The 71856-nt window shown below is 42.9% G+C and overlaps 4 protein-coding genes and 2 long non-coding RNA genes across 6 annotated transcripts; all 6 read right to left on the reverse strand.

Moving 5' to 3' along the window:
* Positions 1 to 28414: 28414 nt before the first annotated feature.
* On the reverse strand, positions 28415 to 31262 carry LOC127294888 (CBL-interacting protein kinase 10). The gene is made up of 2 exons (XM_051324794.2): positions 31104 to 31262; positions 28415 to 30234 (listed from the first exon to the last, which is right to left on the reverse strand). The coding sequence occupies exon 2, from the start codon at positions 29933 to 29935 to the stop codon at positions 28601 to 28603; it is 1335 nt and encodes a 444-aa protein (XP_051180754.1). The 5' UTR covers positions 29936 to 30234; positions 31104 to 31262; the 3' UTR covers positions 28415 to 28600.
* Positions 31263 to 37916: 6654 nt separating this feature from the next.
* Positions 37917 to 39424, reverse strand: LOC127348819 (uncharacterized). The gene is made up of 4 exons (XR_007879962.1): positions 38938 to 39424; positions 38569 to 38698; positions 38288 to 38366; positions 37917 to 38210 (listed from the first exon to the last, which is right to left on the reverse strand). It is a non-coding gene; the product is annotated as an uncharacterized lncRNA (long non-coding RNA).
* Positions 39425 to 43045: 3621 nt separating this feature from the next.
* LOC139839060 (uncharacterized) lies at positions 43046 to 44085 on the reverse strand. The gene is made up of 3 exons (XM_071829106.1): positions 43789 to 44085; positions 43499 to 43693; positions 43046 to 43418 (listed from the first exon to the last, which is right to left on the reverse strand). The coding sequence occupies exons 1-3, from the start codon at positions 44080 to 44082 to the stop codon at positions 43242 to 43244; spliced, it is 666 nt and encodes a 221-aa protein (XP_071685207.1). The 5' UTR covers positions 44083 to 44085; the 3' UTR covers positions 43046 to 43241.
* A 2191-nt stretch (positions 44086 to 46276) lies between these two features.
* Positions 46277 to 47623, reverse strand: LOC127294890 (uncharacterized). The gene is made up of 2 exons (XR_007847196.1): positions 47192 to 47623; positions 46277 to 46626 (listed from the first exon to the last, which is right to left on the reverse strand). It is a non-coding gene; the product is annotated as an uncharacterized lncRNA (long non-coding RNA).
* Positions 47624 to 47892: 269 nt separating this feature from the next.
* Positions 47893 to 49267, reverse strand: LOC139839355 (uncharacterized). Its single transcript, XM_071829409.1, has 3 exons — positions 49118 to 49267; positions 48833 to 49052; positions 47893 to 47909 (listed from the first exon to the last, which is right to left on the reverse strand). The coding sequence occupies exons 1-3, from the start codon at positions 49265 to 49267 to the stop codon at positions 47893 to 47895; spliced, it is 387 nt and encodes a 128-aa protein (XP_071685510.1).
* A 1482-nt stretch (positions 49268 to 50749) lies between these two features.
* On the reverse strand, positions 50750 to 54373 carry LOC127294891 (uroporphyrinogen decarboxylase). Its single transcript, XM_051324795.1, has 6 exons — positions 54178 to 54373; positions 53945 to 54069; positions 53315 to 53425; positions 52972 to 53160; positions 51927 to 52052; positions 50750 to 51506 (listed from the first exon to the last, which is right to left on the reverse strand). Exons 1-6 carry the CDS (start codon positions 54284 to 54286, stop codon positions 50991 to 50993), a joined length of 1176 nt encoding a protein of 391 aa, XP_051180755.1. The 5' UTR covers positions 54287 to 54373; the 3' UTR covers positions 50750 to 50990.
* Between the last annotated feature and the right edge of the window lie 17483 nt (positions 54374 to 71856).

The raw sequence follows: 71856 nt of genomic DNA on the forward strand, positions 1-71856 counted from the left end.
CTCCACCGCCGAAGCCGAATATGTTGCCGCCGCAAGTGGATGCACTCAATTGTTATGGATGAGGCAAACTTTAAAAGAATATGGTGTCATTTGTGACAAAGTGCCTCTATTATGTGACAATGAGAGTGCCATCAAGATTGCCTATAATCCGGTGCAACATTCAAGAACGAAGCATATTGAGATCCGGAATCATTTCATTAGGGATCATGTTGCCCGTGGTGATATTGAGCTTATCTATGTTCCTACCAAAGATCAACTTGCCGATATATTCACGAAGCCTCTTGATGAAGCAAGGTTTTCCTATTTGAGGAATGAGCTAAATATCATTGATTCAAGGAGTATAGCTTGACCTTCTTGCAAACACACCTCCATCTCAAAACTTTATTTGGTTTATATGTGGGCATGGAGATAGGGGAGTGCGGTTTAAATTATTGAGCTATCCCTCCCCCCATAATGCCAACAATAAGAAATCATTCTCTTTATATCATATGTTGATATGTGAGCTTCAATGATGAGTAGTGGTTTGGGCCCAAGATATATCTTCGCGGTGCCATGCCATAACACTCATATATGGTGGCCTAGGCCACCACACTCTTCTTTGTGAAATGTTGGAGTTATTTGGATCTTCATGTTTTTATTTGACAACTCCTTGTTCGTATGGGAAATCACTCTAGTTTGGCCTTATTCGCTCGTATCTTGCAAACTTGAGTGATCATGTACCATTAACAGTTTGAGCTTTCTAAACCCAAGCGTACACTCATCTATAAGCCATTTCCATCTTGCTCATATGTCATGTTTTGGTAAAAACTTGGAGTTTGAGGAATTTCGGTCGGATGATCTAGGTTGCCCCATCTTATTGGTCAATATGCATCTTATATGTGTTGTGATACTTCATTGCACCACATATGGGCTTATGCAAATAACCAACAAAAGATAGGCAGGATTTCCGGTGTTCTGGAATTTTCCAGAAAACCGGATAATCCGGCCCTTGGGCAACCCGGAAAATCCGGCCCGGCCGGATTATCCGCCCTAACTTAGGGCCGGATTATCCGGCCTGGGCAGGTTTCGATGGGTTATGAGGGGAGGTCGCGGGGTGAACGGTTCCAGAACCTATTCCCCCACGCGCCTCCCTCTCTCTCTGCCCTCAACTCGCCGGAGCTCCTCCTCCTCGCCGGAGCCGCCCCATCCGCTCCCTTCCGGAGTTTTTGAGTGGATCGGGTGCTCCTCCTCCCTAGCTCTCATCTCCTCCAAGCGGCTCCTCCAATGGATGGGGTATGGCTCACAATCCCTAACCCTAGGTGTTGTGTTTTATATGTGCTATTTTCTTGGTGGAGATGTTGCCTAGTTGTTCCAAATCATGTGTAGTATACTCCTCTTGCATGCCTTAAGGCCGATCTGGTCGTAGACAAGTTTTTGATTGCGATTTCTGCAGATCCGCAGGGCCGGATTATCCGGCCCCCGCGCTAGCCGGATTATCCGGTAAGGCCGGATTATCCGCCCCTCGGGGACACCGGATTATCCGGCCTGGAGCTTCATCGCTGCTGCAGTGTTGATTCAATCTATCATATCTAGACTTCTACCGACTTATAGTATGTTTCTAGAGTACATTATTGTATCATACATAACTTATGAGCATTATCTTCTCTTTGCTATCCGTCTTTGCTTCTCACGGGTAGTGGTTCTCGAGGTACTCGGAGACGCCCAAGGCAGAACCGGTCAAGTGATGAATTTGCTCTGAATGCTCCTCGCAAGTCCACCACTATGAGGAGGAAGAACAAGGCACCTAGGGAGAACTACAAGTCAATGGACATTGTCTCTTATGCAGCAATCCGTATGAAGAACTGGTATGAAGACCTTGCGAGGGATGATGAGATAGAGGACAAGCGCTTCTGGCGCTTGGAGCAGGAGTTCATCTACAAGGATATATATGAGCCCATGAAGAAAGTGCTACCCATGCAAGCAATCAATGTGGATGATCTGGCTGTCAATGATCTTTTTGAGGATGCCATCTGGGTGACTGGTAGGATGGGTTTGCAGGATCTGATGAAGATTCAGTGTGACTACAGTCCAGAGTTGATTAAGCAATTCTTTGCTACACTGGCCTTCAAGAAAGATGATGAGCGCATGATACGTCCATTTTGCATCACTATTTTATAACATAATTTACTGTTATTCATTGATATATTTCAAATTTGGAGATGATACTTATGTTATTTCATCTATTTTGCATGTTTCATGATTATTGGAGGATCGCGCACCGGAGTCAGGATTCTGCTGGAAAAAGCACCGTCAGAATGCAGTATTTCGGAAGATCAACAATTGACGGAAATTATACGAAAAATCCTATTTTTCCAGAAGACGAAGGGAGCCAGAAAGGGGAGCCGAGGAGGGCCGCCATGGGCCCACCTCATAGGCCGGCGCGGGCCCTGCCCTGGCCGCGCCGCCTTGTGAGGAGGGGGCTCACGACCCCCTCTGGCCTCCTCTCCTTCGCGTACTTCTTCGCCCCGAAAACCTAAGCTCCGGGGGATAGTCGCGAATAGTCACAGCCGCCTCTGCGGGGCGGAAAACACCAGAGAGAAAAGAGCTCTCCGGCGGGCAGGAATCTGCCGGGGAAATTCCCTCCCGGAGGGGGAAATCGACGCCATCGTCACCGTCATCGAGCTGGACATCATCTCCATCACCATCGTCATCATCTCCATCATCATCACCGCCATCTCCACCGCTGCACCTCGTCACCGCTGTAACGATTTGGGTTGGATCTTGATTGTTTAATAGGGGAAACTCTCCCGGTGTTGATTTCTACTTGTTATTGATGCTATTGAGTGAAACCATTGAACCAAGGTTTATGTTCAGATTGTTATTCATCATCATATCACCTCTGATCATGTTCCATATGATTTCTCGTGAGTAGTTCGTTTAGTTCTTGAGGACATGGGTGAAGTCTAAATGTTAGTAGTGAATTATGGTTGAGTAATATTCAATGTTATGATATTTAAGTTGTGGTGTTATTCTTCTAGTGGTGTCATGTGAACGTCGACTACATGATACTTCACCTTTATGGGCGTAGGGGAATACATCTCGTACTCGTTTGCCAATTGCGGGGTTGCCGGAGTGACAGAAACCTAAACCCCCGTTGGTATATCGATGCAGGAGGGATAGCAGGATCTCAGAGTTTAAGGTTGTAGTTAGATTTATCTTAATTACTTTCTTGTATTTGCGGATGCTTGCAAGGGGTATAATCACAAGTATGTATTAGTCCTAGGAAGGGCGGTGCATTAGCATAGGTTCACCCACACAACACTTATCAAAACAATGAATATTAATTAGATGTATGAAGCGAAAGCACTAGACTAAATTCCCGTGTGTCCTCAAGAACGTTTGGTCATTATAAGTAAACAAACCGGCTTGTCCTTTGTGCTAAAAAGGATTGGGCCACTCGCTGCAATTATTTCTCTCGCATTTTACTTACTCGTACTTTATTCATCTGCTATATCAAAATCCCCTGAATACTTGTCTGTGAGCATTTACAGTGAATCCTTCATCGAAACTGCTTGTCAACACCTTCTGCTCCTCGTTGGGTTCGACACTCTTATTTATCGAAAGTACTACGATACACCCCCTATACTTGTGGGTCATCAAGACTATTTTCTGGCGCCGTTGCCGGGGAGTGAAGCGCTATTGGTAAGTGGAATTGGTAAGAAAACCTTTACTATTTGTGCTGATTTTAATTCTGCCTGCTGCTATAATTCATTATGGAGAGATCTTCTCTTGAATTCCTGTTTGGAAAATCTACTACTACTGCAAAGGTAGTGGATGAGGCGCCAGGTGAGAAAGAAGTCCCATACAAAATACCTATGAAAATTATTGAACGTGTTATGGATAACCGCTATGAAGGGGATGGAACTGTCCATCCTGGTGATCATTTACTGTTTTTACATGAATTATGCGGGTTATTCAAATGTGCAGGTATTGCTATGGATGAAGTTAGAAAGAAACTATTCTCTATATCGCTGTCTGGTAAATCGGCGCATTGGTATAAATTGCTGAAGAATGGTGATTCTCTTGATTGGGAGGACATTGTGCCCTTATTTTATTCTAAATTCTATCCTCCAAGTGAAATTCACAGAGATCGGAACCGCATATATAATTTCTGGCCTCATGATGGAGAGAGTATTGCCCAAGCATGGGGGAGATTGAAGTCTTTAATGCTCAAATGCCCCATTCATGAGCTTCCTGGTAATGTTATTATTGATAATTTCTATGCAAGACTATATTTTCAAGACAAGACCTTGCTGGATACTTCTTGTTCTGGATCATTTACACGCAACAAAGAAGAGTTTAAAAGGGACCTTCTTAATCGGATTCAGGAGAATACTGAAGGATGGGAGAATGACAAAGATAGAGAGTCAGGTATAAATTATGATTATAAATGCATTGAAGCTTTTATGGATACTGATAAATTTCGTAATATGAGTGCTACTTATGGTCTTGATTCTCAAGTTGTTGCAAATCTTTATAGAGCTTTTGCCTCTCATTATGAATTGCCTAAGAACAATTTTGATAAGTATCATGAACCGTATAAAGATAAAATTGATTCATCTATAAACAAATGTGTTGTAATTGAAACTGTTGAGCATGTTATTCCTGAAGCTTATATTGAAAAAACTCCTTTCCCTGCTAAAATGAAGGAGTACTCTGTTATAAATAGTGCGGTTAATAAAAGTGAAAAGAAACCTATAGAACCTGAAGAGCAAATAAAAGTTGAACCTGCTATTGCAATAGTTAAAGATCTTGTGACTAAAAATGTGGAAGATGGTCATATTATTTTCTGTGAAGATGCTTCTAATATTGTTTCGCATCCTAATAAGTCTAGAAAAACTAGTGTTCCTATGCTATCTGTTAGAATTGGTGATCATTGTTATTATGGTTTATGTGATATTGGTGCAAGTATTAGTGCTATTCCTTATGAGATTTACAAGGAGATTATGCACGAAATTGGTTCTTGTGAACTTGAAGATATTGATGTGGTTATTCGGCTAGCTAATAGAGAAACTATCTCTCCAATTGGTATTGTTCGAGATGTGGAAGTTCTATGTGGTAAGATTAAATATCCTGCTGACTTTTTGATTCTTGGTTCTGCTGCTAGTAAGTATTGTCCTATCATTTTTGGTAGACCTTTTCTAAATACTTGTGGAGCTGTTATAGATTGCAAGAAGGAGAAAATTTTGACTAAATTTGCTGGTGAATCTTATGAGTTTAATTTCTCTAAATTTGCCAAAACCCCTTATAAAGCTGATTCGCCTAATAATGATTTTAGAGTTGTACAGTGTGCGTCTATTGCTCTTGCTCCTAATAATCCTTTGCAGCAACATTTGGAGGATAGTGAGAGTGAAGTCTTTAGGGAAGAAAGAAATGAGCTTGATGAAATTTTCCTTCGTCAACCTATTCTTAAGCATGATTTACCGGTAAAAGATTTAGGTACAACACCACCACCAAAGGAAGATCCTGTTTTTGATTTAAAACCATTGCCTGATAATCTTAAATATGCTCATATTGATGATAAGAAAATATATCTTGTTATTATTAGTTCCATGCTTTCAGAATTTGAGGAAGAAAGGTTATTGGAAATATTGAAGAAACACCGAGGAGCTATTGGCTACACTCTTGATGATGTGAAGGGGATTTCTCCCTCTATTTGCCAACATGCTATCAATATGGAAGATGATGCAAAGCCTGTTGTTGAACATCAACGTCGTCTAATTCCTAAGATGAAGGATGTGGTAAGGAATGAGGTATTAAAACTTCTTGAAGCAGGTATTATATATCCTATTGCTGATAGTAGATGGGTTAGTCCTGTGCATTGCGTTCCTAAGAAAGGAGGAATGACTGTTGTGCCTAATGATAATGATGAGCTCATCCCTCAAAGAGTAGTTGTAGGGTATAGAATGTGCATTGATTATCGAAAAGTTAATAAAGTTACTAAGAAAGATCATTACCCTTTACCCTTTATTGATCAAATGTTAGAGAGGTTGTCTAAGAATACTCATTTTTGCTTTCTTGATGGTTATTCTGGGTTTTCACAAATTGCTGTTAAAACTAAAGATCAAGAGAAAACCACTTTCACTTGTCCCTATGGAACTTATGCTTATAGACGTATGCCTTTTGGTTTATGTAATGCTCCTGCTACTTTTCAAAGATGCATGTCTGCTATTTTTCATGGCTTTTGCGAGAGTATTGTAGAGGTATTCATGGATGATTTTTCTGTCTATGGGAATTCTTTTGATAATTGCTTGCGAAACCTCGATAAAGTTTTGCAGAGATGTGAAGAAACTAACCTTGTTCTTAATTGGGAGAAATGCCACTTTATGGTTAATGAAGGAATTGTATTGGGACATAAAATTTCTGAGAGAGGTATTGAAGTTGATAGAGCTAAAGTTGAAGCAATTGAGAAGATGCCCTATCCGAGGGATGTTAAAGGTATTCGTAGTGTTCTTGGTCATGCTGGGTTTTATAGGAGATTTATTAAAGATTTCTCCAAGATTTCAAAGCCTCTTACTAATCTTCTTCAAAAAGATGTACCTTTTGTTTTTGATGATGATTGTAAGGAAGCTTTTGAAACTCTAAAGAAAGCCTTAACAACTGCTCCTATAGTTGAACCTCCTGATTGGAATTTACCTTTTGAAATTATGTGTGATGCTAGTGATTTTGCTGTAGGCGCTGTTCTTGGACAGCGGGTAGATAAAAAATTAAATGTTATTCATTATGCTAGCAAAACTCTTGATGCTGCTCAAAGAAATTATGCTACAACTGAAAAAGAATTGTTAGCTGTAGTCTTTGCTTGTGACAAGTTTAGATCCTATATTGTTGATTCAAAAGTTACGATTCATACTGATCATGCTGCAATTAGATACCTTATGACAAAGAAAGATGCTAAGCCAAGGCTTATTAGATGGGTACTTCTTTTGCAAGAATTTGATTTACATATTATAGATAGGAAAGGTGCTGATAATCCTATTGCTGATAATTTATCTAGATTTGAAAATATTACTTATGATCCTGTTCCTGTTAATGATAGTTTTCCAAATGAACAATTGGCTGTAATAAAGGTGAGCTCGCGAGATAGCCCTTGGTATGCTGATTATGCTAACTTTATTGTTTCCAAGTACTTGCCTCCAACCTTTTCAGCTCAACAAAGGAGGAAATTCTTTTATGACTTGAGGCATTATTTTTGGGATGACCCACACTTATATAAAGAAGGAGTGGATGGTATTATGCGAAGATGTGTTCCCGAATATGAACAAAAAGAGATATTGAGTAAGTGTCATGGTAGTACTTATGGAGGACATCACGCCGGAGATAGAACTGCACAGAAGGTTCTACAATCAGGTTTTTATTGGCCAACTCTCTTCAAAGATGCAAGGAAGTTTATTTTATCTCGTGATGAATGTCAAAGGGTTGGTAATATCTCCAGACGCAATGAAATGCCTATGAATTATACTCTTGTTATTGAACCATTCGATTGTTGGGGATTTGACTTCATGGGTCCTTTCCCTTCTTCAGAAGGTAACACTCATATACTCGTCGCTGTTGATTATGTTACTAAATGGGTAGAAGCTATACCCACAAAAAGTGCTGATGATGAGACTTCTTTAAAAATGCTTTTGTATTATTTTTCCTAGATTTGGAGTACCTAGATATATTATCTCATTTTATTCATGGAGGTTTTAGAAAAACTCTTGCTAAGTATGGTATTAATCATAGAATTGCTTCCGCTTATCATCCTCAAACTAGCGGGCAAGTAGAATTATCAAATAGAGAGATTAAATCTATTTTGGGAAAGACTGTTAATAAATCTAGAAAGAACTGGGCTATTAAATTGAAGGACGCACTATGGGCTTATAGAACTGCTTATAAAAATCCCATGGGTATGTCGCCTTATAAAATGGTTTATGGGAAAGCTTGTCATTTACCTTTAGAACTAGAGCACAAAGCTTATTGGGCTGTAAGGGAACTTAATAAAGATTTCAAACTTGCCGGTAAGAAGAGATTGCTACAATTGAGTTCTCTAGATGAATGGAGAAGTGAAGCTTATGAAAATGCTAAACTCTTTAAAGAGAAAGTTAAGAAATGGCATGATAGAAGAATTATCAAAAGAGAATTTAATGTTGGAGATAAAGTCCTATTGTATCGGTCTCGTCTCAGATTCTTTGCAGGGAAATTGCTCTCAATATGGGAAGGACCATATGTCATTGTGGAGGTGTATCGTTCAGGGGCAATTAAAATTAGCTCTCTGCAAGGTGATGCCACACAAGTAGTGAATGGACAAAGACTCAAGCACTATATTTCTGGAGATTCTTATAATGAAGATGTTGATGTTATTCAAGTGGTAACTCCGGAAGCTTTCATCAAAGGTCAAACTGACAGTTCTGCAAAGTTCGACTTTGAATAGGTAACAGTTCTGGTAAGAAAAAGTCCGCGTTTAACTTTCCGAACAATGTTTTTGCAACTTTTGGAAAATATGAAAAATTACGAGATCGAAATGGAGTGGAGGAGACGCACGAGGGCGTGCCCCCACAGGCCGGCGCGGGCCCCAGCCTGGCCGCGCCGCCCTATGAGGGGATCCCCTCATTGTCCCTCTCCGACTCTTGTTCGACCTGGTACTTTCCTTGTGTCGTGAAAATTTCTGCTATATAATCCCCCGGACCCCTGGAGGTCCGTATATCGTTTTCTCGTCGTGTTTTGTTTCGAGCTGTTTTCTGCTAGGATTTGTTTTTGATCTAGAAGCATCATGGTCTCCAACAACAAAGACAAGGAGCCTATGGAGGAAGATATTCAAGATTTCAAGCTGAAAGAAGAATTCAAGGAGGAAGTGAAGGAGACGTCATCAATGAAAAGGAAGCGGCAAACTGTGGGGAGTAAGCCAATATTGGTGGGATCGGTTAACACTGGACGTTCTTTTTCTCATAACTTGCAGGGACCTCTACCGCCTGCTCTTGGCCTCGACTCTTTCCCTTGTGTGGAAGAAGCACTACGGGTTACCGATAAGTTTTGTGATCAATACCGTGCGCTGAGAAGGGAAGTGGAGATACTTCTTGAGGAGAACAACCGACTTCGCAGAATGCTGGAGTATTACTCGATTCCTATCACAAGGCCGTCACCGCCACTTTCAGATAACAATGAATCTCTTCGAGTCTTAGTGCAGAATTGCCAAACTGAAAAGCTGAAGCTGAAGGAGATCCTTAAGGATCGCAGGAACGGACCATCACCATCATCACCGAAGGAGTAATCCATCATCGGTATTGGCATCCCCTTGGTTTGTTCCAAGCTTGGGGGAGTGCCGCGGTATCACATCATCACTATCTTTTACCTTTTTATTATCAAGTAGTGTCATATCATGAGTAGGGAAGTTATCATATAAGATGTGTTGCGGTATGGAAGTATCTCTCTTTAGTTGGTTATCTATGTATCCCTTGGTGTGAGTTATCGTTATGGAATATTAATGGGAAGTTTTATCATTTACATATTGCACATCTTATTTTAGTTTGCAATCTCTATTATGTGATTGATCTTGTTGTTAGTATTGGTATCACTTTGGGAGCATTGAGTAAATCTATTTGGTTTTGGCAAACTTAGCATTGGTCAATAGCAACAACACTTTGAGTTTAAGTAGAGAACAAATACATGTAGATATGTTGTTTCATTATCTTTCTTTCTTGTTATCTATGAGCTTAGTATTCTGAAGTTAAAATTGTGTGTGCTTACAAGGAAGATGCATGATTGTTTCTATCACATGTATATTTGTTTGCTTCCCTCAACTCTCATGCTTGCTAATAAACCTTGCTAGCCAAAGACCTGTACTGAGAGGGAATGCTTCTCGTGCATCCAAACCATTAACCCAAAACCAATGCCATGTGTGTCCACCATAACTACCTACTATGTGGTATTTTGCGCCACTCCAAGTAAATACTTCATGTGCTACCTTTAATCAATTCAAAATTTATCGTCCCTTATTTGTGTCAATGTTTTATAGCTCATGAGGAAGTATGTGGTGTTTTATCTTTCAATCTTGTTGGGCAACTTTCACCAATGGACTAGTGGCTTCATCCACTTATCCAATAACTTTGCAAAAAGAGCTGGCAATGGGGTTCCCAGTCCCAAATTAATTAACTTTCGTAATTTTACAAATAGACACTCCTCCATGGTATGTGAATGCTGGCAGGCACCCGAGGATTCGGTTAGCCATGGCTTGAGAAAGCAAAGGTGGGGAGGAGTGTCATCAAAATAAAACTAAAATAAAAAGACACTCCTTCATGGTATGAGATTGCTGGCAGGCACCCGAGGATTCGGTTAGCCATGGTTTGTGAAAGCAGAGGTTGGAAGGAGTGTCAACCAAAAATAAAACTTTATGGGAGCCGCTCTTTGAGAGTTTGTCTGGCAAGGGGGTTAGAGTACCCGCTACCAGTCGTTGACAACAACAAACACCTCTCAAAACTTTACTTTTATGCTCTCTATATGATTTTAAAACTTGAAAAGCTCTAGCACATGATTTAATCCCTGCTTCCCTCTGCGAAGGGCCTATCTTTTACTTTATGTTGAGTCAGTAAACCTATTTCCCTCCATCTTAAGCAAGCATTTGAGTTGTTGTGATCCGACTATCTATATTGTGATTTATTTAGTCATGCCTTTTATTCTTCCTTGTTTAGTACAAGTTTTATCTGATGAATATAGCTTTGAAGATTATTAATGATTATGAGGAGATTATTATGATTGAGTATGCAAGTTGTGCTATATAAGGTTTAATATAAGAGCTCCGCTCGATAGATAAGTATAATCTGTTAACTGTTCTTTGACCAAGAACGAAGTTTGCCATCACCAATTATGATTTCCTATGCACCTTTACTTGTGATTTCCTTTTACTTGTTTCAAGTTGAATTATATGAGGAAGTTGTTCACTAGAATGTCTTGTGTGAATTAATATGATGCTTCTTGTCCGTATTTTATTTATCGACTCTTCACTCCATAAACATGTGGTCTTGTTTACTGAGTTCAGTTTCGCTTGGGGACAAGCGAAGTCTAAGCTTGGGGGGAGTTGATACGTCCATTTTGCATCACTACTTTATATCATAATTTACTGTTATTCATTGATATATTTCATATTTGGAGATGATACTTATGTTATTTCATCTATTTTGCATGTTTCATGATTATTGGAGGATCGCGCACCGGAGTCAGGATTCTGCTGGAAAAAGCGCCGTCAGAATGCAGTATTTCGGAAGATCAACAATTGATGGAAATTATACAAAAAATCCTATTTTTCCAGAAGACGAAGGGAGCCAGAAAGGGGAGCCGAGGAGGGCCGCCATGGGCCCACCTCATAGGCCGGCGCGGGCCCTGCCCTGGCCACGCCGCCTTGTGAGGAGGGGGCCCACGACCCCCTCTGGCCTCCTCTCCTTCGCGTACTTCTTCGCCCCGAAAACCTAAGCTCCGGGGGATAGTCGCGAATAGTCACAGCCGCCTCTGCGGGGCGGAAAACACCAGAGAGAAAAGAGCTCTCCGGCGGGCAGGAATCCGCCGGGGAAATTCCCTCCCGGAGTGGGAAATCGATGCCATCGTCACCGTCATCGAGCTGGACATCATCTCCATCACCATCGTCATCATCTCCATCATCATCACCGCCATCTCCACCGCTACACCTCGTCACCGCTGTAACGATTTGGGTTGGATCTTGATTGTTTAATAGGGGAAACTCTCCCGGTGTTGATTTCTACTTGTTATTGATGCTATTGAGTGAAACCATTGAACCAAGGTTTATGTTCAGATTGTTATTCATCATCATATCACCTCTGATCATGTTCCATATGATGTCTCGTGAGTAGTTCGTTTAGTTCTTGAGGACATGGGTGAAGTCTAAATGTTAGTAGTGAATTATGGTTGAGTAATATTCAATGTTATGATATTTAAGTTGTGGTATTATTCTTCTAGTGGTGTCATGTGAACGTCGACTACATGATACTTCACCTTTATGGGCCTAGGGGAATACATCTCGTACTCGTTTGCCAATTGCGGGGTTGCCGGAGTGACAGAAACCTAAACCCCCGTTGGTATATCGATGCAGGAGGGATAGCAGGATCTCAGAGTTTAAGGCTGTGGTTAGATTTATCTTAATTACTTTCTTGTATTTGCGGATGCTTGCAAGGGGTATAATCACAAGTATGTATTAGTCCTAGGAAGGGCGGTGCATTAGCATAGGTTCACCCACACAACACTTATCAAAACAATGAAGATTAATTAGCTGTATGAAGCGAAAGCACTAGACTAAATTCCCGTGTGTCCTCAAGAACGTTTGGTCATTATAAGTAAACAAACCGGCTTGTCCTTTGTGCTAAAAAGGATTGGGCCACTCGCTGCAATTATTTCTCTCGCATTTTACTTACTCGTACTTTATTCATCTGCTATATCAAAATCCCCTGAATACTTGTCTGTGAGCATTTACAGTGAATCCTTCATCGAAACTGCTTGTCAACACCTTCTGCTCCTCGTTGGGTTCGACACTCTTATTTATCGAAAGTACTACGATACACCCCCTATACTTGTGGGTCATCAAGACTATTTTCTGGCGCCGTTGCCGGGGAGTGAAGCGCTATTGGTAAGTGGAATTGGTAAGAAAACCTTTACTGTTTGTGCTGATTTTAATTCTGCCTGCTGCTATAATTCATTATGGAGAGATCTTCTCTTGAATTCCTGTTTGGAAAATCTACTACTACTGCAAAGGTAGTGGATGAGGCGCCAGGTGAGAAAGAAGTCCCATACAAAATACCTATGAAAATTATTGAACGTGTTATGGATAACCGCTATGAAGGGGATGGAACTGTCCATCCTGGTGATCATTCTTGTTTTTACATGAATTATGCGGGTTATTCAAATGTGCAGGTATTGCTATGGATGAAGTTAGAAAGAAACTATTCTCTATATCGCTGTATGCGGTAAAGCGGCGCATTGGTATAAATTGCTGAAGAATGGTGATTCTCTTGATTGGGAGGACATTGTGCCCTTATTTTATTCTAAATTCTATCCTCCAAGTGAAATTCACAGAGATCGGAACCGCATATATAATTTCTGGCCTCATGATGGAGAGAGTATTGCCCAAGCATGGGGGAGATTGAAGTCTTTAATGCTCAAATGCCCCATTCATGAGCTTCCTGGTAATGTTATTATTGATAATTTCTATGCAAGACTATATTTTCAAGACAAGACCTTGCTGGATACTTCTTGTTCTGGATCATTTACATGCAACAAAGAAGAGTTTAAAAGGGACCTTCTTAATCGGATTCAGGAGAATACTGAAGGATGGGAGAATGACAAAGATAGAGAGTCAGGTATAAATTATGATTATAAATGCATTGAAGCTTTTATGGATACTGATAAATTTCGTAATATGAGTGCTACTTATGGTCTTGATTCTCAAGTTGTTGCAAATCTTTATAGAGCTTTTGCCTCTCATTATGAATTGCCTAAGAACAATTTTGATAAGTATCATGAACCGTATAAAGATAAAATTGATTCATCTATAAACAAATGTGTTGTAATTGAAACTGTTGAGCATGTTATTCCTGAAGCTTATATTGAAAAAACTCCTTTCCCTGCTAAAATAAAGGAGTACTCTGTTATAAATAGTGCGGTTAATAAAAGTGAAAAGAAACCTATAGAACCTGAAGAGCAAATAAAAGTTGAACCTGCTATTGCAATAGTTAAAGATCTTGTGACTGAAAATGTGGAAGATGGTCATATTATTTTCTGTGAAGATGCTTCTAATATTGTTTCGCATCCTAATAAGTCTAGAAAAACTAGTGTTCCTATGCTATCTGTTAGAATTGGTGATCATTGTTATTATGGTTTATGTGATATTGGTGCAAGTATTAGTGCTATTCCTTATGAGATTTACAAGGAGATTATGCACGAAATTGGTTCTTGTGAACTTGAAGATATTGATGTGGTTATTCGGCTAGCTAATAGAGAAACTATCTCTCCAATTGGTATTGTTCGAGATGTGGAAGTTCTATGTGGTAAGATTAAATATCCTGCTGACTTTTTGATTCTTGGTTCTGCTGCTAGTAAGTATTGTCCTATCATTTTTGGTAGATCTTTTCTAAATACTTGTGGAGCTGTTATAGATTGCAAGAAGGAGAAAATTTTGACTAAATTTGCTGGTGAATCTTATGAGTTTAATTTCTCTAAATTTGCCAAAACCCCTTATAAAGCTGATTCGCCTAATAATGATTTTAGAGTTGTACAGTGTGCGTCTATTGCTCTTGCTCCTAATAATCCTTTGCAGCAACATTTGGAGGATAGTGAGAGTGAAGTCTTTAGGGAAGAAAGAAATGAGCTTGATGAAATTTTCCTTCATCAACCTATTCTTAAGCATGATTTACCGGTAAAAGATTTAGGTACAACACCACCACCAAAGGAAGATCCTGTTTTTGATTTAAAACCATTGCCTGATAATCTTAAATATGCTCATATTGATGATAAGAAAATATATCTTGTTATTATTAGTTCTAAGCTTTCAGAATTTGAGGAAGAAAGGTTATTGGAAATATTGAAGAAACACCGAGGAGCTATTGGCTACACTCTTGATGATGTGAAGGGGATTTCTCCCTCTATTTGCCAACATGCTATCAATATGGAAGATGATGCAAAGCCTGTTGTTGAACATCAACGTCGTCTAATTCCTAAGATGAAGGATGTGGTAAGGAATGAGGTATTAAAACTTCTTGAAGCAGGTATTATATATCCTATTGCTGATAGTAGATGGGTTAGTCCTGTGCATTGCGTTCCTAAGAAAGGAGGAATGACTGTTGTGCCTAATGATAATGATGAGCTCATCCCTCAAAGAGTAGTTGTAGGGTATAGAATGTGCATTGATTATCGAAAAGTTAATAAAGTTACTAAGAAAGATCATTACCCTTTACCCTTTATTGATCAAATGTTAGAGAGGTTGTCTAAGAATACTCATTTTTGCTTTCTTGATGGTTATTCTGGGTTTTCACAAATTGCTGTTAAAACTAAAGATCAAGAGAAAACCACTTTCACTTGTCCCTATGGAACTTATGCTTATAGACGTATGCCTTTTGGTTTATGTAATGCTCCTGCTACTTTTCAAAGATGCATGTCTGCTATTGAAATAGTTTAAGTCAAAGTACATAGAATAGATATTGAAATAGTTCAATATAGAAATATTAAAAAAATATTCTTGTCATGTTAAAGTTTTAACAAGACTTGAGTGTATCTGACACTCAATGAGTAAAAACACATGAGTGATTATAGATCACGAATAATATGTACACAATCAGATATCATGTGCTATAAAGTGTTATGAGCATTTACCAGAATGATTCATATGATGATCATTGGACAACAGTAAGAATATCCTTGAGTACTTTAGAAGAACTAAGGATATATTTTTTTTTGTATGAAGAAATGACAAACAAATCGCTGTAAGGTGTTACACCAATATTGTTTTTGTCACATATAAAATATAATTTCAATCTCAAATTAGACTAAGTGTTGTTTAAAAGGTAGCACAATGAGCTAGAAGTTGTCTATGCTAGATTTAGAAGAGTTCTAAATATTGTGACGGATTCTACAAAAGAAGGCAGAATATGTCATTGCTTTGACAATGACAAAGGATGTTAAAGTCAAGAGGTTCTTTGAGAACTTGGTGTAGTTCCGACAGAGTCAGAATTTTGAAGCTATATTGTATGTGACAATATTAGTGACATATTTCAGACCGCGGAATTAAGGTTCCACCAGAAGACCAAACATATTTAATGCCGACTCATTTGGAAATGAGTGATGCGTTGAAACGCAAATGAATTACAAAATACATACGTTTCTGAGCATGTCAGATCCGTTGACTAAAACCTCTCCCGTGAGCAAAACATGATAAAGCACCGGAAGGTCAAGGTGTTATATCTTTGCAGATGTAAACTAGATTATTGACTCTAGTGCAAGTGGGAGACTGTTGGAGATATGCCCAAGAGGCAATAATAAAGTGGTTATTATTTATATCTTTATGTTTATAATAAATGTTTATATATCATGCTATAATTGTATTAACCGAAACATTAGTACATGTGTGATATGTAGACAAACAAAGAGTCCCTAGTATGCCTCTTAAACTAGCTTGTTGATTAATGGATGATTAGTTTCATAATCATGAACATTGGATGTTATTAATAACAAGGTTATATCATTGTATGAATGATGTAATGGACACACCCAATTAAGCGTAGCATAAGATCTCGTCATTAAGTTATTTGCTATAAGCTTTCGATACATAGTTACCTAGTCCTTATGACCATGAGATCATGTAAATCACTTATACCGGAAAGGTAGTTTGATTACACCAAACGCCACTGCGTAAATGGGTGGTTATAAAGGTGGGATTAAGTATCCGGAAAGTATGAGTTGAGGCATATGGATCAACAGTGGGATTTATCCATCCCGATGACGGATAGATATACTCTGGGCCCTCTCGGTGGAATGTCGTCTAATGTCTTGCAAGCATATGAATAAGTTCATAAGAGACCACATACCACAAGATGCGAGTAAAGAGTACTTGTCAGGAGACGAGGTTGAACAAGGTATAGAGTGATACCGAAGATCAAACCTCGGACAAGTAAAATATCGCGTGACAAAGGGAATTGGTATCGTATGTGAATGGTTCATTCGATCACTAAAGTCATCGTTGAATATGTGGGAGCCATTATGGATCTCCAGATCCCGCTATTGGTTATTGGTCGGAGTGAGTACTCAACCATGTCCACATAGTTCACGAACCGTAGGGTGACACACTTAAAGTTGGATGTTGAAATGGTAGTACTTGAATATGGAATGGAGTTCGAATATTTGTTCGGAGTCCCGGATGAGATCCCGGACATCACGAGGAGTTAGGAATGGTCCGGGAATAAGATTCATATATAGGATGTCATTTTATGTGAATTAAAATGTCGCGGAAGGTTCTATGGAAGGTTCTAGAAGGTTCTAGAAAAGTCCGGAAGAAACCACCAAGGAAGGTGGAGTCCACATGGGACTCCACCTCCATGGCCGGCCAACCCTAAGTGGGGAGGAGTCCCAAGTGGACTCCCCCTTAGGGGGCCGGCCACCCCCCCATATGGGAGGTGGAACTCCCACCTCTAGTGGGAGTCCTAGCTTGGCTAGGTTTCCCCTCCATATGGAAGGTTTTTGGTTCGGGTCTTATTCGAAGACTTGGAGACTAACTCTTGGGGTTCCACCTATATAATGAGGGGCATAGGGGAGGGGGCCGGCCAACACAAAGCCACAAGTTGGCCGCACCCCCTTGAGGCCGGCCACCCCCTCCCAAACCCTAGCCGCCCCCCTCTCCTCCATATCTCCCGCGTAGCTTTAGCGAAGTTCCGCCGGAGTTCTCCACCGCCACCGACACCACGCCGTCGTGCTGTCGGATTCAAGAGGAGCTACTACTTCCGCTGCCCGCTGGAACGGGAGGTGGACGTCGTCTTCATCAACAACCGAACGTGTGACCGAGTACGGAGGTGCTGCCCGTTCGTGGCGCCGGAGCCGATCGTGATCAAGATCTTCTACGCGCTTTTGCAAGCGGCAAGTGAACGTCTACCGCAGCAACAAGAGCCTCATCTTGTAGGCTTTGGAATATCTTCAAGGGTGAGACTCGATACCCCCTCGTTGCTACCGTCTTCTAGATTGCATCTTGGCTTGGATTGCGTGTTCGCGGTAGGAAAATTTTTGTTTTCTATGCAACGTCATCCTACAGTGGTATCAGAGCCGTGTCTATGCATAGATGGTTGCACGAGTAGAACACAATGGTTTTGTGGGCGTTGATGCTCTTGTTATCTTTAGTTTGAGTACTTTGCATCTTTGTGGCATAGTGGGATGAAGCGGCCCAGACTGACTTTACATGACCGCGTTCATGAGACTTGTTCCTCGTTCGACATGCAACTTGTATTGCATAAGAGGCTTTGCGGGTGTCTGTCTCTCCTACTATAGTGAAGATTCAACTTACTCTTCTATTGACAACACTAGTATCACCGTTGTGGTTCATGTTCGTAGGTAGATTAGATCTTACTCGAAAACCCTAAACCACGTAAAATATGCAAACCAAATTAGAGACGTCTAACTTGTTTTTGCAGGGTTTGGTGATGTGATATGGCCATGATATGATGATGAATATGTATGAGATGATCATTATTGTATTGTGGCAACCGGCAGGAGCCTTATGGTTGTCTTTAATTTTCATGTTGAGTAGTATTTCAAAGTAGTTGTAATAGTTGCTACATGAGGTGAACAACCATGAAGACGGCGCCATGAATCTTGACGCTACGCCGACGATGATGGAGATCATGCCCGTTGATGATGGAGATCATGTCCGTGCTTTGGAGATGAAGATCGAAAGCGCAAAGACAAAAGGGCCATATCATATCACATATGAACTGCATGTGATGTTAATCCTTTATGCATCTTATTTTGCTTAGATCGCGACGGTAGCATTATAAGATGATCCCTCACATTAATATCAAGATAATAAAGTGTTCTCCCCTTGTATGCACCGTTGTACAGTTCGTCGTTTCGAAGCATCTCGTGATGATCGGATGTGATAGATTCAACGTTCACATACAACGGGTGTAAGCCATGTTGCACACGCGGAATACTTGGGTTTGCTTGACGAGCCTAGCATGTACAGACATGGCCTCGGGACAACGGAAACCGAAAGGTTGAACACGAGTCATATGGATGATATGATCAACATGTTGATGTTCACCATTGAAGCTACATCATCTCACGTGATGATCGGTTTTGATGTAATGGATTTGGATCGTGTACCACTTAACAACTATGAGGGATGTTGTATTAAGTGGGAGTTCATTAGTAATTAGATTAAAACATGAACTAATTATCATAAACATAGTCTAAGTAGTATTTTGAATTAATTTTGTAGTATTGGCATCCGTTTTCTACTATGCGCTAGTCTTGTTATTGAGATAGAAATACTGTTAAAAACTGACAAGAAACTTTACGGATTGGTACCGTATTGTTAAAGAATCAAGAATTGATTAAGTCCTATTGTAAACTTTTAGTAAACCTCACATTGTTGATTCAATGAGCTATGGTTTCAATTAGTACCTAAAGTTATCTTGTCTCCATGGAACTTGAAATTCAAATCTGTTTGAAAAATAAGGAGCTGAAAAATTTAGTTTTCAGAAATAATCAAGGTATGAGATATATGTGATATCTAAGACCTTATTGCAAGATGACAGAATATAATTTGGTGAGACTACATAAACTCATAAGCTTTATGGGAATGTACGAAGGTTGAAGACGCAAGGCGTTCCAATCCTCCAGCTATTGGGGCACTAACAATATTCGCATATCCATGAAGTTATCATCCTTAGTATGCACCGTTGCTAAGACTCGTCGTATCGAAGCATCACATGATGATCGGGTGTTATAGATTCTACGTGTGCATACAATGGGTGCAAGCCAGATTTGTACATGCGAATACCAAGGTTAAAACTTTATGAGCCTAGCATGTACAGACATGTTCTCAAAAAGTCATCATGATACAATGGATAAAATTATGAGTGAAATTGTTCATCATATTACAAGATTACTAATAGTGAAATCCGGAATACTTGTTATATGATGATCAACTTCAAAGTAAGAACCTCAAAGGTTATTGGTATTTGACCAACAAACCTAGAAGTTATTGATGTTGAAGTGTTTTTCTGAATAATGAGGAAAGATAAAAGAGAAACTGCAAAAGATATTTTGGCAAAAAGAAAAGAAAAGACTAGAAAGTCTAGCTCAGGTGTATATAAATGATATACATGTTATGGTTGTATTCCTAGTTAAGTCACACAATGAAATTCTTGGGTATTAGTACCATATTGGTTGGTATGAAGTGTCATACATAACAACGCAATACAAGAATACAATGGCCTAAGTGACTAACAAGGAATATGATAAGAATGCACGTCTGGAACAAAATAAAGTGTTATTGTGTTCGTCGTTGGCATTCTATCTAGCCCTTAGAATTTATAATAAAGAACTTAATAATTGTTATTTTGCTCTGGTCAAATGAAAACAATGAGTTGTTCAAATTATGACATTACTCCATGTACGATGGATAAGTTATTATAAATCTTAATGGTGAAACACACATACATAAAACTGACGCTAAAATGCCATAAGGCAAATGATTTGAATTCCACTTATTTATGGAACCGCCATTTAGGTCATGTTAGAAAGGAACGCATGAAGGAACTCCATGCAAATGGATTTTTGGAGTCATTTGATTTTTGAATCATTTGGCGCTTGCAAATCTTTTCTAAAGAGAATGATTAAAATACCGTTCATAGGCCAAAAGTTGAACGGGCAACTAACTTAGTGGAAAAATACATGATGATGTATGTGGTTCACTGGGCATAGTTGTGTGCGGGAGATTCTTCTACTTCATGAAAACTTTCAACAATGAATTGAGTATATATATGTGAATATATTCAATAAAGAAGAAGTTTGAAACATTTGAATGGATTCAAATAAATTTCAGCATGAAGTGGAAATCATCGTAATAGAAAAGTCAAATATCTATGATTGGATCATGGTGGAAATATTTGAATTACGAGTTTTAGCGAACATCTAAGAGAGTTATGAAATTGTTCTACAACTCACATTTCTTGGAGTATCATAATGATGATATAGTATCCGAGATATGTATCCAAAACCTTGTTGGATTAATGATGAGATAAAATATTATGACGCCATTATATTTTTGTGGATTATGCTTTAGTGACTACCGCTTTTACACTGAATAGAGCATCATCATGATCCGTTGAAATGACATCATACGAGTTATGGTATGGGTATAAACCCTAATAGTCTTTTCTTTAAATTTTGGTCTAAGAATTTACAACCAAAATCGGATGAATGTCTTTGTTGGTTATCCCAGAGATTTAATTGGGAATTCTTCCCACAAGACAAAGACAAAAGTGTTTGTCAATGTTTCTTATTTCCGAGAAATTATTTCTAGTGAAGTATTTGAGTGGGAGGACAATATAATTTGATAAGGTTTATGAACCTGAGCATAATGATCAGAGTAGCGCAGCATCGGAATTGGTTTCGGAAGCGGCCACAACGATCATGGCTCCCATGACTACAAAGTGTTTTAGCCATGGAGATCGAAGTACATATTGAACCTTGTAGGTATGGTTTACTTTGTGATCAAATAAATGATTTGTGGACAAAGGATTGATTTTGAACAATGATAAACCAACTACAAACAAAGAAGTTATGATGGACCCTGACTCCGTTAAAATGGCTATACACCATGAAATCCAAGATAGATGAATACTTTTTGAAAGTAAATGGATCTATGAAAAGATATGGACTTAGATGAAATATCCTCGAAGAAGCTCAACTTGTCGAAAAGTTGTTTACGACAAAGTTCAAAGAGTTGACTACGATAAGATTAGATCTTCCGTAGCAATGCTTATAGTCTATGTGGATTATTCTAGTAATCACTACATATTTCTTTTATGAGATATGTTAGTAGGATGGCAAAATACATAGCTTATCAGAAGTATGTATTAAAAGGTGTATACAAGATACAACCAAGAGTTTTGCTGATCCGTGGAATACTAGATAGATATACAAACTTCAATTTGATGAAGTGAGTATCGCGGAGTCGGAATCTTCACCAGATGAAATAATCAAAGAGTTTTTGATTTCATCAGAGATGATGAAGAGGCTTGCATTTGCAAGAAATTAAGTGGGAGCGCTAAAAACATATTTATAATACTTTATGTAGATGACATATAGTTGGTTATAAATGATGTAATTATATACTTGATTAAAAAGGTTTCATTGAGAAATTAATTTCAATGAAAGGATATGGACTGAAACATATCTAGTGTCAAGATCTATGAAGATAGATTGAAACACATAAATAAGTTTAAGTCAAAGTACATAGAATAGATATTGAAATAGTTCAATATAGAAATATTAAGAAAATATTCTTGTCATGTTAAAGTTTTAACAAGACTTGAGTGTATCTGACACTCAATGAGTAAAAACACATGAGTGATTATAGATCACGAATAATATGTACACAATCAGATATCATGTGCTATAAAGTGTTATGAGCATTTACCAGAATGATTCATATGATGATCATTGGACAACAGTAAGAATATCCTTGAGTACTTTAGAAGAACTAAGGATATATATTTTTTTTTTGTATGAAGAAATGACAAACAAATCGCTGTAAGGTGTTACACCAATATTGTTTTTGTCACATATAAAATATAATTTCAATCTCAAATTAGACTAAGTGTTGTTTAAAAGGTAGCACAATGAGCTAGAAGTTGTCTATGCTAGATTTAGAAGAGTTCTAAATATTGTGACGGATTCTACAAAAGAAGGCAGAATATGTCATTGCTTTGACAATGACAAAGGATGTTAAAGTCAAGAGGTTCTTTGAGAACTTGGTGTAGTTCCGACAGAGTCAGAATTTTGAAGCTATATTGTATGTGACAATATTAGTGACATATTTCAGACCGCGGAATTAAGGTTCCACCAGAAGACCAAACATATTTAATGCCGACTCATTTGGAAATGAGTGATGCGTTGAAACGCAAATGAATTACAAAATACATACGTTTCTGAGCATGTCAGATCCGTTGACTAAAACCTCTCCCGTGAGCAAAACATGATAAAGCACCGGAAGGTCAAGGTGTTATATCTTTGCAGATGTAAACTAGATTATTGACTCTAGTGCAAGTGGGAGACTGTTGGAGATATGCCCAAGAGGCAATAATAAAGTGGTTATTATTTATATCTTTATGTTTATAATAAATGTTTATATATCATGCTATAATTGTATTAACCGAAACATTAGTACATGTGTGATATGTAGACAAACAAAGAGTCCCTAGTATGCCTCTTAAACTAGCTTGTTGATTAATGGATGATTAGTTTCATAATCATGAATATTGGATGTTATTAATAACAAGGTTATATCATTGTATGAATGATGTAATGGACACACCCAATTAAGCGTAGCATAAGATCTCGTCATTAAGTTATTTGCTATAAGCTTTCGATACATAGTTATCTAGTCCTTATGACCATGAGATCATGTAAATCACTTATCTTAGGAAAGGTACTTTGATTACACCAAACGCCACTGCGTAAATGGGTGGTTATAAAGGTGGGATTAAGTATCCGGAAAGTATGAGTTGAGGCATATGGATCAACAGTGGGATTTGTCCATCCCGATGACGGATAGATATACTCTGGGCCCTCTTGGTGGAATGTCGTCTAATGTCTTGCAAGCATATGAATAAGTTCATAAGAGACCACATACCACGGTACGAGTAAAGAGTACTTGTCAGGAGACGAGGTTGAACAAGGTATAGAGTGATACCGAAGATCAAACCTCGGACAAGTAAAATATCGCGTGACAAAGGGAATTGGTATCGTATGTGAATGGTTCATTCAATCACTAAAGTCATCGTTGAATATGTGGGAGCCATTATGGATCTCCAGATCCCGCTATTGGTTATTGGTCGGAGTGAGTACTCAACCATGTCCACATAGTTCACGAACCGTAGGGTGACACACTTAAAGTTGGATGTTGAAATGGTAGTACTTGAATATGGAATGGAGTTCGAATATTTGTTCGGAGTCCCGGATGAGATCCCGGACATCACGAGGAGTTCCGGAATGGTCCGGAGAATAAGATTCATATATAGGATGTCATTTTATGTGAATTAAAATGTCGCGGAAGGTTCTATGGAAGGTTCTAGAAGGTTCTAGAAAAGTCCGGAAGAAACCACCAAGGAAGGTGGAGTCCACATGGGACTCCACCTCCATGGCCGGCCAACCCTAAGTGGGGAGGAGTCCCAAGTGGACTCCCCCTTAGGGGGCCGGCCACCCCCCCATATGGGAGGTGGAACTCCCACCTCTAGTGGGAGTCCTAGCTTGGCTAGGTTTCCCCTCCATATGGAAGGTTTTTGGTTCGGGTCTTATTCGAAGACTTGGAGACTAACTCTTGGGGTTCCACCTATATAATGAGGGGCATAGGGGAGGGGGCCGGCCAACACAAAGCCACAAGTTGGCCGCACCCCCTTGAGGCCGGCCACCCCCTCCCAAACCCTAGCCGCCCCCCTCTCCTCCATATCTCCCGCGTAGCTTTAGCGAAGCTCCGCCGGAGTTCTCCACCGCCACCGACACCACGCCGTCGTGTTGTCGGATTCAAGAGGAGCTACTACTTCCGCTGCCCGCTGGAACGGGAGGTGGACGTCGTCTTCATCAACAACCGAACGTGTGACCGAGTACGGAGGTGCTGCCCGTTCGTGGCACCGGAGCCGATCGTGATCAAGATCTTCTACGCGCTTTTGCAAGCGGCAAGTGAACGTCTACCGCAGCAACAAGAGCCTCATCTTGTAGGCTTTGGAATATCTTCAAGGGTGAGACTCGATACCCCCTCGTTGCTACCGTCTTCTAGATTGCATCTTGGCTTGGATTGCGTGTTCGCGGTAGGAAATTTTTTGTTTTCTATGCAACGTCATCCTACAGAAGAGGGTTCCGAGTGATCTTCATGGGGCGAGTAGCATCGCGCTTTTCCCCTTTTTGGTGTCTCGATGCCAAAGGGGGAGAAGTGTTCTATTAGGACTTCTCGGGGATTTGCATGGTGGTTAGGGCACAAGCATATGCGTTTATCATTCCTTTATTTCTTGTGTCCTTTATGTCGTTTATTTGAACTATTTGGCTTGTTGGTTTGATCGTTTAAAACTATGTGCTATATGTGATTGTGAGACATCATGTTAAGGATTTCGGATTTCTATGTGTTGAGACCAAGGTTTATTATATGGTGTGTGATGTTATATATCCGGTATGATATATCTCCATATGGGTATGATTTCTATCACCTTGTCTCAACATCATGTTTGTCTATGTCTCTTGTTTGAGCTCATGTTGGATATCTCTTGTGTTGAGGCACCTCACACCTATATGTTGTGTATTTGTATTCAAATGCAAATTACTTGTATGCACACATGTAGGGGGAGTGCCTCTATGTTTTGCCAACATGCTTGCTCTCTATAATGCTTTTCTTGCAAATCCGTATATTGTCATCAAACACCAAAAAGGGGGAGATTGAAAGAACATCTCTCACAATATATTTTGTGTGTTTGATGTCAATATATGTGATACACTAATGTTCGATGAAGTGGTGCAGGATTTATATAGGTACATGAATATAAGTGACTTGTGTGGAAAAACGAGTCAAAAGAAAACTGAAAAAGATTCACCAGACCGGATAATCCCGGCCGGATATTTGCAGAATATCCGGCCCCCAATTTTTGGCTAAAGACTTGAGACGATGTGGCTCAGTACTTCCCTGGACATGGTCCGGATTATTGGCCGGAATTTCCCCAAGGCCGGATAATCCGGGCCGGATATTTTCGAAATATCCGGCCCCCCAAAAATTGGCTAAGGACCAGAGGAGACTTGGCTCAGTAAGTCCCTGGACATGGGCCAGACAATTGGCCGGACTTTTGGCCGGAATTTTCCCAGGGCCAGATTTTTGGTCGGGGGCGGATTATCCGGCCCCAACTTAGGCCGGATTATCCGGCCCTCGATAGTCTCCAACGGCTGGATTTTGAGAGGGGGTATTTATACCCCCCTTCTCCTACCTTCCTCCTTGCTCAATCATTGAAGAAATTCTGCCAAGCCTCACCACCATTAGAGCCACCTCAAGAACTCAAGATTTGCAAGATCTCCTCCCTCACCCAACCAAAGTTCTTGAGCTTTGGAGATTCGAAGGAGAAGACACCGATCTACATCCTCACCGAAGCGATTTACATTTCCCCCTCATATGCTTGAGGGCTCTCTTGCTAGTGTTCCTCTTTGGATCCCTAGTGTTTGTTGTTGATGTATTGTTGTTGATTTTTGTGTTGTTACAGATTTGGGAGCCTCCAATTTGGTTGTGGATGTGTGCCCCAAGAACCTTGTAAAGGCTCGGTTTCCGCCTCGAGGAAATCCCTTAGTGGAAGTGGGCTAGGCCTTCGTGGCGTTGCTCACAGGAGACCTGAGTGAAGTCTTCGTGACTGTTGGTCTAGCTTCCGTAGCGACCACACTCCTCCAAACGTAGACGTACCTTCTTGCAAAGGAAGGGAACTACGGAAATCAACTCCGTGTCTCCGTGTGCTCCACTCTCGGTTAACTCTATCCTTTATCTCCTCTATGTTGCGTTGTCATATCTTGCTTAGTCGTTGACCTTGTCATATAGGTAAATTCACATAGTTGCATATCTAGAGAATTTACCTTTGTGTCAAGCCTAAATTGAAAAAGAACAAAAAATTGGTTAGCACCTATTCACCCCCCCCCCCTCTAGGTGCGGCATACGATCCTTTCAGTTACTCGAATATAAGAAAATTATATATTCATATTTTATAACGATCTAACTATAGAATGGGAGAGAGAGAGAGATACATATACTGATATAATGCATAGTAATATCAATTCCAATCATATAAAAGAACATTAGATCAATTCATTTAGTTTCTCTAGGTTAGGTAATTGGCATACTGGGTTGAATTATTAAAATTGGCTACATAATCTTATTCGGATACCAATGTATCCATTTTCATACTCACATTTGCTTTAAAATTCAATACCACATTTGCAAAAAGAAAATGTAAAACGGATCCGGATATTTACCATATTCGTTTACATGGACGTCCGGATTTGGATATTAGCACTTCTATTTTTAAATTCTCGAATACGAATGTCAGATAATATGGATTATCCACTACAAGTTTCCACCCCTAGTCGTGTAACATGGTGCGCACCACGCTTTTCCCACGTCGTGATGCGACAAGTCAATGGGCTATTGATTCGAGTGGTGTTGTGGATAGCCTTGTGCACACCACCCACTAAGTCATAAGTGGTTTCGTGCACCTGGGCAATACCACCGACCGTTGTTTAATGTTGATGTTGCGCAAAATGCAACGGTGGCATGGTTGGACCAAAATGGTGGCGTTGCAGTTTATGCCACACTAACAGTGCCGTGGAACAAACACGGCGCACCACAAAACTATCCGTTCCCACTAAGGATATCTCTACTAGGATTGCGCCCACCACCGGCGCTTGCGCTACGATTGTCGTGGTCGCCACCGGTGTTTATCCAAATCAGCGACGATGTCGAGGACGTGTAGGCAACGCCGGAGAACACCCTAGTTTTAGCTAGGTCTTAGTTTCATTATTTAATGTACCAAAAAATGTGTCAGGTCGCTAGATTTACCCGACCAAAACAAACATAAGTTTTGTTCGAAATAGATTGGTCCGGTAGAGATGGCGGAACGTAGCAAATCGCAATAAATCTACTGGTGAAGCAAAGGTATTTGGACACAAGTTGCTCTAGCACAATTGGCCCGTACACAAGTACACAACTCCTACCTCCAACAACCAGTGACGTGCAGTATCAACAAACGCACGAGATATTTCCGTTTCGGCACGGACAAGTCTCCTCTCTGGTCAAAATATTCATCGCAAGCTTATTTGAGCAGGCACGCTCGCTTCGCTTCAACAGCTGGGTGCAGCTATCACTCTTGAAACCTGGTGCCTTTGCCTCTCGTGCAACCTATTCAAAGGGCATGACAGTTATCTCCGATCTAGATGTTTCTGGAGTGTTCTATGCTTGCCAAAACTGACAACGTTGGAGCCTGAAGGCGAAACTAGCCTATCGTGCCGCAGGAAAAAAATCGTCCACTTGTTTGGCATCCTATCCTTTTGTGAACCATCGGTGCCGAATGGAGCCTTCCACTTCCAGTGGCCGGGCGCGATTCTGAAACAATTGCTTTGCATCGATTCGGTTCAGAGAAACCAATAGTCACGGCACAGCACAGTGGGTTAGGCTGGAAAGATGGTTGGCCAAAGCAACAAAAATAAAATGAATATAGTAGAAATAATCACGTTGTATTGGGTGTGTTTGTGATTATCCATTCAGATGGAAGATGCTGATAGCTTATTGCCTTGCAAGGATACAGAGGCAAAGCTTTACGTCTGTTAGGAATAAAAAACTTATATTGTGAAAACATTTGCAGCATTTACTAGTTTATTTTTCGAGCATGCATTTGCTACCCTTTCTATTGAGATTTTAAAGTCAACCTGGACCAAGAATACATGGTTCATGATATTACGTCCTACTGTTTTTGCAGTTGATCTAAACTTGCACACTATAATTGTGCTTTTGCGAGGGAGCTTTGTTTCTCAAGTAAATTTCCTCCAACACAGTGCATAATGTACATTTTCAGTGACATATTGTACTTAACAAAAAATGATTAATCTAGAACTTCAGTGACATAAATTCCTTAATTTATAGCATGCGCCAAAGTGAATGTAGTCATGTTTTCAGTTGAATGGTCAATACAAAAGTAACATCCTGTACCGAAAACACGACCTTGAAAAATGTTAAACTACCTAAAAAATTAGAGAATTACATTATTGATTCTGACAGGGAGATATTGCACACTCTTGTGTGTATTTACTTGTCACACTGCTGTTGGGGCTGCTCACCTTGCCAAGCCCAAACAATATCTTTCAAAGCTGGCCTCATATCATTTTTAACCTTCTCATACTCTAGAGTATCACCATTGGTCTTCTTGATTTCCACCAGATGGTAGTTTGGTGTGATCCGAAATATCTCAGTTTTGATGGACATTACACCTTTCCTTCCCGGTTGCAAACTCTCCATCTTTAACAACCCACCATCTTTCTTCATGAGCTTTAGCCGCAAGCTCTTTGCAATGTCCTCAAGCTTTGTGATGATTGCTGCAGCTGTGCTGGTAGATGTAAATTTTGACTCTTTGTTGGAGTTGTCCTCAAACATACCAGAGAGATCAAAACCAGATGAAAGAGAAATGATGTCAAAGGCATTCAAATTGGTGAGGTTCTCTTCTTCTCTTGTGGTCTTAGTTGTACTGCTACTGAATGGATCAAAAACCGGATCCATGTCAACATGAACAACATCCTCAGTTTGTATGCTATAATTAATTAGCTCTGAATCTAGACCTGTTTTAAACCAAGGATTTTCCAAGATCTCTGAAAACGAGATACGCGTACCAGGGTTTGGATCAAGAATGCGACGCAAAAGCCTCCGGGCTTCCGAAGAAAACCAACTTGGCCATTTGAGTTCTGCTTTGTATATCTTCCGGTACATATCCATCAAATTCTTGTCTTGAAAAGGAAGATAACCAGCCAACAACACATATAAGATCACTCCACAAGCCCAGATGTCAGCTTTTGCACCATCATAACCCTTTTTACAAATCAGTTCAGGAGCAACATATGCAGGAGTGCCACAAGTTGTGTGGAGCAATCCATCTTGTCTCTTGCATTCTGCAAGTGCACTCAAACCAAAGTCTGAGATCTTTAAGTTGCGGTTATCATCAAGAAGAAGATTTTCAGGCTTCAAATCACGGTGATAGACCCCTCTGCTGTGACAGAAGTCAACTGCACTGTTTAGCTGCTGGAAGTACTTGCGAGCAACATCTTCTTTCAGCCTTCCACGCTGAACCTTGTTAAACAGCTCGCCTCCCTTCACATACTCTAGCACAAAATATATCTTCGTCTTTGTGGCCATCACCTCATACAACTGGACTATGTTGGGATGTTTTACCAACTTCATCACCGATATCTCCCGCCTTACTTGATCCATAAGCCCACACTTGAAGATCTTCTCTTTGTCGATCACCTTAATGGCAACGCTCTGTGAAGTCTTGAGATTACGGCCATAGTAAACTTTAGCAAAGCTCCCTTGACCAAGTAATCTTCCTATCTCATATCTCTGCATCAAAATATTTCCCTTTTGTTCTCCCATATTGCCGCTCAATTTGCAACGAGCACAGAAGGTAGCGCTGTTCTAACTTGAGACGGTGAGAACTGACCCAGAGGACTCAACGCTGTGAAGGGAGCCTACAGGTGACAGATTGTTTCAACCATGTCCACCAAGATGGTACACGGTTGAGCTGCCACATCTAGACCCATCGTGGAACAAATTTTGTGCTTCAGCTTCTTGAAAAGCTACCCTGCAAATTCTGAAGCAAGGTGGCCTTCTAGCACGCGAAAACATTTTCCGGCATTACTTGTATTTTTCTCCTTCTTAGTGAAAGACCAATACTGTCAGGAGAAAAAGCATGAATAGTTAGGCACATAACTACTAAATGATGAAAGGAAGAAGTTAAGAACACTTTTTTTTGGAAGAACTAAGAAAGCAAACTTTCCAATTTCCACACATATAAACATAAATATTACTTTTGAGAAATATTTGATAAAAAATTCATGCCTCTTTAGCGCAAGGATAAAAAAACAAGACAAGTAGTTGCACAGATAATTTCTTTTGAAATATGATTTTTTTTAATTGCAAGACATTTGGTATTTCCTTAAACATATAGAGTCATGAAGGCAAGCACATGGCATGGAATCACTCGAGTTCTATAAAAAGACAATTATTTGGTTCATATGATCAAGGATTTCAAACGGGAAAGTTACAACATGTATTGCAGAACAAAATTATCATATTACCAGTTTTGTTCATGACGGGGTCATCTAGTCTAGTACTAAGACAAGGCAAGAGATAAAATATCTGAAAGGCAAAAAGTCTCCAATCTTTAAATAAAAAAACTCCAAGATCTCTAGAGAACAACTGGCAAAATTAGACACAAGACTGCCAAATCTGAATCCACAGACTACTACATAGCATCCCGTGATTGCTTAATCTCACTACTGCTTAATCTATTATGGATGTGATGAACTAGGCAAACGAATCTAGTTAGAAATAGGTCTAAAAGTTTACGCGGCGAATTCCTGCAGAATCCGCGTAAACCTACGCCCAAACCAAAGATTTAAATCCGTGTTCCTTGTAAGGAACGAACTGCGACCTAACCCCTAATCCCCTCTAAGGCTAAAGCATCACAAAATCGTAAAACTGAGATTAAAACCATAAAACGGAAGGGAAGGTAGGCAAAATATATGAGATAAAAACGTACTTGATGCCAGCGATCTGGATGCCCTAGGAGAGATCAGAACCGCACCGAAGGAAAGGCAGAGAAACCGAGTCTCAGCAGGAAGGTTCTGAGAAAATATGGTCCGTGCTAGTGAGAGAGTGAGGAGGAAGAAATAGTTCTGATGAGCAAAAACCAGGCTAGGGGGTATATATAGACGATCCACGACAGGATCTATCTCCGTTCATAGGTCCCCAAAGAGTGTCCAGCTCTGCACACACTGAACATGGGTCCCAGCAAGGGCTAGCTCGCCAGTATTATTGTCCTGTGACCTCAATGGGTCAATACTATTATTTTTGTGGCGTTGCATCAGTAGTCTCATTCGAAATGAAAAGACCAAGGATTCGTACCTGGTTCTACTTTCAGATTTTGGACGCCTCTCCTCGAGCCCCGATCTGATCATCGACCCCGCCACTAGGTGATCGATAGCGAGGGCTCGCTTTTCCATGGGCTCTAAATTGTTGCACTCAAGATTCTAATTGTATTAGCTGTATAGCATGAAATTTCCTTTTGTGAAAATGATATCTTCCGTTGATATTTGCGGACAGCGTATTGTATCTTTTTTCTTTAAATATTGTCTAATACTCCCTCCATCCCACAAAGAAATGTCTTAAATTTATTCAAATTTGTATGTATCTAGAGTCTAGACTCGATTTAGTGTATAGATACATCTAAACTTAGAGAAACCTTTGACATCCTTTCGTGCCCTAGCGAATGACGAAAAAAAACTAAGGTAGGGCAAACTTTGAATGATGCAAATACCAAAATAGTCCTAAGATAGTAATAATGTATATGGTTCAAACATAATCACTTAATACAATAAAAAATAAAAAAAATACTTGATTATAATATAATCTAGAAAAACATACCAATAATGCCAACTCATTGGCAAAGCTTTACCTATTTTTAAAAATCTAATGTAATTCAAACAATCAAGTCGTTTAATTATCCCTCTTTCGATGCACAACTCGATCTTGATTCTCTTTGTTGCCGAAAAATTCCTTATAATTGTTGATGTCGCCACGGGTAAAGCTAATGTCATCTTAATGGAGAGATTGGCATGGGCACGACCCTTCGGGTGCTCCACTTTAACATACCGCGTGTGGTTAAAATAAAGGCTCACGTAGGGATTAAAAATCTGAAGAAAGCATTGGCAGCCAAAGCCCAAAAACCTAACGTGCGCACAAGAACTAGCCCATACAAGAGAGTTCTAACATGTAACCAGTCCGAAATCCTGAAACTTGGCCTCCTTTGTAAGGGCTAGGAGGGATCGCTGGGAGGACAACTCGTAGCCTAGAGAGAACACCATAGCCATCACGGCGATATTGTAATCTCGATCATCAACAATCAAGAACCGACAAGCAACACGAAGGGTTTTCCCTCTAGGGGCTAAAGCTGGGTAAATCGTGTCTCATGTGTTGTTTGTCCGCCGACAAAAGCACCAGTCCACTCTCTTCTTTAAAACCTAAGTCCATAATCTATGGGCATTATCGTGGTAGCCCCACTTCAGTGTAATGCGGTTGGAGAAACTATGAAGTGTCTTTTAAATACCTAGAAATCTCTAAAGTCTCCAATTTTGAAGTATATACTAAGGCCCAATCAATGATAAATATTTGTACTAGAAGCAATGTTATTCACATTGAACCTAGAATATGAATCTATATTTGGAGTTAAATAGTCTATATTTTCGGGTTGCAATCGATTTGGTGCAGTGTTCACTGAAACAAGCATAACTTTCGCATATGAAGTCCATTTTTGACGTGTGACCACTCAAATGCTTCAGAAAAACCACGCGCATCGATCTAAAGTGTATTTACCAGAAATTAAGTTAGGATGTCTGCCATACCTTTCCCTACTGTGCCCCTGCTTTCCTGGATAGAGGGAGTAGCTTTTATATACATTTTTAATTTACAATGTCACCCCTGTATTGGTCTAGAAGGAAAAAAGATTCACCAGGGAGCTTTTGTAGAACTGTTTTTACATGAGTTTTTGATAGAGCTGGACAGATTTCCTCAATTAAAATAAGGCTGGCACACCCGTTGGTGGAATCCCAATATCAAACATAAATCTTTGGTTTGTAATTTGGTATCGGCGATAAGCAGATTTTGATAGATATTTTGGCAACCATAGTAAGCTAATTTCGTTTGATATTTACTACTAATATTCCAAAATATTTGATAGAATGGAAATGTACCAATATTTTATAGAATTGGATAGTGCAACATTTATTCACCTTCCAACTAAGGCCGGTGGACCAGTTGGCCGAATCACAATATAACAAAACAATGGGTCAATTGACCCTACACGTTTCGTAAATTATATAATACTATTTTGACAACTAATTTGTAGAATAATATTTCTGTTGATATTGACGTTGTAATACAAAACTCTGAACCTTATAGCTAGCGGAGTTGACCATACGATGTTTTTGTTTGAGCTCGGCTAGCGGAGTCCAGCTTGAGGAGTGAAAATATCTCGACGTAGTGGCGGGACCAATTCGTTTGATTAGTCAGACTTTCTTTTGCACATCTTTGCAATCTAAGCATCTGCTTTTGCACATAATTAAATTAACCATGCAAATCAACGCCGGAACAAGAATGTACACCGAACGAAGATCCAAGAGCTGTTCATTGACCCACCACTGCCAGTGTAAAAAAAGGGGGCTCTTGATCCGCTTCTTTTGTACTAGTATACTTAGGGCAATACTTCGGCCTACCAATGAGCGCACGAGAAACTCATCCATCATCGCTTACTTGTCACCCTTCTGTTCGTAATAATGAATTTTCTTCAGGGACATCCCACTGACAGTGTCTTCATCATACATCGCCATTACTGAAAGATCTATGGCAGTTCACAATAGTGATGTACGGAGCAGTACATATGCAGCAACATCAGCCGTATACTGACTTCTCTGACAACCGTTTAGAGCTTACGCACGCTTCATGATAACGAGAACTCTGCTAATATTAGTTACATGAATGCCTAGTGACTGCATACGAGCTATACCCTTATAGATCATTGTTGGGGCAATGTTTATGCTAATATCAGCAATATATTGCGTGGATCGATTCATCGATAGATACCCTCCACTATCGATAAAGTCCAGATATTTGGAGCAGTGTGTTTTCCACATTGCAATGCAGCCGCTACAGAACTGTTTACGCTAGAACCGAGAACTCAGCAATCCGATAAAAGGCATAAGCTTTAATACTCATCTGCTCAAATAATAAGAATCAAAGAAACAAACAAAACGAAGGGATATGGTTCTACTGGGTGGATGGGACCGGATGAGATGTAGCTGGTGGAGTGAGCGGTGACTCCTTCCACCCGTCGACCAAGATAGATCCACAGATCGATATGCACGGCGAGGCGGCGAGCAAGTGGTGTAGTATAGTAACAAACGGAGTGAGCAGTGACGAACATGACAGATCCAGGCGTTCCTCAAAAAGGAGGGAAAGAGAAGGGGAGAAAAGGAAAGGCGGCGCTAGCTGGGAAGAAGAGACGGTGACCGGGACATTGTCGTCATGCATATTCCGGTGGCCGGATCAGCACCGGGGCCGGGGCCGCTGCATGTCGACGCGCGGGGGTGGTTGCCGGCGGAGAGATCTTTTTACACCCGAGATAACGACGCCGAAACCCGCTCATGTTGCCACGCACGCACGCACGTACGTCCGCCGGCGCCAAGGTAGACCTTGGAAAAATGGAGTCAAAGACAAGCCGCGGCACTGGCAGGCACGGCGGGGTCACCAGCCATCGCCGGGGTCTACCGGTCCGGTGCGTTTGACGTCGTGGTCAGGCGTTGGCGCGGAGTCTAGCTAGCTCGGCCCAGGGGGCGGGGCCGACGTCGGAGGTAAGAAAAATCTGGGGTCTTGGTGCGATATCTCGAGCGGCGATTGGGTGGGTCGTCGCTGTCGCGGCGGGGACGGCGTGTTGGACGCTGGAAGAGGACTCTTCTGAGGCCGAGAAGCCGCTGCCGGTCGAGGGGGCGGAATCTGACTCTCCAGCAGTGTTCACGCACGGCGTTCCACGACGACATCGATCGCAGTGCTTTGAAATGGCTACTCCGAAGATACTCGGTTCTGCCTGCATTTCATGCTGTCAACATGGTGTGCATACTTAGTACTGTCGTCGAGGGGTGGAATCTGACTGTTGACGCACGGCCGATATCGCCATGACGGGAACACAAGTACACAACAACAACAACGAGTCCATTCCAAATGATTAGAATTCCTACAAAGACGCTCGGTTATGCCTGGTACACTTGATGCCGTCAAGATGGTGTGCATACTTAGTACGTACTGTCGTCGTTTATTCCTTCCGTGTTTGATTGATACGCATAGACTGAAACTGAAAGGCGATTGAGAAAGACAGGCAATATGCTTTCTGGTTGTAGGAACCAACAAGCAATAGGCGCTACAGTCCCACACTGTTCATCCATTGGATAAATATCTAGGTCATCTGGTGGCAACACAAGTACCGTGCTGCAAATCATAGATCTCCTCTTCTTGTTTTTTGTGGCGACGTCCATTCGGTAATTCTGTCCTACAAAAGTTCCAGATATTTCTTATATAGTAGGGACGAACGAGGTGGCTTGTTGCATTATAAAAGGATGACCCTGGCATTTTCCTCGGCTATGAGCCTATGACTAATCGCGCTCAATGGGCTAATCAAGCACTACACTTTGGGAATCGAATTGGGGCCTACCGTGTTTACAAAAGAAGCAATTTCCTTTTCAAATTCACCTGTCTGAATCGTCCTGCAGTATACTAGGACATTTTTCTCCGAGATATTTTCTCATGTAACAGCAACGGAACAAAGTGGGGGTGCTTGCGTAGCAGGTTATAAAACGACCCTGTCATTTTCCTCGACCAAGACTAATCCCACTGGACTAAACAAAGCACTACACTGGGAATCAACTTGGGGCCGACCATGTTTCAAAAGATGTAATTTCCTTTTCAAATTCGCCTGTCCGAATCGTCCTGCAATTGGCAACCGACCAAGCTGATAAATATCTGCTTCACCTTTTATGTTGTGAGCATCGATAATTAAACAAAGGTTTTCATCGATTTTGAAGCTAAAAAACAACAAGAACGGACAAGATGCCAAGGATAGGCATGGCCTGATTCTTCAATTTTAATAACAATGTTTCCAGTACTAATTAACTACTACCTCGTGCTAGAATTTCCAGCTTGACCACGAAGGATATTTATCAAGAACCACACCATGACAAACCGGCCTAAGCTGAAGGGTCAGATTTGCAGTGGCAGTAATGATAAATTGGTCGATGATGCATTAGGCTACAGAACAATGATATATACGCACCTCATTAGTTTACCTTCTCGGTGCTTTCGCCTGAAGCAAGCAATGACGCTTAAATAAGCAAAGGCAACTTTTCCAAATCGGAGTTCCTCCAAAGTTGCTGATACAAGATCGCTGACGATGTACTAGTATATGCAACTGAATATGGCTCTTTCTAATCAGCTCCATAATTGTTATTGTTTACTGTCCAGTCTCCATTCGCCGCGAGAGATGCTTGTTTCCGTGACCTACATGTGTGATTACCTGAAAACTGCAACGAAGTGTAATTAGACGTCATTTTGTATGAGAACTTGATTATCTGTATATATGAATGTAACTATGCGTTTAGTTACAAGTTGCAAACCACTAGATGAAGTGTATTGAGCTATCAAGATTGAATCTAATAAGCTCAAAAGTAACTTGCATTCCACAAAATTGCAGCACAACATTAGTTCAACCCATGCCCTTGACTCTTGAGACTTGCTGCAGCCGGTTTTGCTCTTCCCTGGAGTCTGAAGACAATATGCATAGCCGCCAAAGATGGATACAGTCAAAAGAAAAGTGGAACACTGCATCTCCTGCATTGGTATTTTGCTGAACGTTTAAGCAGTATAGATGGTTACTCCACTGATAAGTGGTAGTAACATATTCAGTGGCTACAATCATTATGTGAAATTTCCGGTGAAGGCTTGTTACTTGCATAATCCCTTTGACTTATGATGTTCGGTACCATCTTTTAAGCATGGAATAGATGTTTCAATTGCATTAAACACATTTGAGTATCAGAAAAAGGTGAAAAGAAGTGAATCGCCTGGGTTTGTTTTTCAATAACTTCACAAACAACATTGGACAATAGTAACAATTATCGCATGGTTGCAACCGTTTTTTTCTTAATAAAACAGCTTGGCTGCAGCGTATTCTTACTTGAAAACATTGGTTAGGATTGATGAGTCCATCACTTATATTACGGGGGATAACAACACAGCAAATGATTGCCAGTCTTCGGGCTTGAGGGTTTGGCAATCCAGCAGCACACTCCGGACCTGTTCTCATTCGTCAAACCACAAGCGGTATCTCACGGCCAGCGCAATCCTTCAGTGTACAGTCACATAGCTTCTGGTCCTGGCTTGGATTCAGAGATGGATCGGTGCGCATGGTACTAGAATAAGGATGCCCTGATGAATGAAATCATTCAACTTGCCACCAAGAGATGATTCATTGAGCTACAGAAATTTCATAACATTCTCAGGTTTGTAACAAAATTTGATGTAAGACTGACAAGCTAGGAATTCCATAGCAAACAAACCATGCACAAATATGTGAATAAACTTCACCATATAAACCAGTAAAGTTATTTGGGGAGCTTAGAAGAAAGTTAACCTGGAGAACAGTTTCAGACAAATAATGGGAACTCGCAGCTTATATATACTAGTTGAATGCCCGTGCTTCGCCACGGTTCCCTACCTTATGCCTCGTGTAAAAATATTAAATGACTCCCTACTTTATGCATAGTGTTACACATATTATACGTGTAGATAACACACGTAAACATTTAAGTACATAAAAAATAATCACATAATATTTAAAATATCTAAAGGTTTCATCACATAATTCAGTGTAATGAGTATAAAATGCAACGACCACCACATTACTACCTATATTATTTATTAAAGCCATGTGCCCGTGGTGCGACTAAGATATGCTCGCACAACATTAGGAATGTTGTCTTCAACTTCATTTGCAAGGTACTTGAGTATGTGTATCAAAAAAATTCTTTCTCAACTCGTAACCATCCTGCACAAGCAATCTATCGAGTTAGCATGAAACTTTCTTTTCATAAAAATATAAGAATGTGAATATAAGGTACTCACGGTGCAAATTGGATGAACACATCTTTTACCATCCTATGAAAGCATAAAAGTAAATAGTACTAACTAACCAGACAAATTTCTGCAAATAAATGAAAAATATTATTATCTTAGTCATTAGAACAATAATAAAATAAATGTATTATAATGATAACCACAGAAATCACATGTTGGGGCTTGTTGGTATTGAAATACTGTGAGGGTATTTCTGTGGCCAAAAATAAATATCAGATATCCATCCAGTTTGTGCTATTTCAAGAGCGTAATTTAGATACAACGAGTACCTTTGTAATTTTAATTGTACCTCTATTTTGATAGAAGTTCAGAAAAGGGGTCCAAAATAGATACACGACGCTCATGTTTGTCGATGGTGAACAAGATGAAGTCCCCAACTAATGCGTGTGGCAAATAAATCTGCAAATGGGTGACCACTAAAATACATAAATCATGGTAAGAATGGACAAGGGACCTTACACGATGAGATATTATTGTCTATCTTAGATCAACTATGCAAAAGTGTTGCCAACTTATTAATATTTGGTTTTGTGTGCCAACTTGGATGTCATGTACCATCGAGCATCGCTGACTGAAATATAAGAAATAAAATTCAAAACCATGGCAGTGACAATAACCATGTGAGTATAATAACTTACACAAAATCAGTCCATGTTGTGCACATGAGGCTCTATCAATAATTGTATCTTGCCGCATGCCACTACGTGCACAACCATGTTGAAATTATGCTTGTCCATAGGCTGGTCCATCCTGAGTATGTCTTGAATTTGCTTTAGAGTTAACCCTAGTGGATAAGGTTTGGAGCTTCACACTCATTCTTGCACATGCCCACATACAATATATATACGTATTTATCATCTATAATTGGACACGTAAATACATTTAAATTAAGAAAAATTTAGACATTAATGTGTAAAATAGTGGTCCATTGTTGACTATGGTTGGATAAGAATCCATCGTCGCATGTAATACATTCTAAATTATCATTAGTCAGCAAGGCATCACCTATGTCCACAACTTGGTATTTCTAGTTGCGGACATGATCGATTCAACAAGAGCAAAATGTTCGGTGGTGCAAACATATGCTGCCATGATATATGTAGGTGTGCCCGATTAATTAGGTAAAACATTATCTAGCAAAAAGGAAAGGAGGATAAGCTGAGCGGAACTAAGTACCATTTGGAATAATCTTTATGTTCGTTTTTTTGGCTTATTAATTATGTCGTGCAATGATTATTTTACAAGTTTTACAGTGATTGGCATTTTTAATAACCGTCCATTCACCATGATCTGACGGTGGTAAGAAGACGGAACCAAATTAACGGAACCAAAATTGTGGGACCGGAACTAAAATCGGTGGGACCGGAACCTCTAATATATTTTACGAACATTATAGAAAATGAACGTCCTTTTGATCGGCTAAAACATTCGATAAAACTGCACAAATCTTAAAGCAACAAACAATTAACATATCTGCACATATCTTAAATCAATAATAAGCAAATTGAGCATGTCATAATCACCATAATATCTCTCTCCTTGTATCTCTCTCGTCTCTCACCATTCATCCTCTCTTTGCTCTCTCTCTCTCTGATCTGATGATCTCCCCCGGCGACCCCTTGGCGGCGGCGGCTGGAGCACCGAGGGCGGCGGAGGCGGATGTGATCGTGAGTGACGAGGAGGAGACGGGGTGGCGTCTCTCCCAAGCGATCCCTGGGCAGCGGCGGCTGGAGTTTCAAGGGCAATGGTGAGCACCGAGGGCGGCCTAGGCGGATGGAATCGATAACGGCGAGGAGGAGATGGGGCGGCGTCTCTCCCCGGTGATCCCTAAGCGACGGTGGCTGGAGCACCGAGGGCAGCGGATGCGAACGGGATCGAGAGCGGCAAGGAGGAGATTGTTCGGCGACGGAGTTAGGCGAGGCAGGAGCGGACGGGACGGCGTCATGATGCATTATCAGGACATACTTCTGGCAGAACGGAGAGAACGAACAGAAGCCGGCGGGCGCCCATGTCTCCTCTTTCTTGTTGGTTTGATTTGCTATCTTTTCCTCCCGTTTCCTTGAATCGATGGGATAGGCATCAAAAGGCAGTAGTAGGATCAGTACACCTTGTTAGTTAGTTTTTTAATCTGCGGTATGATTTTCTAACTGGATTGAGAGATCTAATTGATTAATCCGTAGATTGAGGTTTGGCTTTGGGTTAATCTGCAGTAGGATTAACTATAGAACTACAGCTACTAGCTCAGATGGTCAAAAGTTGCTTGACGGTAATGTTATCTAGGTTTTGGGCTACAACTACAACTACTAGCTCTGTTGGTTGTGTAATGTTATCTAGGTTTTGGACTTCAGTTTTTTCTACGCCATAAACATTGCCTATTCTAGTGGTCACAAGTTTCTTGTTCATTTTAGTAGTGTTAACTGTTGAACTGTTGGAGCCTATTTTTTGTCATACTATTCTAAATTTACTGTGAGCAAGTTTCATGTTCATTCGTACATGATTATTTAGATAGTATGTTCTGAAGATTTTATATTTGTTTCTAAATGAACTTTGTTGTTACGACTTTATTTCTTTGCTTTTGTTTCTCTGCTTCATTAACTGCATGTCGTCTTATAGTTAGCATGAATAGACAACTCTATTTCTTTATATTTTTTCAAATAAAATTACTAGTCATCTAACATTCTAACAGTAGAAACCTCATCTCTATTTATCTACTCGTGGGATTTACTTGTTGTTTTAGGTAAGCAATGTTGTCGCAGTTATTTGCAAGCTATAGAGTACTTGCTAAACATGAGGCTCCCTAGCCCTTCTCAATTAATTGTTTAGATATTTGTGATGGTCCTGCTGCTAGATCGTTTCACCTAGCTAACACATTCTATTTACCATTGTTCGTAAAGAGCATGAGTCGAAGAAACTGGTTGTCATATCAGGATCAGGAGTTGGGAACCGCCACTACTACCGCAAGCTGGGTTACCAGCTGGAAGGACCTTACATGGTCAAATGCCTGACTTAGTTTAGTTCAATATCCAATGGTGCTTGTATTGCAAATACACAAATCAGTGTACTCATGCTGTCAGTGCAATGTATCTTAACATTGTTAGTTTTTGTGTGTGTTTGACATCCTTAGTATGGATTAATATGTCAGCCTCTTTAAAACTCCTATCCAAAAAATGAATCGAGAGAGTACAATCCATCCACTACGGGAAAACACTTCGTTGCCGTGCGACAGATCGCACGGCAAAGGCCCTATTTTGCCCGGCAAAGGCTTTGCCGTGCGTCGACGCACGGCAAAGTCTGCACGGCAACGCCTCCGACGGCAACTTAGACATTGCCGTGCGCATGGCCAAACAGCACGGCAAAGGCCTTTGTCGTGCGCGCGCTACGTTGCCATGCGGCAGATGCTTTGCCGTGCGACAGATCGTTGCCGTGTGTGCGCCTCGTTGCCGTGCGGCAGATCTTTGCCGTGCGGCATCATCTTTGCCGTGCGAGCAGCTCGTTGCCGTGCGGCAGACTCTGCCGTGCCTGCTCCCTTTGCCGTGCGGCAACGCCCCAGCCCGCACGGCAAAGGCTCCTCCAGGAACTCCCAGCGCCGTGCCAGGAGCACAGGCTGGCGACGCGTGGCGCCTTTGCCGTGTGTATGCGCACGGCAAAGTGACCAAAAGTCCTTTGCCGTGTGCATACACACGGCAAAGGCCCCTGGTTTTTTCATTTTTTCTGTTTTTCTTTAATCCCTGCATTTCAAAATTGCATTTCACATATATATAACATATACAACATATATATTCACCATAGCATCACCAAACACATCAACAACACCACAAATACATCGAGCACACATAGTTCATGCATAACAAAGTGCAATGTCCATTATTACAATCTATAACAAGTGCGAACATCCATAACAAGTGCGAACAATCCATTACAACGACGACGAGTGCACGAAGACCATGCCATCAACCTTGTCCTCCGCTTCCGCCGGCCTCATCGTCATTGCCTTGTGACATATAATCTATAAGCAGGTTGATGGAATGAACATTTGCATTTGCATATTGAACACTTGAACAAGTACAAGTAGCGGGTTGGGCACAAGTGTAGGAGGACTCACCGCGGTTCATGCTCCGGATGATGTTCATGTTGTTGACGGTGATAGGTGTCCCCGGGGTCTGAGTGGGCGGTGGCGGCATCCACGGCATGGAGTAAGGTGGAGGAGCAGGAAGACTCCCCGGTGGAGAAGTCAGAACCGTCTGGCTCATCACCGCCTCTTCGTGCTCGCTTTGCATCATCTGTCGTCTGTTGCATCTGTCGCATCATTCGTGGTTCTGCTGGCTGGTACTGCAGAATCTGCTGCTCCATCTGCGCCCTTTGCTCTGGGCCCGCTCCTTCGCTGCCATCTCCTCCTACGTTGTGTTGCCGCGATGTCATTAACATTTCAATGGAAAGCATGTAAAGAAAATGTAGAGACCCGAGGAAGAACATACCCGTAACCGCTCGACAGCTAGATCCGAAGCCCGTGGCCGGGGCTCTACCTCAGGCTGGCCGCTCTTACGACCACGACGGATCTGGCGGAGAGAGGGAACCCTCGCTGGGTCGACGCACCCGTCACCAAACCATAGGCGGCCATGCTTCAAGCCTTCTCCCGCAAGCATCGCGACCTCAGGGTCAAAGTCCTCGGCCTCTGGGTTGGCGTCCTCGCCGTACTTATGCTTGAACTTGGAGACATACGACGTGCACTGGGTCTCGGATTGCGGGTTAACCCACACGGACCCCGTCTCAGGATCAGGCGTCTTCCTTTGCTTCATCTTCTTTAGCACGGCAAAGACGTTAGGCTTCGCTCCTGTCCTGACTTCCTGCAAAAGAGAACATGTAATAAAGTGAAGTGGCACACCCTTGCAGAGTTAGCAAATATATAACATGAATTCAAAGAATGAAGGAACCATTAATTTGCTCACCTCATTCTGCAGGTGAAGAGAGATGGGGATGCTGCCTTGGATATGCGATCCACCTCGCATCTCTGCCCGCTTCTTCTTGCCCTCCTCGTGCTTCTTGAGGTACTGGGGCATGTCCACCACATGACCATCGCACGAAAGCACCTATCGTCGTTGCCGACGTACTGAGGAGGGTTCTACATGCACAAGATAAACCCATTATGGTAAAATAAACTACATGGCGATAAAGAAATCAATAACACATAAATGCAAATACCTGCAAGTACTGCCACGGCTGCATGAGCGTGTCGCGAGCGTCCTCCTTACTCATGTGGACGAAGCGGTCGGCGTGCCAGTCGCGGACGCATTGAATACGTGCCTCGTAGTGCATGCCAGTCACCCTCTTCCTTGCAAGCTGGTGTAGGACATCATCGCACGCATTCTCCTTGCCCTCGGCCCTCTTGAAGTATTTCTGCAACCATGCACATAGGTAAAACAAGGGGTATTAGTGCAATTAGTGTGAACCAAGGAGAGTGTATGAATGGTAAGAAGTCAAAAGTCACGTACCCAGAATTTGGCAACAACCATATCCGCCGCGGTGCCGCGGCCAAGAGGATCTTCCGCGAGGCTGTAGTGCGCCCACCTCCAAGCTATGTCGCAGCCACCAGTAGGGAAATTGACTATCCCAGGGAAATACCATCTAAGTAGGCCCCCAAGGATGTTCGAGTACCCACGTGGCGGTCTCTGCGTCGGGTCTTCAAACTGGAACGAGCTGCACCATGAAACGACAACATCAATATGTATGTGATAATAATTTTGATAATGACAAAATTGCGATAACGAAATGCCAAAAATTAACATGTACCTCCTTCCATAGGGCTGTAGAACAACGTGCCTGTAGCGCCAGTGCTTCAGCGAGGGGAGCTGTGTTATCCCACGCCGATATGGCTTCTTATCACGTGGCCTCAGCCTCTCCACAGCTGGAACGTACTGGTAATCCTCCGGCTCACACCACTCTAGGCTTGGATCAGGATCGAACACTAAGTTCCCCAACCCCTCATCCTCCGAGAGGTCCTCCTCGTCCCCCTCCTCCTCCTGGTCCTCCCCACCCCCCTCCTCCTCCTGGTCCTCCCCACCCACCACCTCCTGGTCCTCCCCACCCCCGTGGTGCTCCTGGTCCTCCTCCTCGTCATCATCATCGGCTGCGGGAGGGGGGCTAGGACTAGGAGTGAGTACCCGCGTCGCATTCTTCCTACGCGGCCGCCCTGTGGGAGCGACAGGAGGGGGGCTAGGAGGGGGGTAGTAGCTCGACCCCGCCTCGAAGTCCCTACACCTACCAAGTCCTTGAGCTTCTTTTTAAGACCGCCACCCCTTTTTTTTGGCGGGGAGGAGGGGGATAACGACCGCCGGAGCACCGGAACCCCACCAAACCTTGCATGTGGACCTATTCTATGTGTCAAAGTGTGGTGCAAGGTGTAATGGTGCAAAAGTAGCTCCCCTAAACCCTAAACCCTAAACTGGGGAGGCTTATAGTTGAGAAGATCTACTTGTTCATTACATATCTCCGTTCTTAGCCTTTTTTTTTTCTTGACAAACATAGTACATACTCTACTATTTTATATGTAGAAATTAATTCAATTAATCAGTTTCTCGTTAACTAGTGTCTTACTTGCTGCAAATTTTAAGTTACTAATCCAGGGTTGAAGATCTGCATCTTGAAGAACAAGCGCAAGTGCAAGTGCAAGCCAGAGTATGGTTGTATCACCCTCAGCTAAAAGTAAGGAGAAGGCCTGCATGGTGAAGAAGACCCACTGAATTGCACTGGGAAGTTGAAAATGAAGTAATTTCCCCTCAAAGAAAGAAAAAATGGAGTTATTAACATGGAGGATGAGGAGGATGCTAGAGTAGATGAGCCTTCAGGGAAGAGACAGGAGAAGCCACTCAGAATGTTGGCACATCTTTTTTGTTATGTTATGGAGAAGGGTCATCTTTTGTCTCAGCTGCATTTTTTTAAGCTGGTGTTTCCATGAGAACCAAAATGAATGATACCAAACTGCATCTGTCACAACAACATTACAACAAGATTATCGCCTCCTTAATGCACCAACACAGTAATGGAGATGCATTCCGCACATATTATATTGTTGAAAGCCTGAAACTAATCTACTGTTGTACATCACGTTTCCCACCCATGCCATTAGGCCAACATCACTAATGTTTTTATGTGCATGTTTTCTGCCTGCCTATCGTGACCTCTGTATAATGATGGTGGTATACCTTTACTCTCAAATTGCAAATTTGCTATTACAATGATTGAATGTGATGTCCTGTCCCAGAAACAAATGTCGGGCAAACCTGACATCAACGGCTGTCATACATATGATCTTAACCAGATGTTAGAGCCTTACGGGGAGAAACACTTCAGCACATAAGTAATCTAAGTCAGAGATCACTTGACAAGTTGACATACTTGAGGCGGCATAGAAAGGGTCTAGTAGAGTGCCCTGAACCCGTTAGTGATAGCCACTGAACATCTCCAAAGAGATGATATTTTGCAGAGATCTCAGGCAACAATTAACATCCGTGTTTGTACTTCTTACAGACTACTCATCAAAATTCAGAAACGCACACTAAAAGCAGCTGCAACAGTTAAGAATAGAAACCTCTAGTGAACAAAGCAATCCAGTAAGCATTTCATAACCACACAACACGCCACAGTTGGCCAACCATCACTCCTACATCATCACTCAGTGAAAGGTTTTTTCTTTTCCTTTATGGTTTATCCTTAAACCTTTCGGTATACACGGGAACTAGTCTTCCCGCTTGTACTTTCCCTTCCCTAATCGCAATGAAAGCGACCAAGTCGCCTTTCGTAAAAAAAAATACATCATCACTCAGTGCATCGCTGGCTGTTGTGCTCCTGCTAGGCCATCGTGTTGTTGGCATGTGCTCTTGCATGCCTAGCACGTCGCCGGCCCCTTTGATCCTCCTAAGATTATAAGAACAACCGAAAGAGAACTAAGATCATTAGGATGCCAAATCCAGACTCAAATCATAAAAATAAACTGGTTCATTATGTTTGTCATGAATATTGTTTATCACAAGAACCCATGTACATTCATAAAGAGAAACTGTTTAGAAGCGCATTCAACCAAGAAATGCCACCATCATCTCATCTTGCAATGAACAGAGCAATAGCTCAAGCCTAGATTCCTAATAATCTGCATAGATCCTCGCGTCAAAATCTGTCCATTCCTTGTGCTTCTCCGGCATAAACCTATTTTACATGATGATGGCTGAGTGGCTGACGCAGGACAAGCCCCGGTAGTAGAAACATCCTCGTGCTCAGTCCTCAGTGCTCAGTTTCTCACCATGTGCACAACACAATGCATGAGTCATCAGGAGCTAGCAAAAAAAGCACACAGGTTGCATAAGAAGCAGGAGCATTACACATGAAGTGAACAAATTGGTTAACTGAATGGTAAACATACTAAATGGTTCTCTGGCGCATGACATGAAAGACTTGGTACATTTTCTATCATGGTATTTAACAGACATACGAATACAGGAGTATAGGCAACCATCTAACAAGAATTAGAGAATCAGTACTGTGACAACCATTGGTAGAAATAGCACTCAAACAACCATCCAACCAAAAGCTACAGACCACTTGTCCACTTCTAGATACTAATCGCTCTATAGAAATCAAGCCACTACAAGCAGTCCTATAACCAGATGTCTGCCAGGAAGCAACATGGTACAACCAAAAATTATTTCAAAACACTAGATTGTAAGAGGATAGTTCACTAACACATGAGGATCTACATCTGCAACCCACCATAACCCAGCGTTACTAGCAGTCTAGCAGCTAAATCAGACTCCTCGTCGTATGGCTGCATCTATACTCAGACAAAAACGATCAAACATGCAACGGCCTATCTAGCAGCAAAGCGAAGCCAACGACACATACCTGGCAGCCTCGCATCTTGAAGCAATTGACTGACCTTGACGAGTGGCGTCCGATCCCGTGGGCGAGGAAGGCGGCGGCCGCTGACTTCGATTCTGTTGTGGTGGCTGGCGGTCCGATCCAGCTGGTGAAGAGAGCGATGACGCAGCAGACTTGGTCGCGGAGGAGAAGTCCTCGGTTAGGCATCGGCCGTGATCTCGCACGTGAGGAGGAGGGGGCCTCCGAGCTGGCTATGCTAGGGGATCGAAGGACTATGGTTGCCGGGAGGCGTGGGGCGTGATCTTCATGAGGCGCGCCTTCGAAGGGAAGCACCACTCCGCGGCAGTGCTCGTCGGAAGAGGTGGCGACGGTGCTACGAGGAGGCTAGTGGCGGCGGCGACGCTAATTTGGGCATTAAACGAGATGTTTGACCTATTGACCGCTAGGGTTAAAAAAATCGACCGCTCGCATATACAGTTCTGCTTATCGAAGTAAAATAAAAATTAGAAGCTGTCTTAATCAATGGTCACGAAAAATCAGATTAGACGGAACCTAAATCAGATTAGACGGAACCAAAGTTCCATGCCAATCACCGTAAAAGAGCTCTGATTATTTATGTATGAACCTCATTTGGATTGGTAGAAGTCTTTGAATCAAGGCCCCCTTCCATTAAGATAGCCTTAGGGCCTACGGAGGTGGCTTCTTTTGGAACATCGACATCTATTTCAATATTGTCCATGATCTGCAAAAGCGCAATTTTTAGAAATAAATTGTTAAGATTGGCATATGGTAACATGCTTTAAAAAATATAATCGCTCCTTTGCTTGTGTAAAACTTGATGAATTATTTGTCTATTCCACCAACGGTCGTATCTTAGCATATGTCGATGGGTTCTTTCGAAGCATCTGCAATATCTGTCTCTGGGGCATCCATGATCTACAATAATAAATATATATGTTAAATGAAAATGTGGAGATGGATATTTACGATCTCAGAATAACCAAAACATAATAACTATTAATACAATTTTGTAGGTCTAGCATGTTGGACATGATTGATTATTAGAAGGTAGAGCTGCACACTATCCTGCTTTGGTTCCCTCGCCTTCCTTGCCGCTTTGGCGGCACGAGGGGAGGGGGTCATGTTTCTCCGTTTTGTAGCTAGGATAAGAGCATCTCCAACAAGCGCACTAAAAATTGGTGCGCTATAGGTCGCTGCGACTGCGCTGTAAACATTTGCTGCGTGCTGCTCTAATTTCCCCCCGCCGGACGCTGTATTATACAACGCGTGCTCTGGCGCGTAAAATGTTCCTTCCCCAGACGCTGTATTATGCAGCGCGCAGCGCGGCGGAAACAACTATTTCGATCATTTTTGGTACGAAATAGATCAAATAAAACACAAAAAATTAACTGAAAATACGAAATATATTAGAAAATTCGACGGTACAACGACATTTATTTGAAAACTACCCTAATCTACTCCGAGTCCCAGTCGAAGTCCGACGAGTGGGTGGTGTCGAACACCGGAGTGGATGTCCACTCGAAGGAGGAGGAGGAGGAGGAGGAGGAGGAGGAGGAGGACGAGAGGACGATCGCCGACAGCCCGGCATCGTTTTTCTTCTCCTCCGCCTTCCTCGCAGCCTTCTCCGCCATCCTCGCCGCCGACGTTGGTCGCGGTCCATCTTCTTCTTCGCCGCCGCCGCCTTCTCCTCCTCCATCTGCGCGTAGAACGCCTCCATCGCGGCGACGTCCTCCGGGAACTGCCGCGCCCACTCGAGGCGGAGGCGCTCGTCGCGCTCCGCGATGACGAGCCACTGCTCGAGCTCGCGCTGGCGCCGCTGCTGCTCGCGCGTGACAGCCGGCGACGGTGGCGCGAGCGCCTCCGCCTGCTCCTCGTCCACACATCATGGAAATTCATTGTGCGGCGGGAGCGGCCGAGGCGCCGTGCGACGGCATCGTAGGCGCACGCCGCCTCGTGCGCCATCTCGAACGTGCCGAGGCGGATGCGCTCCTCGCCGGAGCGGATCTCGGCATCGAAGTGGCCGCTTGGCCGCGCGCGAACGCCGCGGTAGCCGGAGGAGGAGCAACGGCGGGGAGGCATCGCGTCGGCAGAGGTGGATCGGCGGCGCGGGCGCGACGTGGGAGGCAGAGCGATGCGCGAGAAAGTGGAGCGACACGCGTGCAGTGAAGTTTCCGGGGCGGTTGGCGTGCGCGCGCGTGGCGTTTATAGCGCGCGCGGCAGCCGAAGCGGCAACTTTCCCGCGCGGGATAGAGCAGAAGCGCGGGCGCGGCAAAAAATTTAGCACGCGCGGCATTTTCGCGCGCCTGCTGGAGGATCGCGCGGGCTCCCGCTCGGGCCGAATTGGCGGTTTATTTAGTGCGCGCGTCTTTTGCCGCGTCTGTTGGAGATGCTCTAAGGGTTTGTCTGCTGTGGTGTGTCGTTCTAGTGGTGGGAGCGACGTCCGAGCGAATAAATCTGCCTAATTCTACAGCCACACCAGCGGCCACCTTCACGGCAATGTCTCGGAGTTGATTGCAACATGTGCTTGTTGATTCACTCACGATGCCTGCGGCCATGCACGCTGCCTGGGTCACTCATGTTGCCTGTCGCCCGTCCTCGGCCAGCTCTCTCACAGCCGCCCCGTCCGTCGGCGTCGAGCCACTCACCGTCGGCCTCCCCACCCTCCGGCGCACGGTTTCGGTTGCCGGCCTCCCTGCCATCCGGCGCGCGGTTCTAACTGACAGCCTCCGCGCCCCCGACGTTGAATCACGCCACCATCGGCCGCACCGTCGCTTCTCCAACGTGACGCCACCGCTTCCGCAGTAGGCGGCATTCATGCTCCTCCCGTGGGCCTGGACCAGCCCGCTTCGATGATTTTGCTCCTCGTCACCTCCCGCTCCTACGATTGGGCCATGGCGGGCGTCGACGTTCGCTCCAAAGGAGCTTCCCCCGCACGTCTTGCAGGAGGATGGCGACACAGCGCCACTTGCAGGGCCATGTAGGATTGAGACGCTTACCACTTTTGTTTATTGGTGACCGCAGATATTATCGGCTGATCGCTGGGATGTTAATGTGCGGAGACGCCGGAAGCATTTGCTGGAGAATTGTGCGCCGACAACAGCGTCGGAGAGCTGTGCTAGAAGAGCGCCATTGAACTGTGCTCGAAGAGGTGATGCACGTCGAGCAGCTTGACAGGAGCAACTCGACAGGAGCAGCGGCTAGGAGCAGCAGGCGGGCGCGGCTAGGAGCAGCGGGCAGGCACGGAAACGGTGGAATTTTGAATTTTTGTTGAGCTAAGATAGGGATTGTTGTTCCTTATTTGATGCTGGTTGTTACTCTATTTTGCCTCTGCGTGCAATCCCAGAAGAGATTGTTGTTCCTTTTTTTAAGCTGATTGGTTGGCTTTTTTTTTTTAAGATTGCGTTGAGATAAATCATCTTGGTAGGCGATGTGGGGGGTATTGTTGTCCATCCTAAAAATGTGACACCAGGCATTCACCAGTTTGCTCTTAATAGTAGAGATTTCAGGTAGAGTATTCTTTTATCTTACAAATATAAATCAACAATCTCAACTAGGCAGATATGATTGAAGTAGTATACATGGTATAAACAAGAACTTTTTTACACCTCAATTAGTGTATGCTTACAAGATTACAATGAAATGGAAATCAAAACGCAGAACACAGAATCAGTCACAACAAGATGTGTTCTCCACGTACCCTATGCTAGAGATGTGGCTTCCTGCATCTATCCTCAAGCAGTGGAATGGAATCTACAACTTCTGCCGACTAGGAAAAAGGAACAGTTTCAAGAGCCAAGGTCTTTCAGTATCTGATTGCTTTTGCGACCTCAAAGAAATGGGCAACGTTTTCCTCAGGAGTCCCCACCTTAATGCCATGACCAAGGTTCAATACATGTCCTTCATTACCAGCCTTCTGCACAGTGTCATGAATCCGCTTGGTTATGAACTCTTTCGATCCAAAAAGAACACCAGGGTCCACATTGCCTTGAACTGCTATGTTGGATCCCAATCTTTTCCGACCCTCAGCCATATCAACCGTCCAGTCCAAACTAACAACATCAACGCCTGTCAACGGAAGCCTTTCCAGTAACCCACCAGATCCACTTGCATATAATATCAGAGGTAAGTCAGGATGTGTTTCTTTAACAGAATCCACGATTTGCTTCAGATATGGCAGGCTGAATTCCTCAAAATCAACTGGGCTGAGTTCCGTAGCCCATGAGTCAAAAATTTGCACAGCCTGTGCGCCATTGTCCGCTTGGTATTTAATGTAGTTAGCCATCGAAGTTGTGAATTTCTGTAGCAAAGTATGTAGAATCTACAAGAAACACAGAGCAGAGATGAGGTAAACATTTATTTTTTGCAACTAAGAGCACACAACATAAGAGAAGGTCAGAAGGAAAGGAAATTGAATCCAACTACGCATCTCTGATTTCATTTCATTCACTGGACAATATATAAAGCCAATGAATAATGACAACATATTTCACATATGCTTATGTTAATAAATACTTATCATGTGCAGTGTTTAGTCAGATATTACGTAAGTCAACTATATTGTCATGGAATTGCTAACATCCTAGCAATGTCAACTAGTCCACTATAAGCAGGTATCAAACTATTCAGTACTCCATTCAAGCAACATGGGACAGTTATGAAGGAAAAATAATAGTTGTCTTCAATGGAAGAAAATGTGTTGTGCAAAATATTTTATTAGAACTAGGATTGTTCGCAATACCTCTGGCTCTGCGAAGGCCATTTTCTTTATCTTCGAGAAGTTCTTTGATGAACCTCCTTCCACACAATAAGATGCCAAGGTAAACGGAGCTCCAACAAAACCGAGCACAGCAGCTTCATTCTTAACCTGAGAAGAAAACAGTGGAATCACCCTGTTAAAACGGTAACTGTTAAAATAACAACTGAAACGAACGCCCATACCCTCACACACTCTTTCAGGAACATCATTACCGTTTCCAAATAAGGGAAGTAGGGAATTCTCTTAATTTAAACATTAGAAAATATTGAAACTTTATATGAGCAGAAACAGACACACATTTTTCTACAATTCAGAAATGGTCTTATTAATAAATAAATAACCCAAACATACTATAATGAAAGAGCTTGTAGACACCATAGCAATATCGAGCACTCATCATGAGAAATAACATGCAGACCCCATAACTCGATGTGCTATTGTGCAATTTACAGATTCAGAAAGTAATGGTATTACTGATACCAATGCCAATGAACTGCATGCAATTCATACATGAAAATATGGAGGACGCCTATTGCAATGGGGAGAATAAAATCCTCAGCTGTCTCCTATACTAAGACTCTCAGTAAGCCACTCTCCAAAAGTACAGAACATATCAACACTATCTAAATGTTGTTAATGGATTAAGCTGACCAAGGTGAGGCACAATAGGAAAATTAGGAATCAGATAATAGTGTAGCTTTTACAATGTGGAGTTCCAGTGAAACCCATGAAACTCGTGCAAAAGCATGCACATGAGCTTCTCAGATTCAATGGTTAAGCTATCATGATTTAACTTGTCTACAATATTTTAATGAATCTGAAAAGCTCCAAGTAATGCAATATTAACAAATCAATACTAATAGTTAGCAACTTAAGATAAGTCATCTATTAGAATGAAAAACGAAGAAGGGAGGTGTGGACAGAGCATGATAAAAGTGTAAATGAGTACCTATTTCTACCCTATAATACTTTTGAAACGATCACATCTTTCTAATTTTCACGCTTGGATTCTGAAGAGCATACTAACCTCTTGTCGAAGTATATTTAAAGCCTGCCCGACATAGGGCACCCACTCCCCTGGAACAAATTCCCTGACTTCGTTCACAGCCGCTGCTGTTCTCAAGGGATCATATATCACTGGACCCTTGCCTTTCACAATGTCAAAAGGTATGTTCATTCCAGGAAGTGGAGTAAGGATATCGGAGAACAAGATAACCTAGGAAAATCATATGAAAGAAAACAAAACAGGAAATCGTATCAATAATTGATCATCAGATACTGGCAACATCTCAAGTCATGTAGGCTTTTGAGACTTGCAAAAGAAAATAAAAATAAAAAACATACAGAAAGGGCCAAAGTCCACAGCTTACTCCATCAGGCTTGAAAACCTTCCATGGTTGTAGAGAGATCTCAACAACAAGGTCAACATTTTCAGATCTTTCACGGAACAAAGGATATCGCTCGCACAGATTTTGGTAGCTCTGTTGCGAAAATCACAAAATCAACATGTTAAAGGCAGCAGGGGCCACTTTCTTGGTACAGAAAAAAAAAATAGCTCCAACGGAAAGAGTCATCTGTCATCATTCAAACAGGAAACTGCCATAGCTCACCGCCTCACTATGGTGGCAAATACGACGCACGAAACATTTCATGTTTTTTTTTTTGAAATAACAAAGTATATTTTGTCTTCCAGTAACATGCATTTTGTTTTATGAACAGAATTGTAAACAAAATTGCCTCTGGGAGGTTTTGGAAAATAGGATACACTAGGAGTGGCCATTACTTCTGCATTCTGCACAAAGTATTGGCAGCACTGCTCTAGTTACGTTGGCTTTGGGAGATGTTTATCTTTAATTGCATCTTGAGTTCTTGGATCTACTTACTCTAAGTGATTTCGATTATTTCTCCAATATCGCACGTATGACTGCTAGTACTTGGACAATGCTTGCGAAAATAATAAGCGGAGCTGCAGATCACGTGGTTAATAAAAGTGAACCTGCCTTCATGTACCTCCCGGCCTGCCTCATGAGCCAGACGGGCGGCCTGTCCACCTTCTTCCCCCTGATCGCGCTGACCAGCAGCGGCTCGTCCGCCGTCCCGGCCACCGCCGCCTCCGCAACAGCCTCTAAAACACCCGCCAAAACAGAAAATGATCTCAGGACGCCTGATTCCTCCCATCAAATCTTCAGTCAAACGGCCCAATGGGCGAGCAGAGGAGGAGGGGGCAGCTCACCTCCGACGGCGCTGCAGCGGACGGGGCGGCGGGAAGGGCCGGCGCGGGCGGACCTGCGGAGGAGGGAGGTGGTGGACGGCAGCGAGAGCGGCGGGCAGGCGGTCGCCATTGGGGCTGGCGGGCGGGCAGGCGACGCGACGACCTCGGCTCCCGGAGCGTCGAAGCGGATGGGGATATCGGGATTTGGGATGAGATGGTGTTGTGTGCTCACGCGGATAACAGAGTGGGCGAGAGGATCTCGGATATGCAAATGGGCCACTCGTGTCAACCAGTGTGGCCCATTTTGATTATTTCGGCTCGGGCCGAGCAGCACCTGGTGAGTTCACGGGCCAATAGGCTACTTCAGCCCAAGCAGCGAAGGAGTAACCTCTGGGAGAGATACTATGTAAGAACTCAGAAGCGAACCCTAGCCGCCGGAGAAGAGAATCACCATTCCAATGATTCGTTGCCCCCGGGGGATAAGGGCATCTCCAACCGGCTGACCCAAACGGACGCGCTGGGCCGTCCATTTTGGGCCGTTTGGGTGGCCGAGCGGACGCGCGGACGGAGCCCCGCGTCCGCGCGTCCGTTTGGGTCGCGCCCTGCGCCCAACGCGGCATGTTTGGGTCGCGGCCCCGTATAGTACTTTTTATTGTAAAACACAAATTGTAGAAAATTTATAAAATAGTTTAAATGCTCAAAATTTATTACACATTACATTGTCCACGTAATGAAGGATAAAGTATTATTAAAAAAAATAATGAAAAAACGATACAAATGATCTAGGCTTCCGGATTTCCTTCATCATCGTTGTTTGCAGCATTGTTGCCTACATGCTGCCAGACGTGCTCGATCAAATCTGCCTGCAGCTGGTTGTGTACAGATAGATCTCGAATTTCATGGTGTGCATGAAGAACTTCCTGGAATGATGCCGGGCCACGTTGAGGAGTAACCAACTCTCCCTGGCCCTCCCAGTCACTATCATAGAGTGAATCATCCCGCTCTACCTCAACAATCATGTTATGCATGATTACACATGCGGTCATCACCTCCCACAGAGTTTGCACATCCCAGGCTCTGGCAGGGGTGTCGACGATAGCCCAACGAGCTTGGAGGATGCCAAACGCCCGCTCGACATCTTTCCGGCTGCCTCCTGCTCTTTGGCAAACCTTGCCTCTGCTCGAGTTGGGTTTTCGGATTGTCTTCACAAGTGTAGCCCAAGGTGGATAGATACCATCGGCAAGGTAGTACCCCTTGGTGTAGTGGTGGCCATTGATCTCAAAATCCACATCGTGGACCGACCGTACGCTAGCCTATCAAACAGGAGAGCGCTGAAGCACATTGATGTAATTGTGATAGCAATCCATTCCTAAGAATGAGTGCAAAATACATGTATCCTGTGAAGCAACAGCTTCAAGAATGACTGTGCACCCCTCAGAATGGCCACTATATGCCCCCTGCCAACCAAAGGGGCAGTTCTTCCACTACCAGTGCATGCAGTCTATGCTGCCAAGCAACCCAGGAAACCCCCTGGAAGCGTTGATTGACAACAGACGAGCTGTGTCCGCTGCATTAGGTTGCCGGAGGTACTCTTCTTCGAACATACCGATCACAGCTCTGCAAAACCTATACATCGCTTCCAAGCCGATAGACTCACTCATGCGCGTGTACTCATCTACGAAATCACCGGCAACACCATATGCAAGCATCCTAATCGCTGCCGTGCATTTCTGGTACGAAGAGAGGCCTACCTTGCCAATTGCATCCACTTTCGCGTGGAAGTAGTCGTCGTAGAGCTTGACGCCATCCATTATCCGGCGGAACAATGGTCTGGACATCCGAAAACGACGGCGAGACAAGGCCGGCGTGTACAATGCCTTGGGTTGGAAGTAATCGGTGAAGAGCTGGTCGTGGCCGCGTTCTCTTTTGCGGTCCAAGGCGGCGGCGCGCCCCGGCAAGGACCCCCGGTGCACGGGGATCTGCGAGACAATGTGATCGTGGATGATCAGCGCAGCATCCGTGAAAAATTCGTCGTCCGAGTCCTCGTCGGACGACGTGTCGATGAAGTTCTTGAAGAAGTAGTCTTCGTCGCTGTCCATGATTTACAGATGAAGAGGGACAAATTTTAGTATGCCCATTTCATCGAACACCTCGCACGCGGAGGCCATCCAATGCGTCCGTAGGGACCTGCAGGCCATGGTCGTCTCGGCCGACTTGCGGTCTGCGAACACGGTGCACGAGAGCTCACCTCCGGCGGCAACGGCGCAGCTGCGAACGGCGGGAGGTCTCGCGACAGTGGGAGGACAGCGGCGACGGCGACGGCGTCCTCCGACTCTGCTACGACGCGGCGAAAGCAGCGCGGGGCCGCGTCCTATGCTTCCGCCCCGCTTGCCGGCGTGTCGGCGACGGTGGCCGGCGTCGACGCCTCTCCCAAATCGCCGGTCCTTGGCTGGCGGTGGAGCGGCGGGAGATGTGTGCGAGGGGTTTGTGTTTTGGGAGACAGACAGGCGGGCCAGGGGAGGACAAGGGGAGGACGCGAGCGACCAGCATCCGGCGTCCGCGGCCACACAAACTCGTCCCAGATTTGGGCCGGGTTTGGGTCGTCCCGGACGCCGCGGCCATCCGTTTTAGGGATAGGTCCGCGCGCTGGGCCGCGTTTTTGTCCGGCTCGACCCAAACGGACGCGCGGGCGCGGTTTGGGTCGCGCGGTTGGAGATGCCCTAAGGCTCTCCTAGCTCCGGGTCCCCAGCCGTCAGATCAACCATTTTGATGGTTAGATTTGCATGTAGCAAAAAAACATCTTCGGCAGCAAAAAATCACCTCCGGCAGCAAATGACTGAAGCAAAAAAGGGTTCGTTCAGAAAAAGAAAAATAAAAAGGCTGGACTCGCTGGAGACCTCCCCGGAGACCACGTAGCAAAAAAAAAGTGATAATGTAGCAAAGATGAAAATCGTCAGAGACATCACCGAAGACAACGTAGCAAACATATTATCACGATGTGATGCTATTTTTTTCTATAATTGTTTTGTTGTTTTGCTACTTTAATTTAAAAAATTGCTACAAGCTCTCTGGCGAGATCTCCGGCGAGGTCTCCGGCGAGCTCAGCCTTTTTATTTCATTTCGTAACTGAACCGTTTTTTGCTATAATGTAGCAAAAGCGGGTTATGTTTTTGCTGCCGAGAGGTATTTTTTTGCTACATTCAGTAGAAGCAGATCTGACCGTCCAAGATAGCCGATCCGACGGCTGGCGACCCGGGGGCTTGGAAATCAGATCCCCCGGGAGACGCCCAACAATGTGATGATTTGTGTTCCCCAAATTTTCTCATCTCTGGCAGTAGTAGTTTTACTCCCTTCTGCTTACGAGGTATGTTTCTGTGTTCTCCCAAATATGCGTTAGATTTACGTCTCCGCGGAAGCTGCACGATCGCAGAAAGTGTCCGTGTTCATTGCATCGAGGCCCGGTCGGCAGTGACTAGGTAACCAAAATTTTTTTTTTCATTACTATTGATTGGCCAAAAAGACCATCTTTACAGAGATGGCTAGTCGAGTTAACCTAAAACTACAAAGGCGCGGCCTACCATGGACTGGGTTACTCGCAGTCGTGCGGCCTACTACTGGCCGTCGGAGGGGCCAGCGTCCTCGTTGAAGCGGGAGCGCTTCACGCATTCCGCGCGTCGCGCACACCGGAGATCGGATATCTCGTCCTGCCGCCTGCGGCGTTCGAGGGCCTCGGCCAGAGAGGACTCTTCTGGCCATAGAGTTGGCCTCCGTCGCCATCGCCTGGGCCACCACCGCCTCGTCCGCTTGGGCCGCCTCCGCGGCTGCCGCATGCAACTGATACGTCTCCGACGTATCGATAATTTCTTATGTTCCATGCTTGTTTTATGACAATACCTACATGTTTTGTTCACACTTTATGATGATTTTATGCGTTTTCCGGAACTAACCTATTGACGAGATGCCGAAGTGCCAGTTCCTGTTTTCTGCTGTTTTTGGTTTCAGAAATCCTAGTAAGGAAATATTCTCGGAATTGGACGAAATCAACGCCCAGCATCTTAGAATCCCACGAAGCTTCCAGAACACCCGAGAGCCACCAGAGGAGGGCCTTGTGGGCCCCAGATGATAGGCTGGCGCGGCCAGGGGGTGGGCCGCGCCCCCTAGTGTGTCACCGCCTCGCCAGCCCTTCGACTCCGCCTCTTCGCCTATTTAAAGGTCCCTGACTTAAATCCTCGAGACGGAAAAGCCACGGTACGAGAAACCTTCCAGAGCCGCCGCCATCGCGAAGCCAAGATCTGGGGGACAGGAGTCTCTGTTCCGGCACGCCGTCGGGACGGGGAAGTGCCCCCGGAAGGCTTCTCCATCGACACCGCTGCCATCTCCACCGCCATCTTCATCAATGCTGCTGTCTCCCATGAGGAGGGAGTAGTTCTCCATCGAGGCTAAGGGCTGTACCGGTAGATATGTGGTTAATCTCTCTCCTATGTACTTCAATACAATAATCTCATGAGCTGCCTTACATGATTGAGATTCATATGATGATGCTTGTAATCTAGATGTCATTATGCTAGTCAAGTGGATTTTACTTATGTGATCTCCGGAGACTCCTTGTCCCACGTGTGTAAAGGTGACAGTGTGTGCACCGTGTGGGTCTCTTAGGCTATATTTCACAGAATACTTATTCACTGTTATGAATAGCATAGTGAAGTGCTTATTTATATCCCTTTATGATTGCAATGTGTTTTGTATCACTATTAATCTATGTGCTACTCTAGTGATGTTATTAAAGTACTCTATTCCTCCTGCACGGTGTAATGGTGACAGTGTGTGCATCGTGTAGTACTTGGCGTAGGTTATGATTGTAATCTCTTGTAGATTATGAAGTTAATTATTGCTATGATAGTATTGATGTGATCTATGCCTCCTTCATAGTGTGATGGTGACAGTGTGCATGCTATGTTAGTACTTGGTGTAATTGCAATGATCTATCATGCCTAAGGTTATTTAAACATGAATATCGAATATTGTGGAGCTTGTTAACTCCGGCATTGAGGGTTCGTGTAATCCTACACAATTAGTGGTGTTCATCATTGATGTCTACGCCCCCCTCCTTTTCCTGTAGACAGTGTTGGGCCTCCAAGAGCAGAGGTTTGTAGAACAGCAGCAAGTTTCCCTTAAGTGGATCACCCAAGGTTTATCGAACTCAGGGAGGAAGAGGTCAAAGATATTCCTCTCATGCAACCCTGCAACCACAAAGCAAGAAGTCTCTTGTGTCCCCAACACACCTAATAGGTGCACTAGTTCGGCGAAGAGATAGTGAAATACAGGTGGTATAAATAAGTAGTAGCAACGGCACCAGAAAAGTGCTTTGCCCAGACGATAAACAAGCGTAGTAACGCAGCAGTAGTAACGCAAAGAAACAAGTAAACAAGCAGCGATAGCAGTATTTAGGAACAAGGCCTAGGGATCATACTTTCACTAGTGGACACTCTCAACATTGATCACATAACAGAATAGATAAATGCATACTCTACACTCTTGTTGGATGATGAACACCATTGCATAGGATTACACGAACCCTCAATGCCGGAGTTAACAAGCTCCACAATTCAATGTTCATATTTAAATAACCTTAGAGTGCAAGATAGATCAACACAACCAAACCAAGTACTAACATAGCATGCACACCGTAACCTTCACACTATGAAAGGAGGAATAGATCGCATCAATACCATCATAGTAATAGTTAACTTCATAATCTACAAGAGATCACAATCATAGCATAAACCAAGTACTTCATGATGCACACACTGCCAACATTACATCATGGAGGAGAAATAGACTACTTTAATAACATCACTAGAGTAGCACATAGATGAATTGTGATACAAAACTCATATGAATCTCAATCATGTAAAGCAGCTCATGAGATTATTGTATTGAGGTACATGGGAGAGAGATGAACCACATAGCTACAGCGGAGCCCTTAGCCTCGGGGGTGGATTACTCCCTCCTCATCATGGAGGCAGCGATGGCGGTGAAGATGGCGGTGAAGACGGCGGTGGAGATGGCTCCGGGGGCAATTCCCCGTCCCGGCAGGGTGCCGGAACAGAGAGTTCTGTCCCCCGAATTGGAGTTTCGCGACGGTGGCGGCGCCCCTGGAGTCTTTCTGGAGTTTCGTCGATTGGTGTTGCGTTTTTAGGTCGAAAGGAGTTTTATAGGCGAAGAGGCGGCGCAGGAGGGCTGACAGGGTGGCCACACTATAGGGGGGCGTGGGCCCCCACTTAGCCGCGCCGGCCTAGGGTTTGGTGGGCCTGTGCCCCCTCTCCGACTCTTCTTCGGTGTTCTGGAGCCTTCCGGGAAAAATAGGAGGTTTGGCGTTGATTTCGTCCAATTCCGAGAATATTGCCCGAACAGCCTTTCTGGAACCAAAAACAGCAGAAACAGCAACTGGCCTTTCGGCATCTCGTCAATAGGTTAGTTCCAGAAAATGCATAAATATGACATAAAGTGTGAACAAAACATGTCGGTATTGTCATAAAACAAGCATGAAACATCAGAAATTATAGATACGTTGGAGACGTATCAGCATCCCCAAGCTTAGTTCCTACTCGTCCTCGAGTAGGTAAACGATAAAAGATAATTTCTGAGGTGACATGCTACCAACATAATCTTAATCATACTATTGTAAAGCATATGAGATGAATGCAGCGATTCGAAACAATGTAAATGCAATGAGTAAACAATTGAATCATATAGCAAAGACTTTTCATGAATAGTACTTTCAAGACAAGCATCAATAAGTCTTGCATAAGAGTTACTCATAAAGCAATAAATTCTTAGTAAAGGTATTGAAGCAACACAATGGAAGATTAAGTTTCAGCGGTTGCTTTCAACTTGTAACATGTATATCTCATGGATAGTTGTCAATGCAAAGCAATATAACAAGTGCAATAAGCAAGTATGTAAGAATCAATGCACAGTTAACACAAGTGTTTGCTTCTAGGATAGAGAGAAATGGGTAAACTGACTCAACATAAAAGTAAAAGAATGGCCCTTCAAAGAGGAAAGCATCGATTGCTATATTTGTGCTAGAGCTTTGGTTTTGAAAACATAAAGAGAGCATAAAAATAAAATTTTGAGAGGTGTTTGTTGTTGTCAACGAATGGTAGTGGGCACTCTAACCCCCATGCCAGACAAACCTTCAAAGAGCGGCTCCCATGAATTATTTTCATTTTTGGGTGGCACTCCTTCCAACCTTTCTTTCACAAACCATGGCTAACCGAATCCTCGGGTGCCTGCCAACAATCTCATACCATGAAGGAGTGCCTTTTTATTTTAGTTTTATTATGATGACACTCCTCCCCACCTTTGCTTTCTCAAGCCATGGCTAACCGAATCCTTCGGGTGCCGTCCAATCAATCACATACCATGGAGGAGTGTCTACTTTTATTAATTAATTTGGGACTGGGAATCCCATTGCCTGCTCTTTTTGCAAAATTATTGGATAAGCGAATGAAGCCACTAGTCCATTGGTTGCCCAACAAGATTGAAAGATAAACACCACATACTTCCTCATGAGCTATAAAACATTGACACAAATCAGAGGTGATAAATTTTGAATTGTTTTAAAGGTAGCACTCAAGCAATTTACTTTGGAATGGCGGAGAAATACCATGTAGTAGGTAGGTATGGTGGACACAAATGGCATAGTGGTTGGCTCAAGTATTTTGGATGCATGAGAAGTAATCCCTCTCGATACAAGGTTTAGGCTAGCAAGGTTATTTGAAACAAACACAAGGATGAACCGGTGCAGCAAAACTCACATAAGAGACATATTGTAAACATTATAAGACTCTACACCGTCTTCCTTGTTGTTCAAACTCAATACTAGAAATTATCTAGACCTTAGAGAGACCAAATATGCAAACCAAATTTTAGCATGCTCTATGTATTTCTTCATTAATGGGTGCAAAGTATATGATGAAAGAGCTTAATCATGAGCACAACAATTGCCAAGTATCACATTATCCAAGACATTTTACCAATTACCACATGTAGCATTTTCCGTTTCCAACCATATAACAATTTAACGAAGCAGTTTCAACCTTCGCCATGAACATTAAAAGCTAAGAACACATGTGTTCATATGAACCAGCGGAGCGTGTCTCTCTCCCACACAAGCATTTATTCAAACAAAAACAAAAACGAAAAACATACAGATGCTCCAAGTAAAGTACATAAGATGTGACCGAATAAAAATATAGTTTCAAGAGAAGGAACCTGATAATTTGTCGATGAAGAAGGGGATGCCTTGGGCATCCCCAAGCTTAGATGCTTGAGTCTTCTTGAAATATGCAGGGATGAACCACCGGGACATCCCCAAGCTTAGACTTTTCACTCTTCTTGATCGTAGTATATCATCCTCCTCTCTTGACCCTTGAAAACTTCCTCCACACCAAACTCAAAACAACTCATTAGAGGGTTAGTGCATAATCAAAAATTCACATGTTCAGAGGTGACACAATCATTCTTAATACTTCTGGACATTGCTCAAAGCTACTGGAAGTCAATGGAACAAAGAAATCCATCCCACATAGCAAAAGAGGCAATGCGAAATAAAAGGCAGAATCTGTCAAAACAGAACAGTTCGTATTGACGAATTTTAAAGGGGCACCAGACTTGCTCAAATGAAAATTCTCAAATTGAATGAAAGTTGCGTACATATCTGAGGATCACTCACGTAAATTGGCATAATTTTCTGAGTTACCTACAGAGAATTTTGCCCAGATTCGTGACAGCAAAGAAATCTGTTTCTGCGCAGTAATCCAAATCTAGTATGAACCTTACTATCAACGACTTTACTTGGCACAACAAAGCACAAAACTAAGATAAGGAGAGGTTGCTACAGTAGTAAACAACTTCCAAGACACAAATATAAAACAAAGTACTGTAGCAAAATAACACATGGGTTATCTCCCAAGAAGTTCTTTCTTTATAGCCATTAAGATGGGCTCAGCAGTTTTAATGTTGCACTCGCAGGAAATAGTATTTGGAGCAAAAAGAGAGCATCAAGAAGCAAATCCAAAACACATTTAAGTATAACATGCTTCCTATGAAGAGGAATCTTGTACACAAATGAATTCATGAAGAACAAAGTGACAAGCATAAGAGGATAAAACACGAGTAGCTTCAAGATTCTCAACATAAAGAGGGGAAACTTAATATTATTAAGATGCATACGACCATATTTCCCTCTCTCATAATAACTTTCAGTAGCATCATTGATGAAATCCACAATATACCCATCACTTAAAACATTCTTATCATGGTCCATATGCATAGAAGTATCATTAATTTTGGCATAAGAAGAGTTATTCTCATTAATAGTAATTGGAGTAAGATTATTATCAAGAATTTGAACATGGTAAACAAGTTGCATATTAAGGGAATTGTTTTTGGTAATCCAATCATGACTATGACAAGTTTCATAAGGATAGTTAGAACCTATATCATAGCATTCTTTATAATAATCATCAGAGATCGGAGGAACAGTGTCATCATAGGAAATAGAATAGTTATCTTTCACAGTCGGTTTATCTGTGTCCACACCATTATTGTTACTAGAAGGAGATGTATCAAGAACATAATGACCAGTAGCTAAAGGATTTTCAAACACCTCTTCCCCAAGCTTAGAGCTTTCTATATCATTATGGGAGGAAGCATGGATAGCACTAACACTATGGCAATCATTGTCATCATCATTTTCAGAATTAGTTTCCCAGAGATTTGCAATATCAAAAGTAGTGTGCTCATTCAAATCATGATTGCTAATGTATGTAAAGGGCATAGGAAGATCATCGTATTCAGATTCATTATCACAATAATCATTAGGAGCAACATACTTACGGTTACCTAGCGTTATCTCATTCACGCGGGGATACGCCGTTACCTCTTTCTTTTTATTCTCCTTCTTCTTCTTCTTCGTTCCCTTTTTCTTCTTCTTCTCTTCTTTCTCCTCGTTCCCTTCTTTAGGAGGAAGAGGCTTGAAGGGTGGCTTGTCCGCATAACCTGATTTACTTTCAGAAACAATAGAAGAAACTTGGGAGGATCCCTCCTTTTCATTAATTAGTTGAAAACACACAGCGGTCCTATCATATTTTGGCAAGGTGTCATCTTCTAAAATATTTTGTATGCAAGTATTTGTATGGCTATTATCAATGCAATAAGAAAAACACCCATGCAGGACATCATCAATATCAAGATCACTCATATGTAACAAAGAGATTTTTCTCGACAGTTCTTCACACCCCAAAAATAAAGTAAGTTCATCATGCTGATTAGGAGTAATTTCATCATCACAATACAAATTTGTAGCACTCATTGGGTTCAAATTATCATTGGAAGAGCATTGAAAATTAAAATGACCCACTTCATGGCAAACTTCACAAATAAAAGGATAGAGGGCACAAACTTTTTTACCAAGATCATCTAAAGCCCTAAACCACTTTCTAGTTTTTTCATTAGCATGGTGGATACAATATTCATCTTTGATTTGATTAATTCCACAAGGTCTATGTATTCCACAAAAATTAACATGCTTATAGGAAATAGCATTCTTAGGAGTTTGAGCATGCTTATTGCAATAATTAACAACAATTTCATTCTTCATGCAAGCCTCTTTAAAAGGTTCATGATACTTATCAAAATTCTTCTTAGGCAATTCAAAATGAGAAGCAAAGGATTTATAAAGATTTGCATCAACTTGAGAGTCAAGACCATAAGTAGCACTCATATTTCGAAATTTATTGGTATCCATAAAAGCTTCAATGCATTCATAATCATAATTTATACCTGACTCTTTACCTTCATTGTTCTCCCATCCTTCAGCGTTCTCCTTAATCCGATCAAGAAGATCCCACCTAGCTTCAACCTCCTTGCTTGTGAAAGATCCCTTCGAACAGGCATCCAGATAGTCCTTGTGTTGTCCTGAAAGCCTCGCATAAAAATTGTTAACAACAACATTACGGGGGAGCTCATGAATGGGACATTTGAGCATTAGTGATTTCAATCTCCCCCACGCTTGAGAAATACTCTCTCCATCACGAGGATAAAAGTTATAAATATAATTCCTATCAATATGCACTTTATGAGGAGGATAAAATTTAGAATAAAAGAGAGATGCAATTTCCTCCCAACCAAGAGAATGACTATTCTCCAACAATTTATACCAATGCGCCGCTTTACCAGACAGCGAAACAGAGAATAGCTTCTTCCTCACTTCATCCATAGAGATACCTGCACACTTGAATAACCCGCATAATTCATACAAAAACAGTAAATGATCTTTAGGATGGACAGTTCCATCCCCTTCATAGCGGTTATCCATAACACATTCAATAATTTTCATGGGTATCTTGAAAGAAGTACTTGCAGTTGGTGGATTTAAAGTATCACAAGCATAATTAGAGTTATCGCATATGGGAGATAAAGCATTATCAGAACAAATTTTCTCCCCTAAAGATGGGAAGCCAAAAAGATCACAGAAACTAGCTTCCCCAAGCTTAGACTTGTTCATAGCATTAGCAGTGATTGCGTTCATACCAATAATATTGCTACTAGCATGCAAATGAGGTTCCATAGGTTCTTTAATTTTCGCATCACACAATTCATGTCTTAGCTTACGAAATAAATTAAGAAGCTCATAGTTATATTCCATTATGCCTAACTAGTGTAAACAAGAAACAAAAAGTTGCAATTGCAGGATCTAAAGGAAATAGCTTCGAGCACACACGCAATGGCGCCAGAAAAGTACTTTACCTGGAACCGGAGTATGAGTGCCTTTTACCTTTCCTCCCCGGCAACGGCGCCAGAAAATAGCTTGATGTCTACGCCCCCCTCCTTTTCCTGTAGACAGTGTTGGGCCTCCAAGAGCAGAGGTTTGTAGAACAGCAGCAAGTTTCCCTTAAGTGGATCACCCAAGGTTTATCGAACTCAGGGAGGAAGAGGTCAAAGATATTCCTCTCATGCAACCCTGCAACCACAAAGCAAGAAGTCTCTTGTGTCCCCAACACACCTAATAGGTGCACTAGTTCGGCGAAGAGATAGTGAAATACAGGTGGTATAAATAAGTAGTAGCAACGGCACCAGAAAAGTGCTTTGCCCAGGACAGTAAACAAGCAGTAGTAACGCAGCAGTAGTAACGCTTGAAAAACAAGAAACAAGCAGCGATAGCAGTATTTAGGAACAAGGCCTAGGGATCATACTTTCACTAGTGGACACTCTCAACATTGATCACATAACAGAATAGATAAATGCATACTCTACACTCTTGTTGGATGATGAACACCATTGCGTAGGATTACACGAACCCTCAATGCCGGAGTTAACAAGCTCCACAATTCAATGTTCATATTTAAATAACCTTAGAGTGCAAGATAGATCAACACAACCAAACCAAGTACTAACATAGCATGCACACCGTAACCTTCACACTATGAAAGGAGGAATAGATCGCATCAATACCATCATAGTAATAGTTAACTTCATAATCTACAAGAGATCACAATCATAGCATAAACCAAGTACTTCATGATGCACACACTGCCAACATTACATCATGGAGGAGAAATAGACTACTTTAATAACATCACTAGAGTAGCACATAGATGAATTGTGATACAAAACTCATATGAATCTCAATCATGTAAAGCAGCTCATGAGATTATTGTATTGAGGTACATGGGAGAGAGATGAACCACATAGCTACAGCGGAGCCCTTAGCCTCGGGGGTGGATTACTCCCTCCTCATCATGGAGGCGGCGATGGCGGTGAAGATGGCGGTGGAGATGGCTCCGGGGGCAATTCCCCGTCTCGGCAGGGTGCCGGAACAGAGAGTTCTGTCCCCCGAATTGGAGTTTCGCGACGGTGGCGGCGCCCCTGGAGTCTTTCTGGAGTTTCGTCGATTGGTGTTGCGTTTTTAGGTCGAAAGGAGTTTAATAGGCGAAGAGGCGGCACAGGAGGGCTAACAGGGTGGCCACACTATAGGGGGGCGCGAGCCCCCCTTGGCCGCGCCGGCCTAGGGTTTGGTGGGCCTGTGCCCCCTCTCCGACTCTTCTTCGGTGTTCTGGAGCCTTCCGGGAAAAATAGGAGGTTTGGCGTTGATTTCGTCCAATTCCGAGAATATTGCCCGAACAGCCTTTCTGGAACCAAAAACAGCAGAAAACAGCAACTGGCCTTTCGGCATCTCGTCAATAGGTTAGTTCCAGAAAATGCATAAATATGACATAAAGTGTGAACAAAACATGTCGGTATTGTCATAAAACAAGCATGAAACATCAGAAATTATAGATACGTTGGAGACGTATCAATCATCCAACAACAGAGTGTAGAGTGGTTCTGTTATGTGATCAATGTTGAGAGTGTCCACTAGCGAAAGTATGATCCCTAGGCCTTGTTTCCAAATACTGCAATCACTGTTTGTTTACTATTCTACTGCATCTGTACTGCCTGCAATATTACCACCATCAACTACACGCCAGTTGTAGCATCAAGCTATTTTCTGGTGCCGTTACTACTGCTCATATACATTCATACCACCTGTATTTCACTATCTCTTCGCCGAACTAGTGCACCTATACATCTGACAAGTGTATTAGGTGTGTTGGGGACACAAGAGACTTCTTGCTTTGTGGTTGCAGGGTTGCATGAGAGGGATATCTTTGACCTCTTCCTCCCTGAGTTCGATAAACCTTGGGTGATCCACTTAAGGGAAAACTTGCTGCTGTTCTACAAACCTCTGCTCTTGGAGGCCCAACACTGTCTACAGGAAAAGAAGCGTGAGTAGACATCAGCAACCCTGTCAGCTCGGCGTGGGAGTGGGCCCTGTCCCTAGCCGCCTCCGCCACCGCTTCGTCCCTGGCAGCGATGGCGACCGCCAGCTCCCGGTTCTCCTGCCCGACCCGCGCGGGAGAAGGGCCCCTCCGCTGGAGGAAATCCAGGTCGGAGCACATGTACCCCCGAGCCATGGCGACCGCATAGCTGCGGGCTTCCTCTTCAGCTGCCCAAGCCTGATGGCGCAGAGCATCCCAGCCAGGGTCTCGAAGGACGCGACCAGAACAAACTGGTCGCTGCCGCAGTCGAAGAGGTCGGGTACGTCGGCGGCGGCGGCGACATCGTGGATGACGACGTCCAAGGGTGGGGCCGCCATTCGCCGACCGCGCCTCCGCGAGCGCCGCCCTCGCATCGGCGAGCTCGGCCCTGGCGTCGGCGATTACCGCCCTGGCCGCCGCGAGCGCTCACGCCCTTGCGCGCGCTCAGCCGCCTCCGCAACCACTGCCTCCGCCGCCTCCCGGTCCAGCTGGTCGGCCTAAAAAGCAGCGGCGCCTAGCTGCTCGTCCTCCTCCGGGTGGGCCTGGCAGCACATGTAAACAACCTGATCCCAGCTAAGCATGTGCTCGGTGTAACACCCCAAATTTCAAAACAAAGAGAAAATGAATTTCCTTTTTCCAAAAATGAGAACCAGCAAAAACTTTCCTTACATAGAGTGCTATGTCTAGTGCTCATACATAATATTTGTGTTTTGCCATGATGAGTGATATTATGCTTGTGTGATAAACCCTAAAACCCTAAAGTGATCAAGTGAAGATCACAAACCAAATAAAATAAAAGAGAAAGAAATCAAATAAGAAAAACCCTAAACCCTAACCTTCTCAAAACCAAGTGGATCTTTTTTTTGAGAAACCTAAAATAAAGAAAAAGACATATGTGGGCATATAGCCCTAATATGTAAATTTTGAACTCTTCCTTACTTACTTTTCTAAATGGTGGTGAACCATTGCCAAACTTGCTAAACCCTAAACCTCATCCCTCTTGTCACCAATCTTTGAAAAACAAAATAAAAAGAAAAGATCTTAAATAAGAAAAAGGCATATGCAAGCCTATGGCTACTTTTTACAAATAATGAGCTTTGATTTGTCTACCTTGAGTAGATGAATTGAAATGCCTCAACACACTCAACCAAGTACTTACCAACCAATTCAAGTGAGAAACAAAATAAAATCAAACATATGCATAGAGGCATATGTGGCACTTAGCCAAAATATCAACTCTTGACCTAGGCACCCACATTGCCTCAAAATGGTTTGAACCCTTTACCCAACCCATTCTAACACCAAATAAACCTCACACTTGCTTCAGTGAAGCAAAGAAAAAGAAAAGAATAAAAGTTAGAAAATCACAAAACCCTCATATATGGTTTATGCCATTTTTCCAAATCTTTGACCTAGACCATTTTGGCCTTCACCATTAGTTGTATTATGTTACTAAACACTTATTACAACTTTTGGAATCAAAGAAACACAAATCAAATCAAATTCAAACTCAAATTATGATCACATATGATATTGGTCAAATCTGCCAATTTCAGTCTGGTCACTACTTTGAGCCCCTCTATCTCAAGTTTTTCAAACTAAACTCTCTCAATTCTTTGCACCTCATCCAAGAGCACATGAAGGAGAACAACTTTGGTAAATACCACCATGTCAAATTCATCTGGGATCCAATTCTATGCTCATCCAAAGTTGGAACTTTTTATCAAATGCAACAATCTCACTTTGTCAAAAATTGCATCTCTTTGATTTTTAAAATTCCACCACCACACATGTTGGTATCTGGTCAATTGCAACTTATCCAAATACCCCATTATCAAATTTTTGAATCACATGAATCCAATCAAATTTGGTGAAATTTAGCAAATTGCGAATAGGGAACTATGCAAACACTATTTAAAATAGTGTTTGGCCTAAACCCTATTGCCCCATTTCCCTCCACCTTGCTCCCTGGTCCCCTCTACACCCAACCAATGCACAGAAACCCTAGGAGGAGGGGCCAAAGCTAGCATGACATGGCCATGCCGGCCATGCCACACATGGTGCACCCTCCTCTCTTCTCCTTCCTCCTCACCCTGGCCACCATGTCTCTGAGCTCCACAGCACCACCCTACACCGACTAGCGTCGCCACTTGTCGAGAAGGACGACGACTCTCGCCGGATTTGGCGCGCCCAGTTCTGCCAGGCATGTCGTGGACGTCGCACCAGCGTGCACCGCGGGCAAGCCCTGGCCACGCGCCGTCCCAGCTCTCTGCGCCTTCCCTGGACCACCATGCTGCGTGTTGAGCATCGCCACCATGCCAGGATCCCGCCGGAAACGCTCCCCTGGTCGCGCGAGCCTTGTCGCCGACGACCAAATCGCCGGATTTCCGTGAACTTTCCGCCAGAACCTCGCCATCTCGCGCGCATACCAGGCCGTCCCCCACCTCACCCTCTAGCTCCCTAGCACCACCTGGACCTCGCCTATCTCGCACTGAAGTCGCCGACCCCCTTCCCTCGCCGGAGCCGCCGCCCTGCTGTCGCCCTTGCCGCACCCCTCACGGCCATCTCGCATCCTATAAATGGAGCCACCCCGCGCCTTCCTCTCCACATCAAACTTGCTCCACTCCTCTCTCTGAACCTCCTCCGCTCCTATCCACCGCACATCGCCGCCGCTAGCCAGTCAATTGCTCGCTGGAAGCCCGCAGAGGTGCTGAGATCGCCGCCGACGAATTCGGGCACCATCGGAGACGCCACCAGTACCAATCGACTCGCCGTGGACGACAACCTCGCCTAGCACCGTCGCCACCCCTTGCCGGAGTCCAGAAGCGCCGCCGACCCCCTACCTCCGCCGCGCCAGAGCCTCCCTCTCGTCGACGACGACGACGACTGCCAGCCGTCGGATCTGCATCTAATCGCACGGCCACCATCAACCAGTACCGCTTCGGTAAGACTGACCCACTGACGTGCGGGCCCCTCTGTCAGGCGGCCCATGGCGTGTGAAGAGTTACTGGGCCGGCCCACCTCTCTCTTCCCCGTTTTGGCCTGTTAACTTTCCCGCCCAAGCCCACGTTTTCAAATAAATTTAATCCTTTTCAGAGAAATTTAAATACTGGTCTTGTCTTAGAAATTAAATAGTTTCAAATCTACCTGACCAAATTTGATGAATTTTATGTTGTTGGAAAGCTAGAGAAAAGATCTATCCAACCCCACTGGTCCCACTTGGAAATCTTGTGTAGAATTAATGTGACATAAATAACAAGGCAGAGACTTTTGTGACTTCAATTAAATCTTAAAAATCAACCAATTTGAATTTTGAAGTAAATCCAATTGCTATAATCCACATTTCACTTGCACTAATTGTTTATGCAAAAATATGGTATGGTTACCTTGAGTGATCATGGCCCAAATTAAATAAAGGACTATATGGCTATTTTAGTTAGTTGATATTGTCCAAAACTATTATGTAAATTATATGAATTGTTTCACTTCATTTATCTTGTCCCAAATACTTTCATATGAAGTAATGACCCCTGGTAAAATACTCTCACATGAGATGCTTGGTGATTTTAAATCATAATAGGCATTATTAAATGGTGTGAGGTATTCTACCTCATTTAAATCAATTCCTCAAATGATGATGATGAATGATTGACTTAGGTCAACATGATTTCATGTATAATTGTTTGAGAAAGTTAAATCTTAAGAAGATTCAATGAGAGGAAATTATTCCTCAAGAACTAAATGGAAACTATCATTTACATATGTAATGAGAAGAAATTAGTTCTCTAACACTAAGTAAGAAAACCCTAGATTAAATTTGGGTAGCAATGCT

The sequence above is a fragment of the Lolium perenne genome, chromosome 4, assembly GCF_019359855.2.
Source record: "Lolium perenne isolate Kyuss_39 chromosome 4, Kyuss_2.0, whole genome shotgun sequence".
NCBI lineage: Eukaryota > Viridiplantae > Streptophyta > Magnoliopsida > Poales > Poaceae > Lolium > Lolium perenne.

What these genes read in the sequence shown, in the direction of transcription:
- LOC127294888 (XM_051324794.2), bottom strand. Translation starts at nt 29,935, where the DNA reads ATGGGAGAACAAAAGGGAAATATTTTGATGCAGAGATATGAGATAGGA.
- LOC139839060 (XM_071829106.1), bottom strand. Translation starts at nt 44,082, where the DNA reads ATGTTAATTTTTGGCATTTCGTTATCGCAATTTTGTCATTATCAAAAT. An exon ending in TGGTTGTTGCCAAATTCTGG is followed by an intron (nt 43,694 to 43,788) that starts GTACGTGACTTT and finishes GCATGGTTGCAG; the next exon opens with AAATACTTCAAGAGGGCCGA. An exon ending in AGCCGTGGCAGTACTTGCAG is followed by an intron (nt 43,419 to 43,498) that starts GTATTTGCATTT and finishes TTGTGCATGTAG; the next exon opens with AACCCTCCTCAGTACGTCGG.
- LOC139839355 (XM_071829409.1), bottom strand. Translation starts at nt 49,267, where the DNA reads ATGCCTCCCCGCCGTTGCTCCTCCTCCGGCTACCGCGGCGTTCGCGCG. An exon ending in CGGCGTGCGCCTACGATGCC is followed by an intron (nt 49,053 to 49,117) that starts GTCGCACGGCGC and finishes GACGAGGAGCAG; the next exon opens with GCGGAGGCGCTCGCGCCACC.
- LOC127294891 (XM_051324795.1), bottom strand. Translation starts at nt 54,286, where the DNA reads ATGGCGACCGCCTGCCCGCCGCTCTCGCTGCCGTCCACCACCTCCCTC. An exon ending in TAAATATACTTCGACAAGAG is followed by an intron (nt 52,053 to 52,971) that starts GTTAGTATGCTC and finishes TTTTCTTCTCAG; the next exon opens with GTTAAGAATGAAGCTGCTGT. An exon ending in TGGCCTTCGCAGAGCCAGAG is followed by an intron (nt 51,507 to 51,926) that starts GTATTGCGAACA and finishes TGTTTCTTGTAG; the next exon opens with ATTCTACATACTTTGCTACA.